We start from the raw sequence: 58,651 nt of genomic DNA, 5'->3' as shown, positions 1-58,651 counted from the left end.
TACACGCACACACAAAAAAAACATACTGTACATGCGGTTTGGTGACTGTAGAAATTGTGCAAAATCAAAGACGGCAGTGCCAAATTGCCTTTGACCTGGAGACGAAGGCAACGGGCAACTTCACAGGTTGTCATCACTACCACACACAACATGCATGGCCTGCATTGGCCCAATGCTCAAATGTCCAAGGCATTGGCAATGAAGAAACTTGCATGTTGTAAGATTACCACAGGTTTATAACACACCTAGTCAGTCAGCAAAAACTCTGGCAACACTCAAGATAAGATAACAAATGGTGTTCCTTTTTGGATACGTGTACTGGATATTGCCAGATTCTTGTCTGGTCCAGTCAAGTATGTGATGAGGTTTGACTGTCCTTGTGGGAAATACCCACACTTGTCTTGACTGATAACTTGGTTAATCAATAAGAGTGATAGCTTGGTTAATCAAACAGTCTGGTCAAAGGACATCAGCCTGAAGGCAGATTTACACACCCCCTATCAAAACTTTACCCTTAATTGTGAGATTACATGTTGTATAAATATGACATTGACAATTATAGGCATACAAACAACACTGAAGCAGCCACATAAGCACTTTCAGGTAAATAACATCTCGCACTAATTGTTGAATTCAATATAATTAGAGATCAGTCTCTGGAGATATTCTCATTGAATATCTGATTTGAACCAGAGTCCAGGGAACTGTGAGGCAGATGTGCTAATCAGTTGGCCACCCTGCTGCCCGCAGTTTCACACATCCAGTTTCAATAAATGTGCTGTCTAAAGTAGGACAGTGTAACAGCTATGGGAATTAAATTGAACAACATCCATGCAGACCTCCACTATGGCACAACTCTTTCAGGCAATGTTCTTCCAGAGAGAGATAGACAGACACTCATCCCTCAATTGTAACCTTGCAATAATACAACCCCAATTCCAATGAAGTTGGGACGTTGTGTTCAACATCAATAATAGAATACAATGATTTGCAAATCATGTTCAACCTATATTTAATTGAATACACTACAAAGACAACATATTTAATGTTCAAACTTGTAAACTTTATTGTTTTTAGCAAATAATCATGAATTTAAGAATTTTATGGCTGCAACATGTTCCCAAAAAGCTGGGACAGGTGGCAAAAAAGTTGAGGAATGTTTGGAACATCCCACAGGTGAACAGGTTAATTGGGGACACGAGGGTGCCATGATTGGGTATAAATGGAGCTTCCCTGAATTGCTCAGTCATTCACAAGCAAAGATGGGGCGAGGTTCACCTCTTTGTGAACAAGTGCGTGAAAAAATGGTCGAACAGTTTAAGGACAATGTTCCTCAATGTGGCGGGACGTTGGGCGGCTGGTAAGAGCGTCTGCCTCACAGTTCTGAGGTGCGGGGTTCAATCCCCATATGCTCCCATCCAAGCAACGTCTTTTTCATGGACGCCCCTGCTTATTTCAGCAAGACAATGCCAAACCACATTCTGCACGTGTTACAACAGCGTGGCTTCGAAGTAAAAGAGTGCGGGTACTCGACTGGCCTGCCTGCGTTCCAGACTTGTCTCCCATTGAAAATGTGTTACGCATTATGAAATGTAAAATATGACAATGGAGACCCCGGACTGTTGAACAGCTGAAGCTGTACATTAAGCAAGAATGGGAAAGAATTCCACCTACAAAGCTTCAACAATTAGTGTCCTCAGTTCCCAAACATATATTGAATGTTGTTAAAAGAAAAGGTGATGTAACACAGTGGTAAACATGACCCTGTCCCAGCTTTTTTGGAATGTGTTGTAGCCATAAAATTCTAAATTAATGATTATTTACTAAAAACAATAAAGTTGATCAGTTTGAACATTAAATATCTTGTTCTTGTAGTGTATTCAATTAAATATATGTTGAACATGATTTTCAAATCATTGTATTCTGTTTTTATTTATGTTAAACACAACATCTCAACTTCATTGGAATTGGGGTTGTACAATACAATAATATCGTAAATAGAATTCCCAATTCAAAGAAAGAAAAAAAAAAGGCACTACACTCAACACGTTGCGACTGCTGTTCTGGTTTACCATTCAGATTTTTTTTTTTTAATTATACACTGAACAAAGGTAAAACAAAGCTGTCCTTCGTTTAAAAACAAATAAAAAAATCAAGTTGAAAAATATTAGTTTGCTCATTTCAAATGAACTTTATTTCCATTCATGGTTACATTTTCTTTACTTGTAATTTAAATTTACAGTGGGGCACCGAACTCAAATGTTTGATTTTGAGTCAGTGATTTTCGTCGATTGAATGTGATTTGAGCATGCATTACAGACTTGGATGTTGACATTGGTAAGAAAAAATAAACTTTGCCCTTTGGTAAAGTTACTATAGTTAGTTTAAAGTCATTTATGTTGTTAAACATGTACTGTATCTGTCCTTGATCGGATGTAATTTTCAGCCAGGCCGGGTAGACTGTAGCAGAGGTGGGACCAAATCATTGCTTTGCAAGTCACAAGCAAGTCTCAAGTCTTTGCCCTCAAGTCCCGAGTCAGTCGCAAGTCGAGACAGGCAAGTCCCGAGTCAAGTCGCAAATCCTACACTTTGAGTTTCGAGTCCTTTCGAGTCATTGTACCAACAAAATAAAAATATATATCATATTTAAATTTAATTGACATGCAAATATTATATACTGCATTTATATAATATATTTTAAAATCTGTATTTATTGATCAAAACAAATTTGATAAACAAGTGCATTGAAGCTTTACAATAAAACTAGGGGGCTGATCAAACTTTTTGCACCTTCAGAGCCAATTGCGTTAGTTTATTGCCCCTTCAAAACCGACAGTTAAAATGCTGTGACGTACTTTTTCTCATTTTATTTTGCAAGTGACATTAAACAGACCTGTTACAAAGAATTTGCATCCAGTAGTGCAATTCTTTTTTTTATGTTTTTCTTCAATAATTCAATTCCTTATTGTTACGTTAAATGTCATTGTTGTTTCTGTGTAGGTTATCAGTGGTTTTTGGAATGTATACCTTATTTAGCTGTTACCTTTATTTTTTATTCATGCTGTGTTGTTTTGTTTATTTGTGCCCTATGATTGGCTGGCAACCAGTTGAGGCTGTACCCTGCCTCTCGCCCGCAGTTAGCTGGGATAGATTCCAGCATACCCATGACCCTAGTGAGGATAAACGGTGTAGAAAATGGATGGATGGATGGATGGATGTTTTCTTTTTTTAAGATAATACCCTTACTTTAGGTAGTGTGTAAAAGAATGACCTCTTGGTCAATTCCTCCACCAGTGTGCCCAACAGGGTGTTAACTATTAATAGAAGCCAAACCACACATTAGTAATAATGGTGTGGGACATTTTGACCTAATAATTAATCATTAATATCTTCAGCCTTATGTTGTCATATATTTTCTTGTAATAAAGCAGTGAGTTGCACATCTATCTATAGAAAAAGGAAGCTACAATGTGTTGACTTCTCAGTGCTTTGGTCAAAGTAGCAAGTCTTTTCAAGTCAATGGGTTCAAGTCCAAGTCGGGTTACACGTCATTTAACATATTGTCGTGTCTAAAGTCATCAAATTCATGACTCGAGTCCACACCTCTGGGCGGTAGCCTACCTACACCCCGCGGGGAAAGGAGAAGCTGTTGCTTAAATTCCTCAGATAAACCGGAAAGACGTCATAAAACGTTAAATAACGACAATAAAAGCCTTTTGCTTTGTATGAAGCTTGGACGAGTGTGTGCATGTCTATGAGCGATAAAACTCACTGCCGTGTGTTTCTAAACTAAGCTAAGTTAGCAAGAGCTAACGTTATGGCAAACACTGGTTAGGTAAATCTGTGTTCCAACATTCAGCAATGGTTTACATGAAATAAGGGTAAACTACTAAGTGAATCATTTATTTAGTCAAAGTTAAAATATTAAGTTATGCAGTGTTCATTTCTTTACAGTGCACAGCAAAGCTTTTCATGTTAAAAAAATAAAATAATACTATAATAATGACTCATTCAAGTTGGATTTTGCTTGACCTTGGTCAGAACGGTTCCTCATGGATGACCTCCACGTGTTCTCCGACTGACTCCTTTTGCTTGTTATCTGGCGGCTCTGGAGTGTGTCGCTTTGTACAAGCAGTGTAGGTCCCTCGAATCAAAAAGAGCACGGAGATGACAGCATGGTAGGCCCCGTAAATGATGAACTATGGGGAGAGAAATATTTCGTCACAGCACTTGAACAAAGCGCCATCTTTGGCTCTGCAATGGTACATGGCAGCCACCAGGTGTCACTATGTCCACATAAGATGCTCACATTCAGATTCAAACATACATTTGAATACAAGCCATACATGTCTTGTTATTTTTCATGCATGAGTCTTCCTCTTTTTTTTTTTTTTAGCTGTCGAAATATACCTGTGTCACAATGTCCAGTCCTAATGTAGCTCCATCAACAAAAATAAGTGTCATAATGGTCTGCAGGGAGAGGGCCACAAATGTGTTGATGCCGAACGTCAGAGCGTAGCACTCCATGGAGAGATTGACGGCAATCTGAAATCTGAATTGCACAGTGGCTGTTATGTTTGATTGAAGCTTTTTCCCAAGAACTTTGCAGCGGGACTGCGGTGAACTTACGTTGTGATGGTGATGAGCAGCATGTAGCATGATTTAAACAGGGCATAGCCAGCATAGCAGGCCCAAATATTGCTGGTGAGCACAATCAGGAACACAGCGCCGGTACCGATGGCTGAAAACAAACCTAATGCCAGCTCTCCCCACACAGACCAGTTCACCTTGATGTAACCCACTGAGAAAGCTGCTGCAGCACCTGCCCCACAAAATACAGACATGAGTTGGGGGGGGGGGGAAAGCTGGGTAATATACCAGGGGTTGTACAACTAACATTTTGAAATGACTTATCTTGGTCTCTTTTGTCATGAAAACCTAGAATTTGAACAGCGGTGTTGACTGTATAGCCACTGTACAATAGTTAAGCCTATCATCTGTATGTATCTAATCTAATAATGTTGTGGCTAGGTATGGTTTGTTTGCAAAAGTGGTATACACACACACACACACATGCGTTACAAAACTAGTCTTACCAACAAGTGAGCATGCAGCTTCTACACCACCATTGTAAACCGAAGACGTGGCAGATGGCGCAAGGTGGTCCCACATTAGTTGGATATAGTTGAGTATTTGCATATATCCAGCCGTGGCCAGAGCCCACCACAGGGACCAATAGATCAAATGTCTGCATGTGGACCATTAGGACAAGAAATGACAATTCTTTTTATGAAATAGTACCAAGTCACGTTAGAAAATAGTCAAATGATGTGGAATGTGTTAAATGACACTAGTGCATGGATGTAAGATGGCTGAAGAACAGAAGAAAATGCCTTGACGAGTAGGACTCCCTGAAGCTTTGCCACAGTAAATGACCCGCACTGAACACATTTTTCCTGCTGCACCAGCCAGCGTTGCCATGACGCTCCATCTTGTGTTTCCCGGGGCTAGCTTCCTCCTCATCCGACACCGTTTCATCAGGTCTGTCCGTTCTCCCGGGCAGCTCCCGCTGGGACTGTCGGACCCAAGCTACGGTCTTCCTCCCTTTGAAGAACATGCTCCTCCGAGGCCTCGGCAACCAGAAAGAGATGAGAAAAGCCACGCTTGTAGTGCCCAGAGTGATGGCATTGATGTCGAAGTAGTCCAAACCTGTTGATTATAGAGTCCATACTTTGACACTGCCTACTCAAATCTTCAAATAATTCAGGACTTTCTTTCATAATTCTTTTTGCAGTGAATATAGTTTTGCATGCTAAAAACACAAAATAAAAAAAAACATAAAATGAATCTAATCCCCTCTAGTTGTTATCAAAAGATTTGAAACACAACCTGCTAAAGAGACGAGAACTTGTCCCAGCCCGGCACCAAATGTGTAGCCGAAAAGCATGGCACTGCGAAGGTAACCAGTGGCTCTTTGGTAATTCTCAAGGGAAATCACGCTGTAAATGTAAGAAAAGTAGGCCACCTCCGTGGCAGTCACAACAGCATAATGAATCTGTCAAAGAAAAAGCAGTTTTAAAACAACTGGGTTTAAAAAAAAAAAAAAAAACAGTGATGACTGTAATTCATAGTTTTCACTCCTAAATATTTTTTTCTGCAAGATATATATATATATTTTTTTTACCCAACATGTTTATATACATAGATAGGTGGATGGATGGGTGGAGACATCCAAAAAACAAAAATGTGTGTCGGTGATATGGATGAAAATCAACGGACTCTCCGGACCTGACACTCGCTACCGCCCAGCAATAGGGGCGTCTCGGATGAATGGGCATCATTTACGACCGTGTTCTGTACAATATTTGTTGGAACACTTTGTGCATACCTCAAGGAAGACCATGGCAAGCAGTCCAGGGGCAAAGCAGAGTAGGACATAGTTGGAGACCAGGAAGAGCCCCTGCACCACAATCAGTGGTTTGTGCCTCAGGAAGTCGGTGAGCAGGAAAACGGGGAAAAGGAAGGCCAGGTAGGAGTATGTCCATATGGGATAGAGATAGTTGGTCACCTAAGAGAGAACGAAATGAAAACAAGGAACATGATTGCTCATTTAGTACGCTAAAAATTGACGTGCACCGTTGGTGGGTTACATCTTACCACTTCTTCTGAGATGTTCTTATAAGGTCCAATTAAGTATGGCGTGAGAAAAGGCTCTGCAATTCTGCAGTTGGCAAAAAACCCATAGAGTGACAGGACTGCGGTAGGAAAACCCCAGTCGGAGGACTTCAGCTCGGCCCAGCAGCCCATGCTTTCCTCTCTGTTAGGGGGGCCCTAATGGTGCGATTTTCTCTCACACATTCCTTTAAAAGAAATAATGAACCTTCCTCAGTTAGTCATCACCACAAGCTGGAGTAATGTCATCAGCTGGATGTGCACGTGTCTTGCTTTATGAGTTTAGACTTTCACCTGTTAGGAAACGGAAAGATATCTGTGCACACTTTAATACCAGTTCTGGTGTTAAGGCAAACGTTTAATAAAAAAAAAAACAACAACAATGATTTATAGTAAAATATATTGGTAACATTTTATAATTGTTGCAAGAATTTAAAAAAAGTTTTACGTGAGTTTTATTTTTTATTTTTTTAAAACTTCCAAGTCCTGACTGAGCATGCGTCATGGCCGCGTGCTCGTTTCTCCGGCTTTTACCATAGCAACGGTTTGTTGACAGAGGAAGTAGTGATGGGCACGGCAGTTTCTTTTGAGTGTACTGAATCATGCGAATCAGTTCGTTCAAAAGATTCGTTCATTTCTTTTCACGGTCACTCAAGACATTCACCGAAGGACTATGCGTTGTTGTTGTCATATATGGTAAACTAGGAACGGTGGGGAGATTATTTATAAAAATATATATATATATACAAATAAAAATAAACCTTCGGCTAAATGATGACCTACCTACACCTCCCTCGCGCTCTCTCTCTCTCAGCAAGCTCTCGAACACCCGGCTTCGGTTGTGACTCGCGAGCTCAGCTACCGACCATCCTTCCGCGTCCCCTGACGTCCAGATCGGCTCTCGCCAGCCGGCGTGACCTTTCTGCATTCCACCGTGGTGGAACGTCGCTGACACCAGCCCCCCGCCAGCCGGGCTTTCTGCTCACTCACCTTACTGTTATTGTCATCTGAACAGTGGAAAGTGTCTTGAGAAGCGGTATAGAAGTTTCATGTATTATTATAGCTATGAAATTAAAAAAAAGTTTTAATAATCACATTAGAGACACAGAGGGAATGATATGCATGTGTACGTATATACATTTATTTTAAATACGTGTGCTTGACTGACTCAAAAAGTAGCCGTTAGCTTGAAGCTGCTAGTGAAAGCTATCCCCACGAGGACGTCAGGACTTACGGTTAAAATCACTCATGAGTACGTTCACTGCGTAGCTACGTCGTTCCTTGCGCAAACGTTTCACAAACGAAGAAGTTCAACGAAATAATCACTCTTCAGTTCCTTAGTACAATAGTTCACTGAACGAATTACTCAATTCACTTAAGTCCCTCCCCCGCCTGCACGGCGCTGCCTGACGCTGGCTGCTCATTGGTCATTCGCCGAAGTGAGTTACAACGCTGGCGAATCGCAAATCACATGGCAGTGCGTTGAATGAAGTCCCGCACCCGCCTGCACGCTGGCTGCTCATTGGTCCTTCGCCGAAGATTCAGAAGTGAGTGACAGAACGCTTCAACAGTTCCGTTTCCGCTCCCAGCAGACTCGGTCGCCTCACGGCGGCCAAGCTAAAAGAACGAATCATTTCATAAAGTGATTCGGTTCAGTTCGTTCACTAAAAAGATTCGTTCTTCTGAAAGAAACTGTCTTGAACGTAAGAACACTAAGAGGAAGTGGGCTTTGCTTACCAAAATGAGACTCAAGAGGTTTCTTCTCAGATATTACCCACCAGGTAACACAAATCATTGTTCCCCAAAGTTATTCGTGTCTCTTTCCGTTGTAAAATGCGCCTGTAATCCAAGAACATTGATAATTGATACATGGTATCGACCACGATCAGCTGTTGCTAGCGACAGCAGCACGCAGGCAAAAAGCGACACGTTTCCATGAGCATTCCGTCTACAATGACATTTTCTCCCATCAGGTATAATCCTGGAATATGACAAAGGAGGCCTTTTGAGGACTAAATCCATCGACCTTTTGGATCTGACAACAGAGTACGTGCATAATTTCTCATTACACCGTCAGTCAGACAGGGGCAAGTCTAGGTTGAGTAGTTCGGGTGGGCTGAGCCCGTGACCTAGTTTTGGAAAGTGCCCTACTAAAATACGATCGAGCTACTACTACTACCCATAATAATATATGATTAATTATATTAATATTTATTTATAATTCTTATATTTACAGTTACAAATTATTTGTACTTCGTTACTTCCCACCATCAGCTCCACCAAAGCTACCACCACTACTACTGCTGGTGCTGCTAATAGTATTAATATGTATTTTCAGTCATACCAAGTTGTTATTCTTGATTTTTTTTTTTTTTTTTTTACATCCAGAACCAACCCAGATGAGTTATTGAAAGAGATCATGGAATCAGAGCCTCTCATCTCAGAGTCCCGAGCTGAGCAAGTAAAAAAGCTCATCATTCGACTCCAACAGAAACAGAGCCAAGATGACCACGACAGGTTCTGTTTTTCCAAGGTTAGGCCAAATATCTGTCTGCCCGCCTGCCCCTTCCCGCCCTTCTGTCCGTAGAAATCCAAACAAAAGACTTCACAAAGTAATTTAAGTGCATGGCCCAGCCAGAACCTAGACCTAAATTCAATCTCACAGATTTGGAGAGCTTTTTCAAGAGAAAGTGCGAACGTATTTCCAAGTTAAGATGTGGCCTGCTGATAAATTCTTAACCATCAAAGCAAGGTGACTTCAACAACATTTGGGTGTGCACACATGCAACTAGTACAGCCATGTTTTATACCTCTCCCACCAAAAGATTGATTTATTTTCCCAAATTGAATTGTACCGGGGATATAATTGTAAATTATATTTGAACACTTTCTGTTTCTAGACGGGTGTGAGCATCATCTGGCTCTGTGATGAGCGGGTAGTGACGTTAGCCAGTCACTGCTACATCTAAACACTAGAGGGCAGCAGACACACTAAGCACAGTAAATCCATATTTTCACAAGGCATTGAAGTTTCAGGAAATTCCTGTCCATGTCCAAAGTTCACATTAATTGCATATGCCAGTTATACATAAAAGTGACACAAGTGAAATCATATCAAATATGTTTTTGTTGTTGTTTTTGCAGGAGCTGAAAGCGCACATACTGCCTCTGACTAATGTTGCATTTGACAAATCAGGGTCAAGGTGATGTGCAAAATTCTGATACTTCCCGAAACGCTCCTGTGTGCGGTGCTCTCATCGCCGTGTTCACGCTGCAGGTTTCTAACTGGGAGCTACGACAGAACATGTCGTATTTGGGACACCGCCTCCGGCACTGAGCTGCGCGCACTGGAGGGCCACAGAAATGTGGTGTATGCCATCGCATTCAACAACCCCTTTGGGTAATGAGATTTTAGTGACGCAGTATCTGTGAACCGGCATTCTTTTCAGGTGTTGTACTGGGCTTTCCACATTTAAGTGCTATTTTGTCTTCATGTAATTTAGAGACAAGATTGCCACTGGTTCTTTCGATAAGACCTGTAAGCTGTGGTGTGCTGAGACGGGAAAATGCTTCTATACGTTTCGCGGCCATATGGCTGAAATAGTGAGTATTAGTTTCAGTTTTGAATCAAAATTTATAGCATTCATTGCTTTATATGCTAAAACTATATCACACCTATATTTTACATTTACATTGAAATTTATTTAATGTGAACAAAGGGCAGGTAAACACACATTGTTTAAACCTCAGTTGTGTTGTGTTACTTTCAGTCTGGGACAAGAAAATCTGAGAAATATTTACTCTGGGATCGAACTGGAAGTGTGAGGGGGGAAAAAAAAATAGTGTTTTGTGTAGGTGTGTCTGGCATTCAACCCTCAGAGTACACTAGTGGCCACAGGCAGCATGGATGCCACCGCCAAACTGTGGGAAGTGGAGACCGGGCGGGAGGTGGCCACGCTCGCTGTGAGTCAGCTTTTCTTTTCCTCTCGTTGTCCTTGCGTGAGGCGTATAGTGCAGCGATAAAATTCTCCTACGTCATTGTTACATTGAACCATGTTACCCCCACTACAAGCAAACCTTCTCAACCTCAAACAGCCACTCACGATTTGAATATATTTGTTAGGTCTTAATAAATCACAAAACCCTTCTCTGAGGGAAACTGTTGTAACGTGAGTTACTGTAACTGCTTGCTGCCCTTTCAGCGACTTACCCCGAGAACAATCATTCTTGCTGACAGCAGCAAAATGAAGCAGTTTTTAAAGTTGTACCGTATTTATTTCAGGGGGAATAATCAACCTTTATTGCTTAATAACATGATTTGCATCCTGGAGAAGAGGAGAAGTAGTGTTTTGTATTTTGTAATTCTCCGCACTTGGTTGCGTTCAGGGTCACACTGCAGAGGTCCTCTCCTTGTGCTTCAACTCGATCGGCAATCAGCTTGTGACTGGCTCCTTCGACCACACCGTTATTATTTGGGATGTCGCTTCAGGAAGGTGGGACACACTGTAATGCGCCGTCGTGCGCAAGGGTGGGCCGCTCACCGTGACCCGTGACCTGTGACTGTCTCCTGTTGTATTCTCAGATGTGTCTACACCTTGACGGGCCACCAGGCAGAGATCAGCAATGTTCAGTTCAACTGGGATTGCTCACTTATAGTCACAGGCTCCATGGATAAAACAGGCAAGGTGAGAAAATGGCCAGTCCGTGATTGACAAAAAATGTAAAGAAAATTCCAACATTAAGGGACCTTGGACTGTCAAATAATTTTTGACAAATCACTTCCCCGATTCCCCTTCCACACATACAATTGTGCTACAATTTTTTTTTTTTTTTTTTTTTTGAGGTGTGGGACGCAGGCAGTGGCAGTTGTGTGGCCACCCTCGTTGGACACAAAGAGGAGGTTCTGGATGTGTGTTTTGATTTACGGGGTCAACTCATTGCTACAGCCTCTGCCGATGGTGAGACCCTTCTGTGCTGCGTTATACTGTATATTTTTAATATACACTAATCAGACGTATATATTAGGTATTTCCTCAATTAGTGGCCTTTGCTCTCATAGATGCAGTGTCCCAAATAATTGCCAGGTGCATCATCAACTTCCATCCATCCATTTTCTGAGCCGCTTCTCCTCACTAGGGTCGCGGGCGTGCTGGAGCCTATCCCAGCTATCATCGGGCAGGAGGCGGGGTACACCCTGAACTGGTAGCCAGCCAATCGCAGGGCACATACAAACAAACAACCACTCACATTCACACATACGGGCAATTTAGAGTCTCCAATTAATGCATGTTTTTGGGATGTGGGAGGAATCCGGAGTGCCCGGAGAAAACCCACGCAGGCACGGGAAGAACATGCAAACTCCACACAGGCGGGACCGGGGATTGAACCCCGCTCCTCAGAACTGTGAGGCAGACGCTCTAACCAGTCGTCCACCGTGGCGCCGCATCATCAACTTGAATAAATAAATGATGCCCCACAAATCGATTCCCTTTTTTCCCCCACAGTAAAAAAAACGGTGGTGTTACTAGGTGATGTAATTACCTTTATTAAGTGATATGTTACCTTCATGTGTCGCAGTGGACACATCAATTTCACAACATAGTGCCTGCACATCTGACATCTGTAAAGCTGAAGCTAAAGTTGGTGTTTAAACATTTGAACATTGACCAGAAAAAAAAATAATAAGTGCTTTTCTTTGGACACACACTACCAGTCAAAACCTCGGACACTCTTATTCAATTACGTGAGAAAGTGTGTCCAAACCTTTGACGGCTAGTGTATGCTAATGGAACATTTGTCTGTAATTCAGGGATTTTTTCTTAAGTCTTTTTTTTTTTTTTCTTGTTTAACTCAACAGTCTTACTCTTGATTGCATGCACATTGGCGAGTGTTGACCCTTGTTTTTGCCAGGCACTGCCAGAGTGTTCAGTGCATCCACACACCAGTGCCTGACAACACTTGAGGGCCATGAGGGAGAGATCTCCAAGGTAAGAGTCCTGCATGCACAATGCTGTTGACAGGCCGTCACAGAGGAGTTCTTTTTCCTTTTCTTTTTTATCTTTTTACACATCTATTCCGTGTCGGTGCTTTTACAGACTGTTAAAGCCCTCTCACTTTTTTGCTCAAATCCTAATATGCGCCAATAGGAGGCGCTCAATCGAAACTCACAATGCAGTTTAATGAAGTGGGTAACTCAGTGCAGTGTTTCTCAACCCTTACTGAGCCAAGGCAAATATTTTAGGTGAGAAAAAAATGTCAAGGTTCTTGTCCAAACAATAGATGGAACAAAAAGTATATGTACTGATCTGATGAAGAAATGAGCTTGTCTCGATTTACTCACAAATGTTCAGGACTTACTTGAGCCTGTTCAGTTTGACACAAATCTATTATTCTGTTGTAAGAATGGCAACACTGTCACTCTCTGGCAAAGATAAAGGACTAAATATACATTATTTGAAGTATAGAAATAATAATTTACCAGACCAATTAAGACGAATTGGATAATTTCCCATGATAGCACATTTGATTTCATGCGTACAAATGTGTCGTGACAGCGGTTGGGAATCACTGAACGAGTGTGAGGTTAAGTGAGTTATTTTCATTGTCACGCTACCTCCACTGAACCACGTATGACTCAGGCAGAAATAATGAAGTTATTTTTACATCATAGCTCACCCATACCTGCACACAAGCTAACTCAATTTACTTTCTTTTTGTTTCTCTCTGTGGAATTGATAACAAATGACAGTTTCTTGGGTGATATCGACAAAATGAATAACGCACGAGTGGTTCGAACTAGAGGCATTACACAAGGCTTCATAAAAAAAATGAACGAACACACTCAAATATTGAATTACTCACTGCTTCTGTTTGGGAATGTACGAGTAATTCTCAGCAGGATCACAGCTAACGTGTTTCTTTGAGCTCTTGCAGTCGTGTAACGGTAAGCCACAATCTGTGGCTGCAGCTCTCCTGGACTGTGCTCTAAATAGACGTTTATTTGTAAACGGGCTGATGTTGAAGTGCGGCGACAAGAGGTCTGCTTTCAGGCTGTTGTATGCTCAGTGTGTCCGGTCGAGTAGTTTAGCAAGTCGGTATGGGTCAGTGTATTGTATTTGTTTTATTTTTTACTTTTTGAATAGTCCATTGTGACGCTTCTGCAGGAGTGACTTCAGTTCATATGATTAGCCTCGTCTTTCCCCTCATGGAATGAAATGTAGAGGAAAGGTCAATTACCTCTGTCGGGGTTGCCGCGTGCAAGTGAATGAATGCGCAGAAGCGATGTCGGCGTGTGCAAACGTGCGAGTGTTGTGTGTACACAAAAAGGTCCCTCTGTTTATCGCGCAGTTATAAATAGACTGGCTGTGGGATCAAGCCAGAGGATTATGACTCTTATCTCTCTTTAACAGGACACCTTCCATGTTTTTTAACTTTGACATTTTCCTATTTTTACTTGACCTGGTCTACTTTTTCTCTCTATACACCTGGTCTGTTTGTTTTACTTGTTTTTACTTAATTGATCGCAATCACTTTTGACAGTAAGACGAGTCTCAAATACTGTTTTTATTTTTGCGTTCATTCCCTTCTTCTCCCTCTGGGCTCCTTTCTTAGTGACATTCTTGACAGTTTCCATTTCGTGTCTGGGTTTGCTCCTTGGCGCTGTGTTTATATCTTTAATAAAACCATACTTCATTTTCATGGGCACAGAGAGTAGCGCTGTTTAATTATCTCTTCCGTCTTGTCCCCACTGCGTAAAAATAAAACCGTTCAGGGAACGATAATCCCGGGTCCAACAATTGTCTTCAAGTGTGATTTTCAAAATGCTCTCCTGAAAGAAGTAGTGCCACGTCTTTCCTTCTTAAGTATTTAAAGTCCCCGACGGGGCTAATGAAAGTTTTACCTCCTTTTGTCAATTTAACTACCTCTGCTAGAATCTTTTTTTTTTCCATTACACGCCGAGTGGCTGTATGACAAGGCCCCTCTTGTTAGATCTGCTTCAGTCCTCAGGGCAGCAAGGTTCTGACTGCCAGCTCAGACAAGACAGCTCGTTTGTGGGACGTCCAGTCTGGGGTCTGCCTCCAGGTTCTAGAGGGCCACACTGACGAAATCTTCTCCTGTGCGTTCAACTACGAAGGCGACACCATCATCACAGGTACGGTACCCACCACGGATGTCCTACATTTGGCGAGCGTATACACTTTTGATAAAAACTGTTGCCTGCCTCGGTCGCTCCTTGCGAGCCCATCACAAATTGTTAATTGCACCTGTCCCAGCTGTGCAACCACCTGCTCATGTTTGTGTTCTACTGCAGGCAGCAAGGACAACACGTGCCGGATCTGGTGCTGACCCTTCCCGGGAGCCGGTAGCCGTCCATGTCACTCCACTCCACGTGGGCTTGCTGTTATTGCATATATATTATGCTGCTGTAGACAGCTTCATTTGAGGATGAGCAGCTCAATGACATACATTGTTGACAGCCTCTGTGCGACTTTGAAATGTTAACTCATTTTCACGCTCCTGATCTTCCGGGTGCAATTCTTGATGTAAATCCTCAGCTTGTTCTCTTGACATTTATTATTTGTATCAATCAAAGAAGTTTTTTTTTTTTCTTCCCCCCACTTAAGCTCAAGGTCATCTTGTTGTTTTCCCCCAACTATGCTAAAGTAGCCTAAGCTAATTTCCTCCAAGCTAAATAGCGTTCACTTGTGGTAAACAGATATCAGCTCAGAAATGGGGCCAATGCATTTCCTCCATCTGTTGAGACTTTGTGTGCTCAGGGAGACCGTAAAGCTGATTTGAAGTTTTTGTGTCATCTCAAGAGTAGTCTCGACTTTGTAATCCGCTTTAAAAGTATTAACATTAGAATGCTCGTATTAAAATAGGGGGTTAATTGAGGATATCTGCTTATCTTTGACTGCTTTGCTGTAATGTTTGAAACTTGTGCTAAGGATGTTAACGTGGCCCAGTGAATGTCTCAACGTTTTTGTACTAACTCAAAAATCTAATGTTCCCGCGATCAGTACCACAGCGGATGTTACAGGTATTAGATTTGCTTCACATCACAGGAATCTTTTATTGATGTCAAAATATAAATACATTCACTTATATAATGACACTCTACAGCTCAATTGTGTGCTTCTGTTAACACAAGAGTACCACAAAGTAGAGAAATAAACACACCAAGTTCACTTACAAATTCAACGTTAATCTTACTTGGACTTCCTGACCATAAATGCTAAACAGTGCACTACTCCAAGGTGCTGCAGGTCCAAATGGTCAATATATACAAGACAACAATCTAAGATCCGTTCTCAAGTAACATATATTACATCTCTACATACAACTTTTAAGGTCACAACAAGGGTGGTTTGTTGGCTAATGAAAACAAAGAAAATAATAGGCATTTTCTTAACTTTCAATGAATGTGTACAGTGGATGTCAGATGAAAATCGTACATAAACAGTCACGTTTATTTTTTTTTAAAGGAGCCTACTGAGCAGTTGGAAATGTGCACCTGATGATCCTATTATCTACTGGTACTTTTTTGGAATAAACAAATGAACCAACACATCATTTGTTTGTGAGAATCTGTAAATATACTGTAATGATAGTGTATATCAATATACTCTGGAGCAGTTAAAACCTGCTCATCTCTTAATGGCTCGTTCACTCCCGATAGGAATGGCCAACCCGTCCGTGTTCCTGCGGGGTGCATGTGAGCAGTGACAGACAGAAAACAAAACCTCCGTGGAGAATAGCATGACAGCAGTAAGGGGAAGGAGCATTTGTCGAGTGGGCTGATCACTTTTTGCTCTCAGCTTTGGAAGCGGACACACTTGGTGTGAAGACAAGTGTCAAGTGTGTGGAAGTGAGCATGCAAACTTGTATGCAGAGTGGTGAAACTAATCCACTTCACAGGATTTCCGAGAGCCAGTCAAATAGGCTGGACAGAGACATGTCCTCACTCTCCTCATGCAGTTTGCAGAACTGAACCACAGCGCCGAACAAGTCCGCAATCCGCCACGACTTCTGGGACATCAGATGGACCAACTTCTGGAACTGACAACACACGCACCTAAATTAAATGCACTATAACAAACGGCAGACAAGCACATTTCCCCCCACCTTGGCTACCCTTTTTTCTTTGGACTTCTTGAAGTAGAGAGCTGGAAGGCCCAGCTCGGAAGCGGCAATCCACTGCAGAGCCACAGTCACCTCGGAGTCCAAGCACTCCGCTTCCAGGTAGCAGTTTACCACGAGGAGCTCCCTGACATGACCGCCATCACCGCCTGCTGTCCTGGCTGAGCTGCTCGCTGAAATGTCAGTCATGAATTGGTCACCACAATTCCCTACCAGAATTTTCACAATACACTCTATGAATTTGAATCATATTTACACACTCTTAAAGTTGGGTTACTTCATTAACCCAATTCCAGGGTAAAAAAATCCAAGTTGGGTTATTTTTTAACTGTTTTTTAGAGTGCCGTAAGGTTCATATTTTTAAAATGAGGTAAAGGCAATCGACATTCAATACATTTGAGGGTTTAACCCCAGAGATCAAACACATTATGTAGTCTGCCTGCAGGCATTGCACTTGAGATACAAAATGTAAATAAGATATTTTCAGCACAAAGAGCAGAGTACTTACCAAAGTAATTGTCTTTGGTTGCTGCTTGGTCACTTTTCTCTAACTCTACACTGTGAAGACAAAAGAAAACAGCCTAAACAAAGTAGTCTTGGTATACCCAATAAAATGCAACCAACAGCAACTAGTTTTCTTAAAAAAAGACAATGCGAGCACTGTGTATAGAGTTAGCGGCGCGTCACATGTGGATGCAGCCGTACATTTCTGCCAGTCACGGGCAGGAGGGTAACACGGTCAGACCCACAATCCCTACCAAAATAAAAGAAATATAGAAAAAAAATCCCACGTTGAACACCCCCGCAAATGTTTTGGTTATATTTTTGGCCTGAGAATAAAAGCAATTTCGCGATATCAAAAGGCCATTTCAAACTGCGCTAATCAATGGTAGTATAATGATAGACGTTGCTTTCAGAATACATGATTTCACCTTCGATCTGATGAAAAATAGCAATACAGCAAGTTAGCAACCTTTCACCATGAACACGTTACTCAATTTATACTTAATGAGTGCTTTGCTTGTGGATAAAGATATCAGGCTCGCATATTAAAATATTCTGTCACAATTGGCATACACTGTGTGTTGTGTACTGACAGACACTGCACTACCTCACATGTAATTGTAACAAAAGTTTAAAATCATATGACAGTCAAAAATCATTTCGTAATTAGCTATTAGAGGACACACCGTTTAACTAAATGATCTGGACAGAGAGAAGGCTTTTCTGCTTCTTCATTTCTATTTCTCAGTTGTACCACAGTACTTATTAATTCATTATAGTGAGGAGTTCACACATTACACGTTTGCCACATTACACACAAGACCATGAGATATATCATTAGAGGCATCACAATGTCCAACAACAACAACAACAGTTACCCAATTTCTGTGCTATGAGATGGCACATCAGAGAAAGGATCGAGATCGGCCATGCCTACGCTTGAGCCGCTGCTGGTCGCATTCCTGTAACGCATTAAGGAAACAAAAGAACATTATTTACATCTCGGTTCCACGCATCCTGCCTAATCACTGACAAAAACACGCAAGCATTATTGCACATTTACTGTAGATTTCCATGCATACAGCAGCTGCAGCAGAATCTAAGACTCATGGTTGGAGAGCTGGTGATATTTGCCTGTCTGACAATGAGATTTGGATATAGTTGCCGTGGGATTGATGAACGAGCCGGGCTGGTAACCATGCCATCGTGTCACATGATTGGGGGATGAAGTGTAAAATTAAAAATGTTGATGAAGAAATTGGAAGGAGCAGCATGTGGTATGATGTTGCGCTTCACAACTGAGTGAAAAAGCACAAGAAATATTTCTCACAAAAACACATGAAGCCAAGGATGACCAGTGATTGGCCTCTCAATTTGCAAAAGGAGAACAATGTCGCAAGTCAAATGATCAAAAAAGGCTTTTGGTTTGAGAAGTCATACTGTATGTTCTCCAATGACTCAAGGTGAGCAAGGTTGAAGGTGGGTCGCATCTTGTAGAGGGGCTTCGTGGAGCTCGCTGTCTGGCCAAACTGGCATGAAATCAGCAGCAGAAGCAGGTAGTAAATTTGGCATTGGCACAGGAGAGCACAGGTGTCAGCAGCAATGGGCCGATGGCAGTGAGGTGACGGTGGGAGCGGCAGCCTCATTAGCATTTATCAGGAAATGGCAGTTACTGACCCCTCACTCAGCTGGATAAAACTACTGGTCTCTTCGGGGGGGTCATCCTCCGTGTTTATATGGGACCAGCTTCCCATGCTCTCTTCACTGCTCGCGCTCATTGAACGCTTGTCCCGCTTCTCTACTTTCTCCGCAACTACAGTTGGCCTGTCCCTTTCACTGCTGGAAGAGCAAAATTGTTCAAGAGATTATGGATTTAAGTATTCCTGCCAAATGTCATCGTCGGTGACCTGATGGCTTCTCAACGCAGTACACAAAAAGCTAGATAATTCACCAGCATATTTAACGCATCAACAATCTGCATTCCTCAAGGGAATGCTTGTATTTTCAGTGCCATTCGGCACACTGATCGAATTAAGACGTAATCCAATGGTTGAGCGCTGCCAACCTTGAAAATACAAGCGAGAGATCAACCATTGTTTACTGAGTCAGTGTGTGTCACTCTTACATTCGGGACAAAGAGATTGACACCGAGATTAAATGTTTTGTACCACAAACAGGAGCTTGTCTCCATCCTTATTCATTATTCAGCATGTATTAATTTGAGGATTTGCATTCCATTAAGCCAAAATATCTCCACCAAAACCCTCTATATAGCCTCCAGGGCAAAGGTCACCGTTAGATGTGTTGTTTAGCGATGCAGTAATGACCATACTGGGGTCTCAGAGGTCAACTAGAGGGAAATATATTAAAAATCATAATAATAACAAAATAATAATAATGTTATTACTTCCTGGTTCATCAAAGACGGCAGGCAAATGCAGTGTGATTATGATGGACATTTCCATTAATGCCATAGTAAACAGTGAAACCAATTCCTGTATCCTTAAACATGGCAGTAAAACATACAAGAAAACATTCAACAATACTCACAAGCATATATTCTCTCTACTCTGTGGAGTTTAGTATTAGTTTACGTAGTTTGCGGTCTACTTATTCTTGCAGTTTTCAATTAACTAACTCGAGCAGTGTCACATCTATTGTCAGGTAAATGTGTGCACACCAGAGGGCGCGGCAACAATAGGTGTAATATGTGCATCTTATAAAACAGTGCATTCAAGTCAAAATGAGCACTGTGAAAAAGGTCATTAAATAAAACTAATGGTGGCTTGAGACTTTTGTCCACTGCAGTACTGTATTACATTTCTCTTTGTCTCTAACTGCATTCATTTGCACCTCTTTTCAGGTTCATTTGAGACTGAACAACAAAAAGTACAGTGACAGCCTTCATTAACCGCAAAACATTAAAATGCTTTGTCTGTCTATGCCCCATTACTTCTTCTGGAAGCCATTCGAAAACACTGGATTTTTTCTTCTACGTGTAGCTGTCCTTGTCTCGCAAAAGATGAGATTGCCTTATAACAAAATTCAAGAGGTATTCGTGCAAGTTGAAGCATTCTTGAAAGGTTGGGTTTCACTTGTGTTAGCATGTTAACCAAATATGAAATCAGATCACACAATTAAGGTGAGTTGTAAAGATTGTCTGACACATGCAACATTGGAATTCAAATCAAACCTTATCTAAAACTGTAGAGACGACTAGATTTTACTGTACAATATATCCTCAGTGTGCTTGCCATTAGAGCAAATATTTCCAAATAACCAGCTTCTCAATTCCATACTTTTCCCTTCTCATTCTTTTATAATGTTTTTACACTAAAGGTTTTATCCCAGTACCTGATGCCGTTGGCTGTAATCCTCTCAGTACGCTTGGTAACTGGCATCTCTGGTGGTCGTTGCGAAGGTCCGTCTCTCCTTTCATGGCTATCCCCCTCAATGTGGATTACTGGCACATCCCTGGGGCCTCTTATACGGGGTGTACTGCTGTCACCCACACCTGATATAAACCCAGGTTGTTCTTGACTTGACCTACCCGGACTACAGTTTAAATGGGATTGTTTGAACCCCCTCCTTCTCTCACCAACAGGCATCGTTGGTGTGTGCGGTCCACTTATGTCCTCAGTAACATCTTGCTGATCTCCGGCAGATGATTTACCAATATCCACAATGTCAGCTGCCAGGCGGTTGGCAAACTGCTGTACGTGGGGCTGGGAGTCTCCTGCAGCCTCCAAGTCAATACTGTCCTCTGGATCAACAATGATCTTGTTCTTCCGCATCAAAGACTCAATAGAACTAGACCAGGTATCATGAATCAGCATATCAGTGATCTGGTCAGTCTTGCCTCTTTTATAGAGACACGAGTCTGACTTGCACAGTCCTGTTGCTGCCACTGAGTTGGTTGGGTAGATATTCAGCGTGTCGCCATGCACATTTCGGGCAAACCCATCAAATGAATTGGCTTTAATAGGTGAGCTGACAGTCAGTCTTGAATCTGAGGAGCGTCTGTCTGGGACTGAGGACTGTCGTATACAAAATGGAGTCCGGGGAGATGGGGGGAACAAGCTGTTGTTCCACTCTTTAGTCTTTGCAATGCCATGCTCTTTGTTTTCCTTATCCATGTCCCGGAGCATAAACCTGTAGAACTCCTCTGTGATGCTCTCAGTGCTAGACTGTTTGGACAGGCAGGATGTAGTCCTGACATTAAGGTGACCATTTTTCTTGGATGCAGCCTGTTGCACAGCTGCAGCCAGAATGTTGCTGGCATTTTTCCCCGCGTAGTAGTCCAGAAGAAGGTCGAAGCCTCTGCCCTCAGTCTCCATCTGGTTTACCATGAACCGTGAAAATTCATCTGTGATGCTCTCACAACTTGACTGCTTGGAAATAGAGCTACCACGACTCAGGTTCTGGCCTAAACGACTGCCAGGGCCCAGGGTGTTTGGTGTACCCGAGGGGTCTGCATCTTCCTCTGGAATGCTTTCATAACTCGAGGCCTTTCCACGGCTCCACCTCTCACACTGTAATCTGCTACGTGGCTGCCCTGATTTGGAAGTGTCCACCACATTAAGCTCAGGGCAGTTCATGATCCTGGCAGTGACTTCCGAGGCAAACAGGGCAAATGAGTCCTGTGGTTCATCAGGGTTGACCGACTCATCTACCACACGGTTCACCAGGCGCTCCATCAATTCTGGCTGCTCCTCTGTTTTCTTTTTTATCTCACTGAGACGTGGTGCTCGATGTTTCTTCGATGTGACATTGTTGCTCTGACCCTCTTTCCTTCTGAGTACCGTTCGGCAAGCAGGGATCAAAAAAGCCTCTGGGCCCTCTGTAGATGTCCCTTTGAGGGCACAGAACCAGGGCTGCTTCCCAGTAGAATTTTCAAGACATATGGCAGCTAGTTCTGTGGCCATAGACACCACCGTAGCAGCCAAATCATCAGCATAGCAAGTAATAGGTGTCCTGCTCTCTGAGTCCATTCTCCAAGAGAAGAGTGAACTGCAAGAGTTGAGCGAAGACTGTGGGGTGAGCGAGGACTGTCTGCTGTCATTTCCTGTCACAAATCGGCCCCGCCGCTCTGTGCCATGAACTGGGATTTCACTCAAGGGGACTCTGACAGCAGTTGTGTCCTGCTGGCCAGACCAGTCTTTTGTATGTATGGCAGACTTTGACTGACTTTGTGCGTAGCAGGAGTGCTGCTGTTGCTCTTTGCTGCAAGCTTTATTGGGAGATGCATTGACATCACTTTCTTCAAGCACATTTGTGCTAATTCCAGGAAACCTATCTGTGCTTTGGGACATTCCACTATGTTTGTCAGTGTTAGTGGAGGGCCTATAACATTCCTAAACCCTGTAACTGACTTAATGGATCATTGCTTCCCTTTGCAGGAGCATGCTCCTTGGAGCATGTATCAATGTCCTGTATTTCAAATAAACCTTTACCACTTATTGATATGTGGCTGATCTTTTTCTGTGCCTGGCAAAGAATCTCGAACAGAAAATTGTTTACATTGTCCTGCAGGAGAACCTGGAGGCTCGGTCCATCTTTCCCAGTCCCCTCCAGTTCTTTTTTCCTTTTGGCTTTTTTTAAAGCATGCTTAAAAAGATTGTCGGCCACCTCACTGATTAATTCACCCACCTCTCTTTCTTCAGTGTAGGATTTTTTCGGACAAGTGATGCCATCAACTATCTTGCTATGTGTAGACTCCAAGAGGTCAGCTACACTCCGGTAGCAATGCGGATAAGTCAGCACCTCAGCTGCTTCCCTGTGAAGGACCTCGGCAATGTTTGCACGGAATGCTTCAACACTGGTACCTTCTGCAACGCTACAATGTAGCGTGAATGCTGCAGATGTTTGAGCAGCAGATATCAAACCTTGTGATGTGGTGAAGACTGCACTTAAATCTGCATCATTATTGCTGCCCTCCCCTAATTTCTCTGTCAGCTCCAACGCTGCAACAGCACCAGCAACCTGAGCCATAGCGCACATGGCTGAGGAGAAGGAGTAATCACCTTTCTCCTCTGGTTTCTCTAGCTCCTCTTCTGTGTCTTCTGAAGTTGAATCTTTGGTGATATGTCCAGCGAGCTGTGGGGAAGTTATGGTGCCAATAACATTGGCAGCACAGGTCAAAGCCACCTCTAGAGGTTTAGATGGGAGTCCTCCATTGTGGTGAGGAGCGTGAGATTTCTTTTCTGGCACCTCAATGTCTTGAGTGGTGATATCCTGGTCAGACACATTTGACACCTGAGGCTCTGGCCACTCTGCAGTTCCATCCGCACTGTCTGGGCTTTGAACTATAACAATTTTTGGGAGTTCAAAAGAGCAGGTGTGCTGTTGGGAAGGCTGTTTTCTTTGTGAGATTGCAGTGTTGGAGTGGCATTGAGAGTGTGACACACTGACTGCAGCCTCAGAGACAAAAGAGGTTTCATCTTGAGAAAGGCGTATGAAGGCATCTTGCAGTACTGACTCTGCCAGATTGGTGGCGTAGTGACCAGCTGATTCATTTGTGTGGAGGCTGACCCGCTGATGTGCTTCCCTTTTCACCTCTGCATCCTCCCTGCTCTGATGATGAGCCACCTGTCCCCTTTGACCTGTGACACTAGCACTGTGTTTCTGTGCAACCTGGACCAACCTCTCTGCCCGTTCACGAACCTCTGCCTCTGTAGAGACAAAGAAAGAGAATGATAGAATAGGGAAAGGCCAGCAGCTATGTCCAATATAACATAAGACTCAGAGAGGTATGAATTGAACAATATGTTTATTATTCTGGTTGTAGTTCACAGAGGTGGAGAACAGTTTTAGTCAATGGATTGTATTGTGTGTGTCAATTTACAAACTGTTACTGTCAACATATTTCATTTTCCACCTGAAATACCTAGCGCATACTTACAAAAATATTGTTGTATATTATCGTGTCTTAAAATATTAAATAAAATAAGAAACTAGGTTGGCTTGCCCTTGTTTGCCTCCAATTTTTGAATTTTGAGGTGCCCACACCTTATATATCAAGCCAGGTGTTTAAGGGAAAGAATGCTATGATTTTGTGATATATCCAATTTGTATCATTGGCTAGAAGAAGGGGGCACGGTGGACGACTGGTTAGAGCGTCTGCCTCACAGTTCTGAGGACCGGGGTTCAATCCCTGGCCCCGCCTGTGTGGAGTTTGCATGTTCTCCCCGTGCCTGCGTGGGTTTTCTCCGGGCACTCCGATTGAACCCGGGTCCTCAGAACTGTGAGGCTGACGCTCTAACCAGTCGGCCAGTCGGTTTGTGGTTAAAAATGCCAAACGAGAGGGTAGTTGTCACATACAGACGGAATCTTGTTAAATGGAATAGTGTTAAAATGACAACAGGAAGCATATTTGAAATCACAGTTTCAGCCGAAACGTACCATTTCTAGAACCGTCATCCTCGCTGTCATCTCCCATGTGTTCTGAAGCCGTTAGGAAGTCTTCCTCGATGGATGAAACTGAACGATTGGTGTCATCATCAACCCGTTGTCTTTTTTGCCATGGATGAAGCTGTCTTTCTTTTCCCCACTGCAAACCTGCAAGGAACCTGTTGATCTCAAAGATGATACTGCTTGGTTGGATGAAGCGCCTCTTCCCTGAACTCTGAAGCAGGCACACACCTGTACTTTTCTGCTGCTGTTGAGAAACAGAAACAAAAGAAATCCAATATACAGTGCCATGAAAATGTATTGCCCCCCCCCTTCTAAAATTCTTGTATTTCTGCATAGTTTCCCCACTTTAATGTTTAAGATCATCACTATCAGAAAAATACAACCCAACTTAAAATGCTGTTTTTAAATGGCGAATTCATTTATTAAGGGAACAAAAATTACTTAAAGTTACCTGGCTCTGTGTGAAGAAATTATAAAATCATGAATTAAGTGTCACAATTTTTGGTTAATTTTCACTGATCACACCCAAGCCTGATTACGTCCAGACCTGTTCAATCAAGTAATCACTTTAAACAGAATCTGGCTCGACAAAATCAAATCGGACAAAAGATCTAAAACAGCTGCAACAAAATGGCACGATCCAAAGATTACCCCACGAGAACAACAATGACTCATCCAGGCCACAAAGGAACTCACGACAACTTCTAAAGAACTGCAGGCTTCACTTGCCTCAGTTAAGGTCAGTCTTCATGATACAACAAGAAGGAAGAGATGAGGCAAAAATGGCATTCATGGCAGAGTTTCAAGGCCAAAACCACTGCTGACCAAAAAGAACATAAAGGCTCGTCTTACTTTTACAAAAAAAAACCATTGAATGATTTCCAAGACTTTTGGGAGACTATTATATGGACTAATGAGATGAAAGCTGAGCTTTTTGGAAGGTGTGTGTCGTCGTTACATCTGGGGTAAATGTAGCACAGCAGGACCTGGACAACTTGTGATTGATGGAAGCATGATTTCTGCTCTTTAACAGAAAATCCTGAAGGAGAATGTTGAACCATCAGTTTGTGACCTCAAGCAGAAGCGCTCTTGGTTTCTGCAGCAGGATAATGATCAAAAACACACCAGTAAGTCAACATCTGAATGGCTTAAAAAACAACAAAATGAAGGTTTTAGAGCGGCCTAGTCAAAGTCCAGACTTGAATCCGATTGAAATGCAGTGGCATGACCTTAAAAAGACCGTTCATGCTCGAAAAGCCTCTGTTTTTTTGCTGAATTCTAACAATTCTCCAAGGAAGTGTGTGCCAAAATATCTCCACAGAGATGTGAATGACTCATTCCCAGTTATAGAAAAACGCTTGATTTCATTTGTTCCTGCTGAGGATGGCCCAACCAGTTACTAGGTTTAGGGGGTCATTACTTTTACACACAGGGCCTTGATAAATGTAAATAAATAAATAATAATAAATAAATAATAATTTAAAATATATTTTTTTCCTTAATAAATGAAATCGCCATTTTAAGTTCACTTGGGTTATATTTGTTATATTTGATATTTACATTTGTTTGATCATCTTAAACAGTAAAGTGAGGAAACTATGCAACAATATAAGAATTTCAGAAGGGGACAAATATTTTTTCACAGCACTGTATTATGCTGTCACTATGGTAATAAGTCAGCAGTAGAAAATGTTGTTATACTATTCCATGAACAACTTCGCTGTCAAAAGTTTTGATCACAAACTCAAACACTTGGAAGGCCACAAAAACACCCAAAGTCACCTGAGAAGGAGCTGCTGGGCGTGTTTGGCGAGTGTCAGATCCCTCAAGTCCATTGAGGAAGATGATCTCGTTTTCTTTTGGTTGGTGAGCAGTTAGCAATTCAACAAGCTTTGGCAGGTCTGGAGACACCAGTCCCAGTTTCTGTGGAGAAGCGCATGCAACATGGGTTCTCTCTACTACCATTGCACTGGCTCTTAATAAGTAAACCCCTAGATGACGGGACATGAACACTGACTGCCCGCTACACCCACTGGGAGCAGCTACCAAATCTGCACATTATACAAATAAATTGACCGTGATAATGACCTTGTATCCACGGCAACCATGCCTTTTATGTGAAACTAAAAAGACAAAAGAAAAGTGAGAGAAGGGAAAAAAACAAGGACTTTGCTTACCTTAATGCTTTTGTCATCTTGACAATCGGTTTTCTGCGTATCCAGATTCACAAAAAACATCTGGAAATGACACAGGGAGAAAAGACAAGAAATCGGTTTGTTTTTAACATTGTTTGCTCATCTATATTTCAACATTTGTCCTTGCAGTAGATCCCAAGTTACACAATGAACTTTCCACATTACGGGACGCTGGAGTCTGTTAAGATCATTAAGATGGCACAGCAATAGCATTAGACTTAGAACCTAGTGCTTTCGACATCTTACAAACAAACTTGACTGTTCTGAACACAAGCTACACGCAGCACGCCTTGTCTGGACCGACTTGGGATCTCTGTATAAAAGGAAAACACCCCACAGAATAACATCCAACAACCTGAAGTTGAAGCACACTTGGGTTTTGCAGCAGGACAACAATCCAAAACACACTAGCAAGTCAATTTTGAATGGCTTAACAACAACTTTCTGTAATCGATGGAACCATGGATTCTGCTCTTTACCAGAAAATCCTGAAGAATATTCAACCATCAGCTTGTGACCTCAAGCTGAAGCGCACTTGGGTTCTGCAGCAGGATATCGATCGAAAACACAGCTCTTCTGAATGCTTTAGAAAAACAAAATGAAGGTTTTGGAGTGACCTAGTCAAAGTATGACCTTGAATCCGATTGAAATGCTGTTGCACAACCTTAAAAAGGCCGTTCGTGCTCGAAAACACTCCAGTGTTGCTGAATTAAAAGAATTTTACAAGGAAGAGTGTGCAAAAATATCTCCACAGAGATGTGAACGACTCATTGCCAGTTATATAAAACACTTGACTTCAGTAAGAAAGCAAAAGATTAAGAATTTGAGAAGGGGGCAAATACGTTTTCACGGCACTGCATGTTACACCAAGGACAAGGACAGAAATTCAACAGAGGCAATCTTCAGCCTCTTTCTCATCAGAGCACACACTGCATGATGCAGAAACTGGCTCTCGCCACAGTGTGGTCTGAAAAACAAACAGAACACTTTTAAACCTTTCAACTACAAAGTGATATTGTAGTACAGTATCACAGCCACTAATCACACAACAGTTCGATGCCTATAGCTCTTATAAAAACAACAACACTAGTGTTTGCAAAACAGCACAGTCCAAGACTCCTTTTACATGCTCGTTATAGCCTCGATTTTTCCATCTTTTTTCGGACTTGTGTGGCAGTATCTGAGCCACAACTGAGGCGGGATGGAGCTTTTGTAAATGCTGGAAACGTAGGACAGTTTTACAACTGACATTCACTTCTAACGCCCATCTTGTGCTTTTATACACCACGCCAGATGCTGGCACCGATATCGTTATGCATCTATCTGATTGCGGGATGCCAAGTTACAGCAACCTTTGATGCTTCTGCCTTTTCTTTTTGACAAAAAAATAAAGACTTTGTTTTGCAACATGACCAGTTAAACAAGACATCTGCTATCTGTCATGGCTGACAAATGTTCTGTAAGTCAGTGGTACCTTCTTTCATTTCTTTCTCTCATGTTCTGTCACACATCTTACCCACCTACGTGGCTCTCTACAGCCTTATTGGTCTGTGATGGAGTCGTCATGTTAGCATGGGGAGCCTGGGACTGTTCACACGGCTGCAGTTTCATTTTCCAGCACACAGCCACTGATCTATGTCGGCATAGTCGAGTACGTGCGTGGCTAAACGGATGAAGCGTAGCTCCAGTTGCAGTGGAGGAGGAATTAGATGGGAAGGGGCTCCCAGTTGCTCAATTGTGAGCGCAACATGAATCGCCTGTGCCATTTTTGTGTCGCAGTCACAACATTTCTATATGTGTCTAACATCTAGGTGCTGCCAAACTTGCAGAGAAGTGAGTCATGGAGTCTTTTCAATGCAAAACACGCACAGGTGGAATTCTGCTGTCTCTCATTTACTTCTGCCATCACCTGCACCACCTGTTGCAGCCACCTCCTCTCCTCTCTAGACGTACAAAAATAAATATATAGCGTCAAATAATTACACTTTAACACATGCACACTATAGTTTGCTTTAAACCTTTTATAATTCGATTTATCCTGCCTCACAGCGGGAATGCTCACAGGCATTCTGAAATTGTTTTCACTTCTATTAAGTGGTGCTTGACTGAACAAGAAAGCCAAATATGTTATTCGAGCCCTGCAATCTTATTCATTTTTAACCGAGACAATTAACATGAAGAATGTACAGTTACGTGCTATGGCCTTAAAATAAATTTGCAGATTCCCCCCCCCCCCCCACATAAATTTTATTTTAACATTATGAGAGTTACGTTTTTTTCTCTCTCCCAGCATTAACTTACATCTAACAACAAAATAATATAAATTAAAAAAAAAAATCTTTACAGATGTAAAAATAAGTCGACGCATTCCTGAGTTTTTCTGCTGAGAGGTCTGAAATCAGGTCATTCAAATTGCTCGAGCTTATCTACGTCCTCATCACCTTCCTTTTCAGCTCCCGAGCCAGCGCTGTCAACATAACAAACGTGTGTTCTCACAAGTGGGTCTTCTACACGGAAGCAATCAGTCAGAGGAAAGGGGGTTGTCTTAGCCAAATATGGACAAAGCGGATGCGAAACTGGGTCAAACAGAAGTAGCTGTTAGAGGGGCCTTTTCTGGACACACGTATGACAAAACCGATGTGTTTTATTTTAAATGAAATTGACACTTTTACAACTAAGTCCATATTAGACAGTCACTCTGTGGAGGTCTAAATACCCATAATACGGGATCTTTAAATGTAACTTAAAAGAACAACCAGAAAATAAATGAGTAACAAGTAAATTAATATTATATTCAAAAAATATAAATTAAAAACAATAAATAAAAATAAATACAGTCATGGCTAAAAACATTCGCCTGCCTGGGGTGACTGTATTGTCTAAAAACAAATCCTCTCAATATTCTGGCATTTAGCAAATAGAAATGTTGGTAATTCTAATTGACCTAAAATAGGAAAATGTTTAGTCTGATTTCATGTAAGACAGTCAGGGTTGAAAAAAGTGTTTGTGTCTTTGTACACACTATAAACATAGTGTATCTGCTGTTCCTGCTGTGTGTGCCTTGGCCTCTAAGGGGCAGTGTGGTGCGGTCCATGCATGGAGCTGCATATTTACATTAAGCTATCCATCCATCCATCCATTTTCTGAGCCGCTTCTCCTCACTAGGGTCGCGGGCGTGCTGGAACCTATCCCAGCTGTCATCGGGCAGGAGGCGGGGTACACCCTGAACTGGTTGCCAACCAATCGCAGGGCACATACAAACAGACACCCATTCACACTCACATGCACACCTACGGGCAATTTAGAGTCTCCAATTTATGCATGTTTTTGGGATGTGGGAGGAAACCGGAGTGTCCGGAGAAAACCCATGCAGGCACGGGGAGAACATGCAAACTCCACACAGGCGGGGACAGGGATTCTCAGAACTGTGAGGCTGACGCTCTAACCAGTCGGCCACCGTGCCGCCACATTAAGCTTTAAAAAAAAGAAAAAAAAAATAATTTTAAAAAGCGTAAAAGAAAAAAATCACAAAGAGACATTATTAAACTCGTTTTTATACAGTTTAAGAAGAACATATTCCTGTGAGTATTGTGACATTGTCTGTCTGTATGTGTTACTACAGTGTGAATATTCGTTATTTGAAGTTAAATCCCTCCCGTGAGCTAATGCTAATATTCAGCGAGCCCATCAATAGGGTTTTCCATTGACTGTTAGCATAAGCTGGCAATGTCTAAAACGATAGGTGTATTGTCCATCCATCCATCCATTTTCTGAGCCGCTTCAATCTGCAATTGTGTGCAATTCTTTTTGTTGTGTGTTTACTTTTACAGTAAACTCCAACTGGGGTGTCAATAAACAGCTTAAAGGACACTCGGGGAGGAGGAGAAGAATATGCGTCACACGCTTGCTCCAAGCAACACAGGTTGCATTCAGGGTGCGTTTACAACACAGGAACTTGCATACACAAAACACAATGCCCCACTTTAATTGTTTTTCTTCGATTATAGCATTTTTATGATCATGAGAAGAAATTTCGATTAATCGCCTAGGCCTACTTGGAAGCACATACCTTGGGCCAAAAGTTTTTAATATGTTGAGAAATCCCTGCTTTTGCAACATGTAAATGGGCACCATGTTTTTGGCAAGATTCAGCGCAATGGACTGTGGTTGCCTTCCACCAGGCTCTCTTGTTTTCATACGAAAAACAATATGAAAATGGTTCTGCTCATGGTGTATGTTTCCTCGTGCGAATTAAACTCGGTAGCTGCTTTTTTTAAAAAAATTGTCACCAGAAGGGTAGGAAAAAGTCGTTAAATATAGCGAACCAAATTGCTAAATTGTCAACACCGACTGCCTGTGTAAACTAGCATAACTCGGGAATATGTGAGGAAACTGGAGTACCCGGAAAAAAGGCCGGAACCCAGATTTTAACCCCAAAAATCAGAACGGTGAGGAGAATGTGCTAACCACTCATTCACCTTGCCAACCTTGAATTATACTGAATAGGAGAAAAAATAACTGAGGTTAAAAGGTCATATTGCAACAGGTTTTGCCAGCGCTTGAGTTTAATTTGACTCGAAAGCTTTAGGAACTTTGCATCCTACCATCCCTCCTGAAGCTGTTATGTTAATGCATAATGTATGTACAAGCAGCAGCAGACATCAGGGGTCTGCTGGCACAAGTGGTAATTGTAAGAGGCTTGCACATCTGCTCTGTACTGCAAAAAATAAGTGTATAATTTGAAGGGATGGAACAGAATGTAACTAGTGCATAAAATAGAGTCATGCTTTAAGGTGAAAGGCAAAATGTTTGTTGTGGCAAATCAATGCCAGCATACACAGTGTTGGGTGAAAAGTTCTCCAACGGAACCAAAACATAAAAACAAAAACTACAAACTACTACAAAATTCAGTGAGTGTCTCCTTGGCCTTTTAGTCTCCCCACTATAAGTGAGGGCCAGATTTCAGTGCTGTAAAATGTTAAGACACCTTTTTTAATTAAGCTCATCTGTTCACCCTATTGTATGTGCAATATTTGATGTGTTGAATAGTGATGAAAGAGCTGCCATTCTGCCCACAACAAGTCAGTGTCATACAACAATAAATTTCAAGCAGCTATTTTTGGGGAGACATTTCCATAGTTCTGCTTTAATATGAACACCTTTTTCTGCCTGTCAAAAGCTCATCACCTCAGTTGAAGATAAAGTGAAGCAAATAATTCATGTTTGACTGTGGAGAAGGAGTGGGGGTATGTTTGACCTCATCAAAGAATGAGGGCCTCGAGCCAGTTGATAAGAGATGTCAAGGGAGACGCTCTGATTCTATCAGTTTTTGACACCAGACGTACCAGACAAGAACAAGAACATTTGCGTCAGACTGTCTCTGACTTAAGAAGTGAGCATGTCATAATGTATGCAGTAGCGATGGATGTAACTACTGTAATTTCTCCAAAATGTATGCTGCCATCTAGTGGTTATAAAAAAATCTGTACTCTTTCATTCCAAAATGCCACCCCCACCTAGAGGTTATGAGAAAGGTGCAGCCTACACTTTCACTCCCATTTGACAGGGGTACGTACGACTGCATATATGTACAGTTGTGCTCATAAGTTTACATACCCTGGCAGAATTTGTGAAATATTTTATTTTATTTTTTAAAAATATAACTGATGACTGAACAACAACCATCATTAATTTCTTTATGGTTATGTTTTGTTGAATGATAATGCTTTTCTGAAATGCTTGACCGTTTAATTTAAATCCCATTAAAATAAAATTAAATGTGCTTCGCCTGGTCCTTCATGTTTTCTTTAAAGAATTTGAATTACAAATTCTGCCGGGGTAATCAAACATATGAGCACAACTGTGTGTTTTCTAATTTACGAAATAAAGGTAGGGCTGTGAATTTCAAAATAAGAGCAAATACATTGAAAAAAGGATTGCGTGTTCAAATAAAGTGCTTAACCTCAGAATAATTATTTGAAAAAAATAGCAAAATACAGATAATACTTCTTTTTGATCATATGGGTAGAAGCTAAATCATGCATTGTAAAAATGCACTATACATAGGTTGAAGGGTTTTCCAGAATTTTGAGGTCAACTTTGGGGGTGCGGTCAACTTGGGGTACATGGGTGCACATTATACACGAGAAATTACGGTAGTCCACGTGTCCATGTAAATTTGTGATATTAAAATGTTGAGTGAAGGTTAAACACAAATTAGAATGAGGGCAAAAAAGGCAACTTTGCAATGTGGACAGATAGAGATAACGAGTATGTGGCAACGGACCAGGCACCCATGATGAGTCGTTGAGCAAGAACGGTGCTAAGTAATAGAGCGGCGATGTATCTGAAGTTTTGTCGTGATTCAAATTTCGGCTACAATGCAAAGCAAAGAAATCGACCAAGTGAAAGCTCGTAGCTAGTAACTAGTAGATTGGGGCATTAGGAAGTCAAGGCACCACAGCATATCCAATTGACAGCCGTTATTCCTTGCATACATACATGTAACATACATTTTTGTAAGACTGACTTGACAGTTCTGTTTTCAAATCAATGGACACCCGTGTGTTAAGTACCATCCTACGAAGCTAACCATAGCAACTATAGTACCGAGTACCCTAAGGAAAGGAGAGCTGAAAATTAAGATGGTACGGGTCAAAAACCTCGGGACAATTTACAGTCTTACTAAAATGAATGGAAAGAGACTGCTTGGTAGAAACTGGGCCAATGCTCAAGTAATTGAGCCTGCTATGAGGCTGAGTGGTGCACGGATTCTTTCGTACATCCTGCATGTGTTTACCGTATGTGTGTCCCAGAACACCGCAGCTGAGGAAAACACAGACTGGTTCTGATTGTCCTGGCATATTTACACATAAATCCCATTTTTGTGTAAAATCTTACACGCATACACACTGACTAGCTGCCAGTTTTCTTTCCTTTTATCACATGCCCACAAACAAAGCGTAAGTTTCCATATGCACAGACATCGGTCCATATACAAAACCATCACTAAACATTTCAGTCTTGTTTGACAATAGATTTGTTCCTTCTCTCTCTCACTCTCTCTCTCTCATATCTTCCCACACACAGCTGCTGGTCTGTCTCCCTTTTGCTTTTAATGTGACTCCTGTTTTGCTTCAAATTGACTCCTGTATTTAGTGTGCACTTGTGCAATGTATGCTCTTATTTTGCTTGCTCAAATATAAATCTATAAACCACTTGAAACCAGTACTGCAACTATTGGCAGCTGGTCAAAACGATTATATGAGATGAGACCACGTCTGACATCGGATTTTTTTCATAAAACAGATTTATTTATGGGCTTTAACAGTCACAGCCAATTTTCTTTGCTTTCTTCTTCTTCCTGCATGCCCTCGCTGCATTCTTTGTGTCCTAGATTTGCAAATTTGAGGTAAAATGGCATTCTCCATCAATATGAAGCGCTCCAGGTATTGCATTGAAAATAAATAAGGCGCCTCATTAGTGCAGCATCATGTGTTTTAACAGTCAGTTACGGACGCACACACAGACACACACAAACACACACTGTGACCTAATCCGATATATACACACACACATATCAGGTCATTTTAGATTTGGCAATGCATGTTGTGCTTAAGTGCACTCTAATCATGTGTCACCGCAATCAAATGAAGTCGTGCAGATGTGTGGCAGCCCTCTCACCACCCCTTGTCCCCAGTTGGCCCACATGCACGTTGCAGTGCACTCATCCTCATCAGTTTAGATATACCATCCCTTCATAATACCACACTGTATTAAGACAATGATCCTGATTTGTGGCTGATTTTGAGTCGTTTATTTTTATTGAGCAAGGTGGCGTTATGAGCAATAGTGATAATATTCCAACACACATGCCCCTGTTGCACCCGTGTACATGTGCTCATATATGAATAATTTGATCCTGTGCTTTAACTTTGTGAGTTATTTCACGTCACTTTATTTTTTTTCAGTTTTTCTCCTCGTGAGCAACCGGGTCCTTGGGGCCATTATGTAGGCTACTACTGCTTTAAACTGATGTAAACTAATAGTAATTGAGTTGAGTTACCCTAGCTGTTATCATAACCGCAACAAATGATTTCCTTCTAATGGAATATTTTATCGGGGCTTACTTTTGAAGCTTTCCACGGTCTACATGAATGAGTAATACTTTGAACTCAGTTCAATCATTCTTGTCAGTAATTTGCTCTGCTCAAGCTAAATACAACATCAGTAAGCTCTTACAGTGCTGGCTGCCCCAAATACAGCATGCATAATTAGATATATTAAAACATTAGATGAGTGTTGAGTTAGTTAGTCTTGAGTTCGACAATGTTTATCTTCACTGGAGGATTGTAATTTTAGGAGCCCGACGACTTAATTTCTTTGAAGATGCCAACTGTCAGTTTGTCCACAGCAATGTCCTAATAGAGCCGTGTGCATTTTCAGAGGGAAAAATAATAATAATTATGCAACGGGTACACAGCAGGTTATGTGCAGACCCACAGTGGTGGGTGTAGAATGGGGTCTTGGTGTTAGAAATTTGCCGTTTTCACATTTGGAGAAGTGCTAAGATGTTTTCTCACACAGTTGTCAAAGTTTTTCCTATGCTAAATGCGACCATGTTTTTTTTTTTAAAATGATCTTCACAAGAAAATGTGTTACATTGTGCTTGATTACATGACACCATCTCAATCAGATTTAAAAAATCTGCCTATACAAAGATGATGATGAGTGACACTGTCAATTCTATTCATCTAATAATATTTTTATTATTGTTATTACTTCAGTGTTGTAACTGTATTGCATCATACTGAAAGGTATGACATGGTTATAGAGATTTAACCACTTGATCTGATGCAGCACAGTTCTGGATCACTCCCAACAAAACAGTGGAACCTTTAGGGCCGAATTTACTAAGATCCCCAATAGTGGGAACTAAATTGCATGTTTACGCTAACAGATTGCCGGAGCTGGTGGTTGGTGGGATTGTTGGGCATGATTGACTAATTTCGCAATCCTTTCTTAAGATCCCAAATACAGCAACAATTGCTTGTTGACTAAATTGAACAGATTGCACGCAATGTCACAGTAGCGACAGGTGTAAAAATGGTGAAGACTGATGTATTCCAAAGAGGTTTTCATGCTTTGGGTTGCACTGGTGGTTTTGAAAAACTAAGTTTGAAGTGATGGAATTGGAAGTGTTAATGCTAGACCAACAAATATGCTACTGAGATACACAGGAGAAATCTATTGTACCTGCAATTTTGGGGAAGTCAGCAACTGCATAAAAACCCTGTTTCGTTTGAATTAACTCACCTTAGATGCATGGGAGCTGGATGCATCTGCCAATACAGTACTGCGTAACATTACATTTAAAAAATGGGAGAGGGCAGCGCCAATTTTTTACAGTCCGATGAAATGGCCAGGATGCAAGGAAATGCAGGGTTGATGCAGTTATGTCATCGGTGATACGTCCTCTTGCGACTGGCTCCAAGTCAGCCCTTAAATTTTTCAGAAGCAAAATTGCGCTGCTGACAAGATATGTCATAATACAGTTGTTTGTGGCAGTAAAAAAAAATAAAAAGAAAAAAGAAAAAGTTTCACCTAATCTTACTGGACTGGCTTGTAGCAGGTCACAAGGCAGACGTTAAGACTAGGTTACAGGCAAAGAGGAGCATGTTTAAAATAAGAATGTTTGTCTTCCTGTCGTAAGTCAACGCTCCAGCTGTGGCTGATGGCATATTTATTCTGCTCTCTGGGCAGGGAGAGGACATGTCAGGTCATAATGTGGAGGCATGCTTGAACCAAGTGATGAATGGATTGTTCTCCTCTCGCTTCCGAGCAACAAGCCAATGAATGTGAGCAATGGACAGTGTTAAAGAATGGAAAATTCTGCCAACAACAAGAACTGAAAAAAAAAAAAAAAAAAAAAGTCAAAACTTCACTTTTGTACAGGGTATGCTAGATAATCAAATGCCATGTCATAATTGAGATAAAATGCAATTGCAGGAGCTATTAGTTTACTTTCTATCTGGAAAAGAGGAAAAAAACATAACCCTTTGTCACTGTCAAAACTCTCATTTCAAATGTCTCGGGGTTGAGATGAGATTCAGTGCAGTACAACTTGAGTGAATGATCAAAGGTGACAACATGATGTAGCCAAAGGTGGGTGAGGGAAAAATATAAAACTGGACATTTTCATATTTTATGAAGCTCACACTTTTTGCTTTCCAGCACTCACGACGCTAGGAAAAATCATTTTTTAGCACTAAAAATATTGGAGGGTTCATCCATACCACCAAATCTGAGTTAATCAGGGTATCATAATTAAATAAAGCTAACTAAAGAAGTAATTGCATTCACAAATTATTCAGAGACACTTTCATATGTTCACTTGGGCAGGAGTCATTCAAATGCATTGTCTATACTAGGGGTCACTAACCTTTTTGAACCCGAGTCGCACTTTCTTTTGTGCGGATTAATGCGAAAAACAACTAGATTGATACACATTTCGGGAATAACATATTTGCGCAAATCATTTTCTGGTTCAGCTTCTCGTTGTGGTTGCACTTGTTAACTTCGTTCTACAAATGTTATGGTTTTGGTCATGTGCTACAGTACTGACCTTCAAACTATACCAGTTTATAGCAACAAAAAGTTAGATGCAGATTACTAGTAAGTGGTAATATATCATCATTTGTTTAAGAATAGCAACCCTCCAAAATTGAAGACGGATCTTACTAATGAGCTATTTTTAGAACCGGCCACTTGTTGCCCACATGTTGGTGACCCCTGGTGTGTACTCAGTATTCCATAACAAAAAGACTCCAAACAGAATTTTAGAAATTCTTGCCAATGTTTTTACACAGACAAACAAAAATAACACATGGACATATTTTTGAAAGATGATACATTTTCATTCTAGGCTCGCATTCACACTCTCCGGCAGCTGGATGCTAACGGTTTAAATCACATAGGAAAGTGTTGTATTCATATTTAAAGTAATTCCAGAAAAAAAATACGATCTCAGTGCGAACACCTTTTCTACAAATAGATCGAAGGCAAAATCACAGTGAGAAAAGCAATTACTGTATGTGCCAATGATTGCCTTGATCCATTATTAAACAGCAATCCATTGACAGTTAGCAATGTTGTGCCACTGCAAAGAAAACAGTGTCATCATTTTCATAATAAGCTTGCAGTTAAGTTTCCACACTCAAATTCATTTCACGCTCCATCTCTTAGATTTTTCTGTGTTTTCCCCTCTGCCATCTTTTTGCTACCATATACAGTTCAGTTTGCGAGTGAAAAGCTATCTTCTCAGAGGCGGTATCATCAATCGCATGCCCCCGGTTTGACTGATTGGTCTTGTAAAGTGTGGAAAGCCCGACAGAGAGTTAAGAGTAGGAGGAGTAATTTCTCACTGTGAAGCTGTGGTAGGATGGTTTGTATCTGTTTGCGTTCACGTGTAAAGGAATCGTTTATAAAGAAAACAAATGACCATGGACTGAATTAGGCACAAAGTGCAGAGATGCAAAATGCACTGCAACATTTGAGGCACCTTGTTCTGCAGACAGTCATGTCATTAATAGGACCTAACAAAAGTTGTTTTAGCAAACACGGCGATCAGGTTTTGGTGAATTTGATTGGATTCATGAGAGTTACGAAAACAGAACCACCAGTGTGCAATCACCCTAAGCTTGTACAGTTGACAATTCAAGACACCTTCATGCAAGGCTTTGTCATGAGAATATCGCTCAGTGAGCATCGGAAGCTTGAACCTTTTCATTATGCAAAAAGGAAAAATGTGATGACCCTAAGACCAGAAACGGAAGTCAAAGCGACATACTAAGCTGAGATTGTGATGAGTTCAGATGCGAGCTCAGGCCTTCTTTTCAGAAAAAATGAGGAGAGAATGAGATTTTGTGGACAAAGGTGAGCCACTTGATTTCACCTTGAGGAGATGAAATGCAGTCTTATTATCAGGCTACCGCTGATGTGTGGATCTTTTTTTTATTATTATTATTGAGACTACATTTCATATCATGCCATTCGAGACAGCCGGCTTTTTCTCTGAACAGCTATTTCAACTTTTACCTCCTACAAAGCCAACCAAATTGAGTCTTCTGTTAAAACGGTCTTAAATATGACACTATGTTGAGATATATTTAGTCTCTTACTACATCTTATGAAACCATTACTTTGTAAAATCAACCATTAAGGTTTGCAACTCAATTGTATTCATTTATTCTGTATTGTTATGCTTATATTAATTCATTTTTTTGCTTTGTAACATTACAGTGGGGCCTTGAGAAACAAGTTTAATTCGTCCCAAGGCCACGCTTGTAAATCAAAACAAAAACTCAAAATCTTCTTTCCCCATTGAAATGAATGGAAATGCCATTAATCCGTTCCAGCCTCACCTTAAAAACAAGCATTTTTATGTTTCTGTTTTTAAAAAGGAAAAATAGGACTCTCTAAAATTGTAATTTACAAAAACATAGATTAATAAGGCAATTAAATAAAATGTAAAGAATTAAACAGTTTGTGCATCATGATTTAATGCTGAAATTCAATTCAGTGTGCTGTGACAGAGTCTACTGTGACTCAGTAAAATTGTAATTTTTCATGGAGGATAAAAAAAAATATGCCTGTGAGTATTGTTATATGCATTGTCAAAATGTGTTGAGCGTGTTTGTGTTTAAATATCCGTTGCTTCAAGCTTTCTAAAACTGCAACTATGGATGCTAACCATTAGCATGTAAATGGAGTTTTCATATATGTTTGTATTAAGCTAAATGGACACTCATAAGGCAGAGGTATGTCGTTGTTTAAAATACACAACGTGTAATTATCTTTGTTTTGTTTTGAGTTTGACAGTAAACATAACGGGGTGTGGGATCAAACAGCTTGAAGCCTCATTTCTGAGGAATTTTTCATTATTTGCCAAACTGCTGTTTATTGTGAAGGGTAGACTTTCCACTGATCTGATCGGCTACATCGGGTCGCCAATATTTTGCATTTCACAGGATGAGAAATAATAAGAATTTGATTGGATAATAAGTAAATGTGACTTCCCAATTTTTATGATATTTTTTCTGAACAGAAAACGACACGTTTCCCTGGATCAGTTTGTTGGGCCAAAATCAATCAATGGACTAGAAAAGATAGATAGATAGATAGAATTGTTCAGCGAGCCTTAGAACTAATTATTAACCTCATTAGGGTCAAGGGTACACCTAGCCACCAGTCAATTGGAGGATCCATACTGCATAGACAAACAAACATTCACTCTCACATTCACACCTACGGACAATTTAGACTCTTCAACAAACCTTACATGTTTTCTGGAACATGGGAGAAAGTTGGAGTACCTGGAAAACAACAACAACACAAAAGCACGGGGAGAACCCCCAACCTCACCACTGTGAGGCAGATGTGCTAACCACTCGTTCACCGTGCCGCCGACATTTCTGTGCCCTCCCTGTGGGACTAATATAGGTTATCTAATCCAATTTCCAGTGAACAGTTCCCTTTCAGGAAGCGCATCAGTAGCGGCCCATGTGAGTCGCCCATGGCAGCCAATGGTTGGATTGTGCCTGCTCGATGTAAATTCAGACATTTTTTAATTAAAGGCATCACATGAATCCTCTGTGATTTAAAACACAAACAAAAACAAAAAACAGCTATACCAACAGCCAACGGAGTTGATAGTTTAAACTGCTGCCTCACTGTCGTTTGATGCGACAAGCAAGGCTTTCCAGAAGTTTAGGATTCTACCCTAGAACTGACAGGGTTCATCTACATTGCCAAAAGGGTGCACGTTTCATCATCCACAGTATGCTACTCACCATGGTGCAGCTGCCCTCTGTGTTGTCGTCCAGCAAGCCCAGTCTGCACAAAGCTTTGTCATTCCTCAGCCAATAGTCTGACGAGTCCAGCACACTGTTACTGCACAGAACCTGCAACGCAGTGACCAATCACCTCTGAGGGACAACAGCACTGATATCACACGCATGTGTACTCACACTTTTGGAGTCACTCATTTATTTTTAACCGTATTCCAGATCAATGAACTTTCCTTAAGGTTTCCTTTGGTTCTCCAAAGCCCACAATCAATAACCTGTCAGCTAACCAGAGAGTGTAATTTATTGTCAGATACCGAGGGGAAACACGTTAATGTTGCTTTTGGCAAGAATTGCTTTTGTCCTTCTGACTGATAGGCTCTTTGGTGAAGACAATTGACTTTATACTTTTAAGATTCACCTAGTGACAACGTTTGACAATGCTAGAATAGGGGTCGCTAATCTTTTTTCAAACTGAGAGCTACTTTTTGGCTACTGATTAATGCGAAGGGCTAACTGTTTGATACACGCTTCTGAAAGAAAAAGTAGCTGTTGCGTTTCACCCGCTAGCTTGTCTCCACAAACAATATCGTTTGATCATGCGCCATTACATGGACCTTTGAAGTATAGTAGGTTTTTTTTTTTTTTTTTTTTTTGTCATTTCCAGATTTACACCAATCCAAATGTGATTTCAAAAACAATGGCAACAAAAAGATTTATTTATTATTATTTTTTTTTATCCCCAAAGTTAGACGCATCTTACTGATGAGCTAATTTTAGCGCAAGCTTGTCCAAATTTGATTTCTACTTCTTGAATGGAACAGAAAAAAAAAAAAACCTGACAAAAAATATATCTATTATGCTTAGCTTTATTTTATTTTTTTCCATCGTCATGGCTTCATCCAGTTTAACAAAATTGTCCCACATAGAAATGTGTTCATAATCTTGCCATGAACAGGCATATTCCAATGTTCTAAATGTAATGATGTAAATGCTACCTTGGTTAGCAAGATCTTCATATTGTCTGATAATATATATTATCATATTATCTGATAATATTATGGATATGAATACATTTACATGTACAAAAAAATAACAATGGTGAATAGTTTGCATTCATATGTACACCATTTATTGAATCTTTTTCCACTTTCTTGTGCTCTCTCAGCCTGAAGATATGCAAGGACAATTTACAATTCACTTGTTCTGGCCAGGGTGTGAAACATTTTAAACTGTATAATCAGTGTTGGGACAGCTCATCAGCTTTCCTTCCAATACAGATGAATCATTTCAGCGTATTGAAATTCACGTGTGTAGCCAAAGCGGAGGAAGAACTGGTAGCTTTTATTTTGATATTCAAATCATTCAGAAATGTATTTTGGAGGTGTGTGAGATTTGTTACATTGCTGGATGAACAATCTGACTGAGAAAAAAAGAAAAGAAAAACTGAAATAGAGAATATTTTATTGGTCCGCGTATATAGCCCACCTAAGTTTTTTGTTTGTTTGTTTGTTTGTTTTCATTTCAGAAGGTCTCTCCCATTGTTACGTACACCTTGTTCATTCTCACTGTGTATTTTTAGTGACTTATCATGCGCCGTTATGATTGCACCCTCCGGACTAGACCATCTGTGCGGACCCTTAGCCAGGTAATGGTGACATTACTTACCAGGCTAAACTCAATGAAGTCATTTGCATATTAAAAGCATGCTGCCACAGCTCAGCAGAACCTGCAGCCCAATAGTGAGACAGACATCACCTTGTGTCTTTCCAGAACATTCAGTTGGAAGGCACTTAAGGCTGTGAGTTAAAGGCAAATGTGCACAGTGAGTCTGAGTAACTGCACACAAACGTACGGACTAAGGCACAACTAAATCCACACACGCTTGAAAAGGAAATTCAATCTTGCGTTCACTCCAGTCCAATGATCTGTTCTAGTTCTCCTCCTATCTCCATGAAAGAGGGAGACGACAAATCCGCTGGGTTGACACGAAGGTCTGGCAGTTACTCGTATTGCACTACACAAGGGTGTCGCAGGCACACCGAGGAAGAAATGAAAAGGTGCGCCCAAACAGACCAACTGGAGCGAAACTGGTCTCCACATTTTAAGGACCAATGCAGCAGAAAAATAAAGGGCCCCCCCTCATATGAGGATATATTACTTTTCTCCATGACGTTGCTTTTTTTTCTTACCTTCTTACTAGCACTGATTGTAGAGGCCACTGTGCTCTCTGTGCTGCCTCCGTCTCCCTCCACAGACTCAGAGTCTTCGAACATGGCAGATGACTGGAAGTTACTGTAAGACAAAAAAAAAAAACCAAAAAGGGCCGTTTGTCAGTGTAGCTTCTTGTCAAATGTTCAGCAGCTCGCTTTTGATCGGTCTTGGATCACAAGGACAGCTTTTGTCTGGCGCCGGCTTGAGCAGCAAACAGCTCGTCACCTGTGTTCAAATGAGTTTTGTTTTAAAAACAAGTCGGGAAAGGCATGTTGGAGTTACAGTATATACAGTACTTTGAGCAAGTCAAATGTGGCCATGCACACCTCTACGAAAGACACGTTGGCCTATGAGAACTGTTTTCAACAGATGAGTCATAAGTCGTCACCTCAAACCTGATTCATGATTGGAGGTCAAAGAACGGTGAATAAATTGGCGATCAAATTATGTTTGAGCCTACTTTAAATGTAAAATTGCAAATGAAATGCTTTTATTGCCATTGTGAAAACACAATGTTTTACTTTGTTCCCACACCATTACAAACTAGGACCTATGGCTGCAATCCATTTTTGTTTTAAATAATACACTGTAGAATACTTGGTACATTAGTAAACATAAAGAAAAAATAGTTTTCTCAATAAAATCGAACTTTAGTACAACACTACAAGTAATTACTTCTCAGAAAATGAGTGGCTACAGTACTTATGTGCTCTTGACTTAGTAGGCCATATTATCTGCCTCGATAGCAAGTATACCGTATTATTTCACCAATTGTAGACACGCTAAATCTGTAGCTGATTGCAAATGTTCATTCCAAGACAGACTCGTATTAATTGCCTGGAATTTGTCAAAGAGAGCTGGGTGGCGCACTCATAAATGTGATATAGTATTAGAAGTATTGCCTCCTCGAGTAGCCGCTCTTCAGAAGTTCCGTTATTCCGTGCTCGTAGCCGAGGCACACAATCAAAAACACTTGACGGCAAGCGTGCAAAATTCTGCCAAGATTGGTGCTGCCAATCTGCAACTATGCCCAAGACACATTCACTTGTCTGCCATCCCTATTTTACACAAAATTGATGATTGTCGTGGCTGCCGGTGTTGTTTCCGTTAGTTTCTCATTTGTATTTCCATTTATCTGATCCTTGTTTGTCTTTCAAACAGCCAAGTGAGAGTATTTGTCATTTTTTTCTCATTATCCGATTCTATTGAGTCCTAGGAACTTTGCCTGGTAACAAATGCACAAACGTGACGTAAACAGATTAAAAGACTACAATTCCGTGTAAAGTTTCATAATAAATTGCAGATGATTTGTGTTCTATTTATTTCTTCATTCAAATTGTTTCATAATATTCCATGTTGAGAAGACACAATTGGCCACTGGAAATTCTTTCAAGGTCAGCCATTTGTGCACAGTGTTGAAACATTATGTTTTGGGTCGCGGGGAGCAAAATTCTGTCACATGAAGACAACTTATAGTGCAACTTTTTAAATGTTATTTCCATACCTGAAAAAGCCACACATTGTTTTGTCCATTTGAAAGGGGAGCCTTTCAAATGGACAAAACAAGCAGTGTGTTGCATGCACAAGGCTTTTCTTTTTCTTTTTGTTTCATTCACAGAGATGGAAAATAAGGTTAATATGGATTCTTAAGCAGAGAAGAAACACTTCAGCCACCAGACCAGTTCTATAAGATCTTGTTAGGTGCCCCAGTAATGCTGCCTTTGAACACTTCGCATCATCACACAATGGGGTTTAACAGACTTCATCGCAGTTTTGACGCCAATTAGGCACCATTCGCCTCATCAATTAGAATACCACCATTAATGCGACAAAATACCGCCCACTTAAAAGTCTACATTTGTGCACGTTTTGATCCCAAGGGGTGGGGGGGGGGGGGGGCGAATATATATATATTTTTTTTACCTTGGTGTTTTCAGAAGGCACTTTGCCTCTGTCATGGTGTCCAAACGGGCGAACCGTCCTCCACTGGTGAGAATATTTCCTCCGAGAGATTGAAGAAAAATGAACGGCGGATAGCGTCAAAGCGCGTGACGGTGCCCGGGTCACTCGGCGGTCCACGTAAGTCAAAGTGTGAATCCCCTGCACCGCACCGCCTGGAGGACGGTGACAGAGCGAGCCCGGCGGTGTTCGCTGCGCTTGTGATGTTAGAGCATCTCACCGAGTGCACGCGACGAAAGCCACGCGCGCACCCTCGGCCACGCGTCACGGCTCCAGGAGTGCGCGCGCACCTTGACGCTCACGCACGACTTGTCCAAACGGATGACCTTTGCATGAGTCGATTGCAAAGACGAACATACATGATGAGATTTATGAGTCACGTTGAAGGATTCGCACCAATAATACATCAGGCAGGGGCGTTTCTAGACCCCCTGGGCAAGAAGGGACCCCCCCCTACACACACACTGAACTAAACTGGACAATGGATAAGCAAAGTTTGCAGCAAATCTGTGTCTAGTCTTTTTTTTTTTTTAATCTCAGATACAAACAGTATGCAAGAAGGGAAAATATTTTGTGTGGAGATGTTTTCTTTCATCGTGCCAAGTTATCCAAACGAGTATTGTATATAGACTGAGGGTAACATTTCATTTGTACTTTCTACTTTTGTACTTCAATATTTTTCAGAGTCCATACTTTCTTTTTTTTTTTTTTAATAAAGGAGTTGAATCAGAGTTTGAGTACTTGTTTCACCTCTGGAGGTTTGGGGATCGAATCCAAGTTCGTGTGGCGTTTTCATGTTTGTGGGGCTTTTCTCCGGTTGCTGCAGCTTTCTTCCACAGCCCCAAAACATGAAGGCTCTAAATCCGTGTTGTAAAACTCATTTCCCTTTGCCCCTGCATTTGATTATTATTGTATATATATTATTAACAAGTTTAATTTGTAATCAGAAGTATTGGAAAATTGTGGTCATCAAGCATTTTTAAGTCTATAACGATTGTTCAATAAATAAAAAGAAGAGATTTGCTGAAAAAAATACTGGTAGCACCAGTTTAAAGTGAGTGAAAATGGTAACTTTGGTCCAGATTGTTTGCCAGAATTCAAACGACGAAGAAACGAAGGAGACGCACTTGCTTTAGTGGGCAACAAAAAAATCATATGGCGGGACAGATCTGGCCCCATGGCCTTGAGTTTGACACCCATGCTTTGACATTGTCTATAGATGTGAATGTGATGATATTGTTTTGGTTGTTTTTATTTCGATATGCCTTGCGCTTGGCTTTCGCCCAGTACAGGATGTACCCTGCCTGTTGCCAAGTCACCCGATGAGAACGAGTGGATGGATCGATGGAATATTACTGCCTCACACAGTGAGAAATTCTCAAACAATAAACCTGGTCCGACCTTGCACGTGTGCACTTTATGAATAAGTTTTGCTCTTTAACTGGAGACTACTTTTAAATCAAGTCACCCATCCACTTTATCAGGCGCACCTACTCCACTTCTGAGTAATACAATTACCCGCTGGGCAAACACACTTTAGACACGGTCAAGATGAGCTGATGACGTTCAGAGTGATCATCAGAATGGTGATGAAAGATAATTTGGGTGTCTAATACGATTTTCTTGTCCAGCCATTTCTATATTGTCTCAAATTTGTATGTTCCTCCTCTTTATGTACAACAAAAAGCTCATTGCAGTACTCCTAAATAAGTCATTGTAGTAAATGTATTTTCTGGGGCCAAAACGTATATAGGAGCCTAACAAGCCAGTCAAACACAAGCCATTCTGGGATGCTGGTTGACCATTACACGTCATCTTGTGTGAAAAGTCTAAAGACTATTAATAATGAACTTAAAAACAATAACGTCTGCACTTAATTTTACTTGGCATGCTGAGGGACAGACATTGTGATGAAATCTTGCTCAGAAGATAAATCTCTTAACAACTCAGACTGAGCAGATGAATGTTTTCAACAGGATAAAATGATTATTATTATTATTTTCATTTGCAGTTCTGCAACATTTTCCCTCAGAATAATCCAAATGGATTTACAGCGATTTGGAAAAGTGCTTTTCATATTAAACTGAGCAGCCAGTACAAACAGATGTATTGTGGAAAGTGATTTTGTGGTGCGCAGCAGCTTTTTGTCATTTGTCATAAGTATCACAAAAAAAAATATAAATACAATAAAATATACACATAAACATTTACAGTAAAGTGCACAAGACTGAATATGACTATTAATAAAAATATTACCTGAGAAATTATTGTGAGTGCAGTTTTTTTCAGACATTACTAGTATCAGTATTATTATTTTCTCCATATTCTTTGGAGATGTAATCAACGTACAAACTGATGCGATCATGTGTGGAGAACAACAAGAGGCCATCTCCATAGTGGAAGTCCCGTAATAACCTGCATTACTAGTAACTATTCATTTTCTCTGCTGTTATGGAGCGACTTGACAGGAATATAAATCATTTATATTGGAGTAATGTTTTTAGGTATAATTCGTGTTTTGCTCTCCTGTCTGCGACTCAACACCCCGTCTTGAAACAAACATTTGGTACAAGTTATGCACGTGCCGACTGTAATGTTTGCACCAGCGTCAGCGCTAATGCAGAAGAGGTGTCCTGGCTGGTACACCAATATCTACGGCTCACTCATTAGGAGCATGTGCCAAATCAAATTATTTCATGAGAAAAATACCCCCAAAATTCAGCGATTCGAACGACTGTCTTGTTAAGTGTCAGTCGCATAGCACGCATCAAAGAAGTGCCAAGTTTAAAAAGGTTTAGCCAACAATCAATCATCATGACCGCAGCATGACACATCATGGCCTTAAAGTGACCTTCGTCAAATATCACACACATCTCTCTCACCTGCAAAGTCTAAAAATAAGTAAGATTAGCACGAGCGTTAGAGCTTGAGCAGACACGATTAGTGCAAAACTAGAGTATTCATTTGAATTTCTTTGAGAATTTGGGTTAAACTTCATGTGGTTGAAGAGATTTGGAAACATAATTAATGAGTGCAATGCTGAATTTGTGCACATAATTTCCAAACGAGCCTAACTGGTTCGGTCCGCGTATTATATAACATGCAGAACTGCATGCAGGTGACAGTGACATACATTGTAGTATGATCAGTGTAAAGTGTGATGGTTTGTTTTACATGAATGTGACTTGGAGCTTTTGACAGAAACACAGGTGCTTTTTTTTTTTTCAGAAAATGGATGGATGGAAGGATATATATCCTGACATGACTTCCAAAGGGATGATATAATGCCACTGATGAATAGATGAATGAGAGTTCCGCTGACAGTTGTTAAAGTGCTAATCTTTCTGGCCACACCAGTAGCAGTAGTTGCCCTTGTTTCTTTCAAACAGCTCAATGCGGCGCTTGCGTTTTGAGCACTCGGGTTGAAATCACAACGACAAGCGATCCAAAGGCTTCAATCTGAAGGAAATTTAAGAGTCGCATAGCAACAGTGACTCACTTCTAATGCTATTCCTAAATAGAAGACAGACAAACTAATAATGGGGGGTGAATTATGGGCATATGGACACACTTATTTTGCCTCCGTATCTTACTCTTTGCTCCTCTTAATCGTGTCCCTCCTCTCCTCAACCTCTTTTTTTGCACTCTACGCTTCTTAATCCAAAGGCTTTTCAGAGGCGAGAACTAATCCATGGCGCACTTTCTTGAAATAAAAGATAGGAGAATTTAAGTGAAGATGAAAGCTCAGAACATCTGAGGGAGGTGGGCGTTTCAAAAACAGAAAAGGGAGAATCGGCAGTGAAGTATAACTCACAGACAGCGTCTTGTCACTGTCAGACTATTTTTAAATTATTGTATGCAAATAAGAAAACAGGTCAAGAGAAGGCAGAAAAGTCAGACAGACAAAAGAATGCGCTCACGATTCTGAGTGGTTGTGTCATGACAAAGATATTTATAACACATCAAAAGAGCAACGGGTGCAATGCGCTCGCAGGCCTGTGAATTCTCTAAATAAATAAAAAGCTGCTTTGATCGCGCTAGTATGCTACAGCCGCAGTTTATACTTCAAGAAATTGTCACTCTTGCAGTCATGAAATCAACACGCTTTTAGGTAAAGAAACATGGTAATGCACACATTTCGGAAATTTTGACACTTTTTAGAATGTGGCATCTTTTAATTTGTAATTGCCATTTGGAGTCATATACAATGCCTTAAAGCATTTATTTGTTTATTTGTAATTAATCTATTACTATTTATTTTTAACAGCTCAAATTACAATTCAATAAAAAGCCAGGTTAAACCCCATTTCTTTGTCCAGCAAATATCAAAATATGATAAATGAACACAATTGCTACCTTTAATTATACATTTCTGAGGCATGTTCCCATGTAACAGACTTGGGGACAAAAACACTTTTAGAGATAAATATATTAATGTATGCAGATCACTGCAGCCAAGACCACGATGCTCTCTTCAGTGGTGGCGGCAACAGAGGTGCGCCTCGTCAACCTGGACGACACCGCCCGAGAAGAGGTCAAAAGCTATTTCGGGACGAAATAACCGAGATCGACAACCGAATCGGTCGCGCTCGCACTGCCGTTGCACTCCTGTGAACCTGTCTTTGGAAGCCTTGTGAAATCTCATTCGGGACAAAGAGTAGCAGGGAGTCGTCTACCGGGCGGATGATCCAACTGTACGCTTCTGAAAACCTGCTGATGACAGCGCGAGCTCAATCGTAGTCGGGAAGTCATGGACAATCGGACAATGACCACCTACGCCTCGTCCTCCACCACCGCATATTCGAGTGTGCCGCTTACCGCTTCGCTTGGTCAACATTGTGCTCTGTAATAGACATTTTAAAAGGTGAAATGTTGTGGTGTGCCGGGTCACGTGTGAGCCTGATACGGGGCCTCCTGTTGCTGAATTTGCCGGCTACTTGGCCATAGCGCAGAAACAGCCGGCTGAAGGCCCTTGTGGTGACATTAAGGGGAGACTGGGCTCAGTTGTCATCTGCCTGCGATGGTGGAAAAGTAACCAGGTTCCTCTGTCCTGGGTGAATGCCTTAACTAGAACAAGTACAGTAAACCCCCGTTTTATTGTGGGGTATACATTCCAGACCCAATTGCTATGGGTGAAAATCTGCACCACAGAGACCATAATAAAAATATTTGTTCTTCTCGTTTTACCCCTCCCACACGCTTTTAACACATTTAAACTGATTAAAACATGTTAACTAAAACACACTTTTGAAGGTATTCCTCAGCACCTGTTCGCACCCTCTCCCTCGCAATTCTCCACGAGGCAAAATGTTCTTGCTTCAAGCTGTTTATTTGTCGCTTCCAGTTAAAGTTTACTCTAACTGACAAATAAAACAAGAGAATTAGACCTTATATATTTAAACACGAAAAGGTACAACAGAAAAATATCATCTCGTAGAACGAAAGCTAGCGTGATTCATGAAAACATATAATTTAAAACACCATAGACGGACGGGCTAATGGAAATGAACATAGATGCTAGGTAACAATTGCTACTTTAACACACATGGAGCAGCAACACATACAAACAGAGTATACAACAATACCCACAGGCATATATTCTCTTTGCTCTGCGGGAACGACTCTTACTGGAGTCCAGTAGGAGACCTTCTCTGCCTCTTCTTGCTGCTAATTCTAGTTCATATCATCCAGTAGATCTCAGTGCTGCCCGACATGTTGTGGCACAAAATAGTACGACACCGAAAGTGCACAAGTCTGAATTTGGACTTGCTAGTATAATAGAATTGTTTTTTTTTTAAATGATCATTTAAAATTCTCCGTTATAGCAAGGTTACACTGTAATAGCAAGTGGTGACGCTGCATCACTGCCACATTAATGTCAGTAATGATTAACGCACAGTGACATCATTGCCAATTAGTGGTGCTGTTATATTGATTAACATGTAAGACCTCCTATGATTCAATTGAACAGTGACTAAAAAGCCAGACAATTCTGACACAGCCAGACCAGGCAGGAGGGTGGGATTTAAACAGATGTGCAAGCCACAGGGCAATACTTGCCTACTGATGAAATCCCTGTTGGAACTTGTTGAAAATAGTTGTTTGTTTGTTTGTTTCTTTTTCAATGTAAACATTAGGGAATTACAATCCTGGATTTTAGAAACCTTAAATGGAGGCTGGTTCTTAAAATAGGAGTTCAGGAACACAGGTGTGTCTAGTCTGTTGATATTAGACTTAGACATTTCCTTGAAGGAGGGACAACCAATCTGGATTCAGTCATTGGAATGGCACTTCCATTCAGAAACGGAGGACTTAATGTCCCATATTTTTGATTTGCAAGATATCTCGGTGGCTCTAGTCTTGAGGGGATATGAGTTTTGAAATGGTGGCAGTGAAGTATGTCTGGTGCAAGATGATAAAGATCTGATGGTAGATTGACTTTACCACTGTCCGTATGCTTGAGAAAGTAAACTCCATTTGGCTTAAACGTGTAAATTGCAAGATTTGCGGGAACGTTAGTGAGTTGAGAGGAGGTTAAGACCTTTCACCCACATGAATTATCAAGTCCGCAAACGAGGACACACTTAATAGCAGATGGTGCTCCTGCAAGCCATCCATGCAGGAAACTTTCTCTGAAGGCTCTCCAGCTTTCAGCCTCACCTGATGGCTTCTGGTCAGTGTTTATCTCCCACTAAATATGTGTGCGTGAGTCAGAATATGTATGAGTTGCCAGCTTCAGTTCAGACATATGTTTGTCTCTTTAAAAAAAGAAATGTCTTTTGTTTCAAAGAGACAGTCAAACCCCAACAGTAGTTTATAACCTTATGTTGAAACTGCTGTGGGGTACGCCAACATACTGCATGTGGCTTCACAGACCATATTCTGACATAATCAGTGTACATTGAACCTCATTCAGCATATTTGTTTCTAAGAAGTAAATGTCAACACTGGATCCATGAAGGCTTGAATTCAAGTCTGTGAGTGTGCTTGATTTCAATTAGCAAAGATATGTGTCTTCTCGTATTCGCCCTTCCAAGTTCTTCCAAAGTTGTTGGTTTGGTATATTAGACTTGCTCCTTTAATCATGGAAGATACACACACAAATGTAGAAAAAAATATTACAACATATGAATGAATTATACGTATTTTAAAATAGGGAGTTACTTTTTCAAGCACCCTGTATTTACTACGTTCACGAGCCCGCAAGCTAACTAGCTAATGTGCTAAGGAGCTAAACAGCTTACTCTGGCTCGCTCGATTGTGACATTTAAAACAGAGGTCACAAACTTGTGGTCCACGTCCGAACCCAGAAGCAGTCCCAAACGGACCCACATGATAGCCAAATATTAAAGGTTATGACTTGAAACATACGGGGTGCTTCTGTTTTAAGGGGCGCAACATATTACAGGCTTTACGGTAGTGATGGACAGTACTGACCAATCATATGTAAATTCCTCCACCCTTTTAGCCAATCAAATCTGCATCGCAGGCGGTAATCACTGAAAACAATCACTGACTGTGCACATACCAGAGAGAGAGAGAGAGAGAGAGAGAGAGAGAGAGAGAGAGAGAGAGAGAGAGAGAGAGAGAGAGAGAGAGAGAGAGAGAGAGAGAGAGAGAGAGAGAGAGAGAGAGAGAGAGAGAGAGAGAGAGAGAGAGAGAGAGAGAGAGAGAAGGAAGGAACAATGTCACGTTACGCTGACTTATTGTGAAATGCAGCCCTACTTTTATTTATGTTACAGAGAATGTTACACAGTTGTTCTCATATGTTTGATTATCAGGGCAGAATTTGTAAGATGTGTACAATTCTGTATTATGCTCTAATATCATTACAAGTGGCAGAAAAAAAAGGCCGAATTTTTGAATGAATACTACCGTTTATTTTGAAAGTTTTTGGGGAAATATATTGTGACAAAATATTTGCTACCGTGGCAGGCCTAAACACATAATATATTGAGAGAGAGCAAGAGCAATTGACAAAACAAAATTATTGTAGAAACAGTAAAAAAGTACAAAATAAAAAATACAAATCCACAATATAGCAGGACCGCGACGCAAGAGCCGTGATACAGTATAGTGGAGGATTACTGTATCTGAATTCCGTGATGATAAGTTGCAGGGACTCATTGTTCTAGGGCCTGGACTCATTGTTTCCATGACATATTCATCCCGGGACTCACATAGTCTCAAGTGTAAAATGATTTGATTTTGAGAAGATTAAAATGATTAGAGAGAGAGAGAGATACTGTAATAAATGTATTTTATAATAAAAATGATGTGAAATTTGTCAAATATGTTCAGACATATTAGACAAATTTGACAAAGCACTGGGAGACGGTTGCTATTGCTGGCACCACAACCAGGGTCTGAAGACAGCCGCTGCCTCCATCTGTTCAGCCATTTTCATGGCCAAGCAACAGTAAGACCCAGCCAAGCTTTTCCTCCTCTTTATCAAGGCTGGAGAGAAACCCAAGGCACAGGAAAGGGCGATGCCTCGTCTTTGGGCAAGAGCCAAGGACTGGCCTGATGGTCTATATGGAGAAGCTGCTCCAGTTTCCAGACACAATTACAATAACATCCCTGAGACCAGAGGTGATCCTCTTGTCAGAACCAACAAGTGGTCGTGCTGGAGATCACTACTCCGAATGGAAGAGAGCCAAGTAGGTCCAGCTGGTGGAGGATTGCCACTGTCAGAAGTGGAAGACTTGGCGCTTGCTGTTTAAAGTTTCTCGGCAAGTCTAGCATCTCTTGGCCATTACCGGTGGCCACAAAAGGCAGCAGAAAAGACCTCAACGTGGCTGTGGCTGAGGAGAAGTGCACGATGGAGCACTGTTACTCGGATAATTCGGAGACTGAGTAACCCCGACTGGGTCACCCGGGGGAGTGTGTTTGATGTTCAAGAAAATTATCCCAGGTTTCAACACTGATAATGTATCTAAATAAACACAAGAGTTATCAAAAACAATGTTTGCAGGTCTCGGCCAAGAGCAATTCTCCGTATAATCAAAATGGACAGCGTTTTGTAAAAGAGCTCTTCTACTAATTGTTCTGACAATGACAAAACAGGAGGATATTCACACAATACCGAAAGCCTTTCGAAACATGCATAGACACGATTGAACAATCGAAAGCATCTGTGATTATAGCGCTCCGTATTTACCAGCTGACAGTCAATTCTTGGAAGCAATTAGAGATAATGGTCTTGTTAATCAGCGTAATCACAAGCCCAGCTGACCTCCGTTATTATAGATTTATTTTTGTTTAACATTTGCATCTAGCTCTCTGCCCACCTGTGTGCTCAGCATAATGAAAGTTTATGATTACGGGATGCGATCATAATAAGTGTATGAAAAGGTTCATGGTGGTCAGAGTGATTGGTTGGTTTCTCAGCACCATCGCTGATTAGCACAGTGGTGGCTCTGGTTTCCGTAAAGATTAATACGGAGATAAAGAGACACAAAATACAAACGAGTGGCAATATCTTTCTCATACAGCATGATTACATTGATGAAGAAATATTCCACACAGCTGTTAATCCATGTTAATATTCCCGATGTCTCCGTTTAATGGATGTGACGCATGCAAAGAAGAAGAGCAGACCAGTTGTGTATACAGGAGGGGATCAGTGTTAGGGACAGATTGTGATTCAGTTGACTGCTGAGAGGAAACCAGCAGGTTTGGTCCGGAAACAGCTGATGTCCTTGCATAAGCCAAGACAGGTTCTGAGTAGCTAGTAATATTCCCAACAGGCAGCAGACGACCTATGGTTGAATGAAGAGAACCGACATTAATGCTACAAATTAAAGAAAATTCGGCATTCAGGTGGTAGCGGATGAGTTCAAACTGTTTCGATATGATTCGAGTCCTTACATTGTCATTATATGTTACCATTCTGTTCTCATTTGCCTGGTCCAGTTCACACTCAACAATAAATGGTGGATTTTGTTGGCTTTTTTTCCCTTGAAAATAATAATATGAAAATTATTACGAGAATAAAGCCATAATGTTAGAAAGAAAGAAAAAAATAATAAACTCTTTATCATTAATATGAAAAACAAAGTAGTTTTTCATTCAAATCTTATTTCAAGGTTAGAAGATTGTTTTTTTTTTTTTTTTTTTTAATTCATTCTTTGTAAGACAAATATTATGTCAGCACTGAGTCCAGGGTTGATCCTGCCTTCTGCCCAAAGTCACCTGAGAGAGGCTCTACCTCACTGCAAACCTAATCACGAGAAGCTGTGTAGAAAATGGATGGAGAGATCCAATGCTCTTTTTTTTCCCCCCACCTTCTTGACCTTGAACATTGTGCTGTACATACAGTGTGAACAACAGTGTGTCCGATATCAACATCGACAACCATTTTTCTCTCACAATGAAGCCGCTTGTTTGTGGAAGCACAATCGACAGCATCCATTGGCTATATGACTCCGGATAAAAGCGGAAACGGTGCCACCATGAAGAGAGGACTTAATTAACCTTCACAATGAACACAAGAGCAAATGGCCCAGGTGCTTTTACTCACAGCTCAATTACCAGCTCCTCGGTGAAAAGGTTGAGGCCAGGCCCCATTTATGCAGTATGTATAATAACAGCTCTGAGGATTATTGTAAAACAAAGAGATCTCTTTTAAAGGTTAAATATCCCTATGTTAGTCGGTAATTAGTGACAGTAAATTGAAAGATTTGTCTAATTAATGGAAAGGCTGCTTAACATTAGGTAACGGCGGCAATGAGGGAGCAGATAATACTTGTACCAGCTTTCAATTAATTAACAACAGGGCCATCATAAGTTTCTACAATGTCTCATGGCGCTGTAGCTTTTGCGGTGGAAATGAAGCATTTACTTAACTTTACCTTTCACCTGTGACAGATTCGAATTTGTTCAAGTGGATACCAGCCAGGGAATGATATCAGCAGTTGCCATAATTTGGTTCAGTGCCGTCTTTTCTTAAATTTGGGGCGGCAGTAGCTCATCTATAAGGACATGGGCTTTGGAACCGGTCGGTATATAAGGTCATACAAGTCAGGCAAAAAACCTTGAGCGAGGTTCCGTTCCCAGCTCCCTAGCTCAAGAGGTGTAGCACAGTTTTTGGGTCCGTTTCACATCTCTCCCTGAATGCCTGCATTTGTGTGATCTGCACTCTCTGTGTGATGTGCAACACAAATATTATACAACAGTGTGAGTTCAATTTCCCGTTTTGAAAAAAGGTTTTTAAGGAGGGTGGTAAACATAAAATTATCTTCTTCATTCTAAGCTTTGAAACACTGTACACTCACACTGGCCACATTTCTGTACATCTGCACAAAAAAAGTCTGCCTTTGAAAAGAACAGTGGAACCTCCGCATTCAGATTGATTGATTGACTGCTCAGAACAATATGGTACCACTATAGATAGTACAGTATTTTGTCTCTCTCATGTAACAAAATTAGGCAACCAAAATATTAAGAACAGCTCTTGGTGTGATGCAGGACAGTTCTATCATAATAATGATATAAAATTCATCATTTTGACAGAGTCAACTGTCATTCAACTGTGCTTTATTATCTTTGCAAAGGCCAAATTATGATCTCACGTTGGGTCTCCTTGCATTGCTCTGCGGTGCATGGTGTGATTCGAGGGTGCTGCCAGCGATTTGGGGCCTCTTGAAAATATTACTTTCATTTCAACCACTTCAATGCCGCAAACTGAAATGATTATTTTCGAGTGTCCCTGTCAGTCATAGACCCATAGAATCATCATCACTTTTCTCCCCCTGACAGTGAACCTTGGTCATAATGTGGCTGGTGTGTGTATACAGCACTTTATAGAGGAAAAAGAACAATGTAACCTTTAAGCCAGAAGGTAATTAAGGCAGATAAATAAGTAAACACAGATGAAGAACTGCAGTCACGGTGAAGGTAATTGCAAAAGGCAGACCTTGATTGAGTTTTCACTCAATCAAATTAACTTCCTATCTACTATCTTACTGTGTCTATGGCTAGTTGAATACACCAGTTTAAAGTTACAGCTGCCTTACGCTAACAGCGATGTCCACAGCAGGGACTATGAATGAATGATGACTGGTCTGGCATTGGGTAAGGATTTCCACACTTGAAACATTCATGATGAAACGGAAAAGCAGTGAATGGCGCGTTGCGGCTGTAAGCACTCTGATAAATACTTGCGCTGCACAGATCTAAATTTAGTGCAGTCTCATAACCTGTCCCATGAGGCTGGTTTATCAGTGTCATTCATTAAAATCTGAGACAGGCTGTACATTACGGCGGCACGAAAAAAGGAGCCTTTGCTGGAGGCTCAGGAAGCGTGAAACCACCTGGTGTGGGTGGGAATGATACAGATGAATAAACCCTGAGTTTGAATTTTAATTTCGGGGTAACATCTGTCCTTTGAGATGGGGAGAGCGCACATAAGCGGGTGCTGCTGACTCATTCTCTCCTTCATTCCTTCATCACACGTTCAGCCTCTTTTTTCACCTCCTTTTGTTTTTGCACATTTTGCCTTTTTGTGAATGTGCATTTGTGTTTATCCATCCATCCATTTTCTGTACTGCTTATCCTCACCAGGGTCGCGGGCGTGCTGGAGCCTAACCCAGCCATCTTCGGGAGGGAGGCGGGGTGCACCCTGAACCGGTCGCCAGCCAATCACAGGGCACATAGAAACAAACAGCCATTCGCACTCACATTCACACCTACGGACAATTTAGAGTCTCCACTCAAGCTCACCATGCATGATATGATCATCACATCATAGGATGATCACCTTCATATTTCAGATATTTTACGAGGAATACATTTTTTTTAAATGGCTTAATAGACATTAAATGAGGAATTCTTATATAGAATTAATATAATTTTATTTTATTTGGCATGATGATGAATAAAGCAATAGAAAATCCCCGCAGCAAAAAAAATTAAAAAATCACTAATTAACATCCTAATTTATACCAAGATCAAAGTGTAAAAAAAAAAATCCAACATAGCATCTTTGATGCAAATTGGATGAATTGACATCAAGGACTATGACGCAAATTACATACTAACTGACATTAGTCTCCTGTGCTCATGGCATCGTGGAACTAAATCCAACTCTTATTGCATGTAAAATAAGATGACAATGTGATTTAAATAAAATTATCTCTGTTTCTAAGCAGAGTAAGTGAGTCTCGAGTATCTGACAGGCTGTGAGTAATTACTGCCAAGGACATACAGCATCAGTGTACGTGTGTTTGTGTGTGTATGTGTGTGTGTGGGGGGGTGCAACTAATGGTATGTGTACATTGTGTTTTTGTTTTTGTTTTTTTTAACGAGAATGTTTACACAGTTTGGACTAAAATTGAAATTGCACTTTGGGTCACAAAGTGAAAAGATACGCAACAACAAAAATAAACAACAGGACTGCTGTCCTTTCCTATATTGTAAAAGCAATAATATGCATTCTCAATTTTATATTGTTTTAGGTTGAGTGGCAGCACAGAAAGACGATTTTTACACAACGCAAGGTGATCTCATGAGAGTTTTGTTGGAAACTGTACAATAAAGGTTTCATGTTAACATAAGGTCATTGTGGTTTGCTAGCACCTGTGGCAAGTATTTGCACTCGCTGACCTTCGAGCTGGTAGCACCCCACCGGTCCAGTTAAGACTATTTGACCCTTTAAGGACTACTCTGTTTCTTTGGCTGTATTTACACAACATGATTCAAGTTACACAA

At 41.0% G+C, this 58,651-nt stretch overlaps 3 protein-coding genes across 5 annotated transcripts; 1 reads left to right on the top strand and 2 right to left on the bottom strand.

The window, feature by feature from the left end:
- Positions 1-3,887: 3,887 nt before the first annotated feature.
- Positions 3,888-8,054, bottom strand: slc19a3b (solute carrier family 19 member 3b). The gene is made up of 10 exons (XM_061681460.1): positions 7,907-8,054; positions 7,456-7,679; positions 6,658-6,860; positions 6,389-6,568; positions 5,890-6,055; positions 5,394-5,709; positions 5,097-5,248; positions 4,630-4,822; positions 4,411-4,552; positions 3,888-4,199 (listed from the first exon to the last, which is right to left on the bottom strand). The coding sequence occupies exons 3-10, from the start codon at positions 6,805-6,807 to the stop codon at positions 4,038-4,040; spliced, it is 1,461 nt and encodes a 486-aa protein (XP_061537444.1). The 5' UTR covers positions 6,808-6,860; positions 7,456-7,679; positions 7,907-8,054; the 3' UTR covers positions 3,888-4,037.
- A 210-nt stretch (positions 8,055-8,264) lies between these two features.
- daw1 (dynein assembly factor with WDR repeat domains 1) lies at positions 8,265-16,234 on the top strand. Of its 3 annotated transcripts, XM_061681664.1 has the most exons (13): positions 8,265-8,453; positions 8,646-8,718; positions 9,061-9,205; positions 9,817-9,875; positions 9,950-10,072; positions 10,176-10,275; positions 10,528-10,635; positions 11,059-11,165; positions 11,255-11,357; positions 11,516-11,630; positions 12,583-12,659; positions 14,662-14,824; positions 14,984-16,234. In XM_061681664.1, the coding sequence occupies exons 1-13, from the start codon at positions 8,414-8,416 to the stop codon at positions 15,016-15,018; spliced, it is 1,248 nt and encodes a 415-aa protein (XP_061537648.1). In that variant the 5' UTR covers positions 8,265-8,413; the 3' UTR covers positions 15,019-16,234. The 3 variants fall into 3 exon arrangements, with proteins under 3 accessions (XP_061537648.1, XP_061537649.1, XP_061537650.1); XM_061681665.1 differs by lacking the exon at positions 10,528-10,635; XM_061681666.1 differs by lacking the exons at positions 12,583-12,659; positions 14,662-14,824; positions 14,984-16,234 and adding an exon at positions 11,732-12,469.
- Positions 15,721-45,147, bottom strand: sphkap (SPHK1 interactor, AKAP domain containing). The gene is given in 12 exon segments (XM_061681663.1): positions 15,721-16,731; positions 16,798-16,985; positions 17,321-17,370; positions 18,195-18,278; positions 20,671-22,671; positions 22,673-23,987; positions 24,718-24,973; positions 26,512-26,652; positions 26,907-26,966; positions 40,775-40,885; positions 42,961-43,063; positions 44,906-45,147. Coding segments are annotated over 12 exon segments (4,491 nt in total). The 5' UTR covers positions 44,941-45,147; the 3' UTR covers positions 15,721-16,584.
- Positions 45,148-58,651: the final 13,504 nt, after the last annotated feature.

This window comes from Phycodurus eques, chromosome 7, assembly GCF_024500275.1.
Source record: "Phycodurus eques isolate BA_2022a chromosome 7, UOR_Pequ_1.1, whole genome shotgun sequence".
In the NCBI taxonomy this organism is placed as follows: domain Eukaryota; kingdom Metazoa; phylum Chordata; class Actinopteri; order Syngnathiformes; family Syngnathidae; genus Phycodurus; species Phycodurus eques.
The sequence above is the reverse complement of the archived record's forward strand: the minus strand, read 5'-3'. Positions and strand labels throughout refer to the sequence as shown.

What these genes read in the sequence shown, in the direction of transcription:
- slc19a3b (XM_061681460.1), bottom strand. Translation starts at nt 6,807, where the DNA reads ATGGGCTGCTGGGCCGAGCTGAAGTCCTCCGACTGGGGTTTTCCTACC. An exon ending in TTGCCATGGTCTTCCTTGAG is followed by an intron (nt 6,056 to 6,388) that starts GTATGCACAAAG and finishes TTTCTTTGACAG; the next exon opens with ATTCATTATGCTGTTGTGAC. An exon ending in GACTGGACATTGTGACACAG is followed by an intron (nt 4,200 to 4,410) that starts GTATATTTCGAC and finishes CTCTCCCCATAG; the next exon opens with TTCATCATTTACGGGGCCTA.
- daw1 (XM_061681664.1), top strand. Translation starts at nt 8,414, where the DNA reads ATGAGACTCAAGAGGTTTCTTCTCAGATATTACCCACCAG. An exon ending in CTTTTGGATCTGACAACAGA is followed by an intron (nt 8,719 to 9,060) that starts GTACGTGCATAA and finishes TTTTACATCCAG; the next exon opens with AACCAACCCAGATGAGTTAT. An exon ending in TTTGACAAATCAGGGTCAAG is followed by an intron (nt 9,876 to 9,949) that starts GTGATGTGCAAA and finishes TTCACGCTGCAG; the next exon opens with GTTTCTAACTGGGAGCTACG.